The sequence below is a fragment of the Oncorhynchus keta genome, chromosome 10 (genome assembly GCF_023373465.1).
Source record: "Oncorhynchus keta strain PuntledgeMale-10-30-2019 chromosome 10, Oket_V2, whole genome shotgun sequence".
NCBI classification, from domain to species: domain Eukaryota; kingdom Metazoa; phylum Chordata; class Actinopteri; order Salmoniformes; family Salmonidae; genus Oncorhynchus; species Oncorhynchus keta.
This window is the reverse complement of record NC_068430.1, coordinates 45,160,076-45,232,164: the sequence shown is the minus strand read 5'-3', so window position 1 is coordinate 45,232,164 and position 72,089 is coordinate 45,160,076. Positions and strand designations below refer to the sequence as shown.

Here is a 72,089-nt window from a genome sequence, read left to right as displayed (position 1 = left end):
CCATTGAGAAACTTGTCCCGAAGCCACTCCTGCATTGTCTTGGTTGTGTGCTTATAGTTGTTGTCCTGTTGGAAGGTGAACCTTCGCCCCAGTCTGAGGTCCTGAGCACTCTGGAGCAGGTTTTCATCAAGGATCTATCCATACGTTGCTCTGTTCATCTTTCCCTCAATCCTGACTAGTCTCCCAGTCTCTGCCACTGAAAAACAGCATGATCCTGCCACCACCATACATCGTAAGGATGGTGGAATGTTTCCTCCAGACATGACACTTGGCATTCATGTCAAAGGGTTCAATCTTGGTTTCATCAGACCAGAGAATATTTTACTGAGGAGTGGCTTCCGTCTGGCCACTCTACCATAAAGGCCTGATTGGTGGAGTGCTGCAGAGATGGTTGTCCTTCTGGAAGATTATCCTATCTTCACAGAGGAACTCTGGAGCTCTGTCAGGTTCTTGGTCACCTCCCTGACCAATGCCTTTCTCCCCTGGTTGCTCAGTTTGGCTGGGAAGCCAGCTCTAGGAAGAGTGCTGGTGGTTCCAAACTTCTTCCTTTTAAGAATGATGGAGGCCACTGTATTTTTGGAGACCTTCAATGCTGCAGACATGTTTTGGTACCCTTCCCCAGATCTGTGCCTCGACACAATCTTGTCTCAGAGCTCACAACAATTATTTCGAACTCATTTATTGTTTTTTGCTGACGTTCACTGTCAACTGTGGGACGTTATATCGACAGGTGTGTGCCTTTCCAAATCAAGTCCAGTCAATTGAATTTACCACAGGTGGACTCCACTCAAATTGTAGAAACAAGGATGATCAATGGAAACAGGATGCATCCAAGCTCAATTTAGAGTCTAATAGCAAAGGGTCTGAATACTTATGTAAATAAGGTATTTCTGTTTTTTATTTTTAAAACATTTGCCAACATTTCTAAAAACCTGTTTTCAGTTTGTCATAATTGTGTTTAAATTGATGAAAAAAATGAACTTAATCCATTTGAGAATAAGGCTGTAAAGTAACAAAATCTCAATACTTTCTGAATGCACTGTATATGTGAATAGTAATAATGTAGCTAACCAGCTAGTTTAACAGAAAAAAGTACCTAAAACCAACGCTATCCAAGGTAGATGTAAATGATTTCTTTACCTATGTAAATAATTTGCTAACATTTAACATAACATGGTAACATCATTTTTTTTTTTCGCTTTGTCATTTTGGGGTACTGTGTGTAGATTGATGAAGAGAATATGTTTTTAATCCGTTGTAGAATGAGACTGTTACATTTTGGGGAAGAAATTCTGAATGCACTGTATACAGTATGTGAATCGTAATAATGTAGCTAACCAGATAGTATAACAGGAAAAAATGACCTGAAAACAATGTTATCCAAGGTAGATGTTATTCATTGGTAGTTTGCTAACGATTCTTCGCGGCTATCTATCAGTAGTAGCTCCACCGTTAGACTTACTATGAGCTTACGACCTACGCACACCACAGTTTGTGTTGTAGGCAGGTAAACGTGCCAAAACTAACACAGTATGTATTTCTTAACATATCAAGATAAAATAAGATAAAAGATGAGATGAGGACAAGATAAAACCTAATCTACCTACCTCATCCCCATATTGTTTTTATGTACTTTTCTGCTCTTTTGCACACCAGTATCTCTACTTGCACATCATCATCTGCTCATTTATCATTCCAGTGTTAATCTGCTAAATTGTAATTATTTCTTAAACCTCTTAGAACTCCCCATCCCGGATCCGGGATCGTGACTACGGCTCAAGCTCATTACCATAACGCACAATGCGAAAAAATATTCCTAAAAATATTTTACCTCCACACATTAACAAGTCCAATAGCTCAAATGAAAGATAAACATCTTGTTAATCTACCCAGCAAGTCAGATTTATAAAATGTTTTACGGCGAAAACATAGCACATATTTATATTAGATAACCACCGAAACAAAAGGCAAGCGGTGGCCATTTTGTCCCAGAAAAAATAAAATTTAAAAGTAGGATTAAAAAATAAATAATTCACTAACCTTTTGAAAATCTTCATCACATGACAGTAATATTACATGTTACACAGTACATTTAATTTTTTTTCAATAATATGCCATTTATATCCATAAATCTCTGTTTACAATGACGACATTTCAAAAAATGCTACTCAAATGTCAGGAGAAATGATGATAGCTCCGACAGATAACGTCAGATAACAAGCAATAAACATGACTAAATATACATGTTCTACATATATTTACAAAGATACACTTCTTCTTAATGCAACCGCTGTATTACATTTATTTTTAACGTTACAGACATCGTTCACTGGGCTATACTATGAGTCAGCGCTCAGATATTAGCAGTATGTCTCCTCTACGTTTGGAGTCCACAGAAACACCAAATAACCACATAAATATTCCCTTACCTTTGATGTTCTTCCATCAGAAGACGTAGAAGGAGTCATACTTACCCAATACATCGTTTGGTTTCACGTTGTGTGTCTCTGTATTAGCACATGTTAACAGCTTCGGCTGAAATGCATCCAAAATGACTTCTGGTCCAGCACTCTTGCGCATCAAAACTTCCCATTTACATATTATATGTCCACTAAACTGGTCAAACAATGTGAAAAATCGAGCTTTATGGTGTTTTTAGCATGTAGAACAAAGATCAGCGCGAACAGACAATCCGGCTTCAAATGCTGGATCATGGAAAAAGACGTACTCCAAATCGGCCGCGCGCAAAAGAGTGCCTGTTTTTCAGAGGGACACGAGCAATTTCGCCCGCCAAACGTGCAGGGCTCGTGGGATTCTCACAATGAACGTGCCATTTGGAAGCTGACATCGCGCTGAACAGATAGAGACTGTTGCTGGATCGGTAGCTGCCTGGGAAGGGTGGGGGCCATGACCTCAAAGTTGACCCAACTTTTCTCTTCACAAGAGAGAGTTTGGGAGAAAGGCTGCCCTGAGAGTTCTGCTTTACATACAGACATAATTTAAACGGTTTTAGAAACTTTAGAGTGTTTTATATTCAATAATAATTTTTATATGCATATATTAGCAATTTTGGGAAAAAATATTTTCAGTTTACTATGGGTACGCACTTTCTCCAACGGGGGCAGTATAGAGGGGGAGCTCTAAGAGGTTTTAACTATGGTCTATTTTCTGCCTACCTCCTCACGCCATTTGCACACACTGTATAAAGACTCTTTTTTCCTATTGTGTTATTGACTGTACGTTTGTTTATTCCATGTGTAACTCTGTGTCGTTGTTTGTGTCGCACTGCTTTCGTTTATCTTGACCAGGTCGCAGTTGTAAATGATAACTTGTTCTCAACTAGCCTACCTGGTTAAATAAAGGTGAAATAAATAAAAACATGTTTTTTACGTTGTAGTCAAGCAACATTCATATGAGATGTGAATAGGTAACCTTTCATTCCGAAGTAGGAGTGCGTTTTCTCTTGTTTCAGCTCAAATATTGGCCCCTATTGATTTCAAGAAAATGCACTCCGTGATCAGTATCCCATACCTTGATTTGGACTCATACTCTGACCCTCCCCTGCTCCAATCTGCGTGCTCGTTGCACGGTAGTATGCATTTTGAGAAACACCCAATGTCTTTACTGACGGCGAACATGTAAACCATCTCACATGTAAACATTCTGTTAATATGGCAGTATTATTTTGTGCATCTGACCTGAGTAAATATGACATTCCTTTTTTGTGTTAATCTGAGAGACCACTCAGACAAGCAGCTGTAAATGTTTATTCAAATGTTAATTACTTTCACAAAATAAAGCATGCACAGAATAAAACAAATTGTCTTGAAATGACAATGCTATTTTCCACAGTTGTAGAACACTTTGGCAAACACACACAGGAACCTGCATGAGGACAAAATGAGGTGGAACAATAGTGATACAGTTTAGCTCTAATTGAACCAAACTACCTAATAATCCCCTCCATATTGCCTAACTCTCACACTCACATGCACACATAATCAAACGTGTTTTTTCTTGTTTACTGAGTATATTGTATACAATTATAATTAATATACTTTAACTAATTGAACAAACTTTTTTACCTATATTTGTGGTGTGATTTTCATATTGGCCCTTTCGGGCTTCCAACCTCACCTTCACACTGTTTTTACCAGTTCATCATCGGTACTGTTTTGTTTTATACTTATTTTCTTTCACTTATTCCGTCACCTCCCTATTTACAAATTAAGCACTGTCCATAAGTGACACATTGAAACAAGTATTATGAATATAACTCTTGTTGTTGCAGTCTTTTTGGAACATTTCATGGTATGTTCAGAGAAATTTCTTCAGACACACATGCAAGTGCAGTATCCTGACCAACATTTTTCAGATGTTAATATGGTTAGTGTACTTTCCCCTGCAGGAATTTGTACATCCCACTCCTTCAAATAGTCTTTGTGTTATTTAGAAATAGAAATCTCTATGACCCTATGACCTCCTCTCTACTGAGGGAGTGAGAGAAGTGAGTGCTGGAAAGCTAAGGAGTATCCGAACTGCGAAAACACTGGAACATTTCTCAATCAGTACATTCTTTGATGAATCCCCGTTCCCTACTCCTGTGCAATCCATGAGCTCTAAGCTCTTTCCCAAAGTAAGAATGTATTTCTGGTTGAAGATGTGTCATTGAGACTTTGACCACTGACATACTCTCTGACTCTACTGACTAAGTGGTCAGTAGCTCCATGCTGTGTGGCCTGGGTGCATCTTTGTCAGTCTAACTTCTTTCCCCCATTCCTTTTTCCCCCCTTTCCATTTGGGCGGCAGGGTAGCCTAGTGGTTAGAGCATTGGGCTAGGTTGCAAGTTCAAATCTGTCATTCTGCCCCTGAACAAGGCAGTTCCTAGGCTGTCATTGAAAATAAGAATCTGTTCTTAACTGACTTGTCGAGTTAAATAAAGGTAAAACAAAAATTGCCCATCATTCCTACATTTTTTCCCTTGGAGTACTAACACAGCAAAATGGGAACATTCCCAGAACATTACCAATATTCCCATTAAGTTCTAGTCAGGGTTTATTCTAACTTTTGGATGACAACAGCCCAAAAATATTAAAATAAAATAAAATTTGTTCAGAATTGTTCAACCACTCAATTTCTCATTAGGTTTCCTGGTAATGTAAAAATGCAATGTACCAGTCATGTTTTTAGAGCATACAGCCGCAACAAAATTGAATAGCAATAGAAATGGTTCTCAGAAATCATTATGGGAATGTTCTACTAGTGCTGATGGAGATGTAAATTAAAAACACCCATAACAACACAGGGAAAGTTCCCACAAAGCTCTTCTGAAGTTATATTGTGATGTTATGACATGATTATTCCATTAAAGTTCCCTATACATTCTTCAGAGATCATGTCTGGATTCAATTAAATTGGTTCTGAGAAAACATTACTGGAACGTTCCACTTACATAAATGGATATGTCATCCGAGACAGCTACCCAGGTACAGGATCTTAATTTGACCAATTTCTCACAGTAGGAAAATAATCCTACAGCAACATTAAATGTGAATTACTATGTGGATTATAATTCATGGCCATTTTATATGTGTTGATACATTTTTATTAGGGCAAAACAAGTCAGAAATGTTAAAGTGGAAATTCTGAACTTTAGAAGCATTTTTAAACCCTGAATAGAATACACGTTTTCATTTCCTGCGATGCAGCATCATTTCATGATGTGTATTGATAAAAACAAACAAGCCCAGAAAACCGGGAACATTCCCAGAACATGATCTAACATTCCCATTGAATTATAGTTATGGTTTGAGCTCACAATAGGATGATAACGTCCCACAAATGTTGTTTTTTTGATGACCACATTTTTTTTCTAAGAAATTAAATAAAGTTAACAAAAATATTGTTCACAGCATTTGTAAAAACTACCACAGAACATTCTCCTAAGGTTCTCATTAGGTTGTCAGGGAATGTAATAACACAATGTTCCGTTAATGTTCTTAGAACATACTGCCGCAACAAAATGTGGGACCAATGGAAGTTGTTCTGAGGAAACATGACAGGAATGTTCTGTTGATGTTGATGGATATGTGGTTTAACACACCCATAACAACAAGCAGGGAATATTCCTACAATGGTCACAAAGTTATAGTGTGACATTGTGACATGATGGTTTCAATAACGTTCCCTGAATATACTTCAGCAAAAAAATATTCTGCTAATGTTGATGGAGATATTACTACTAACAACCATAAGAACAAATGTACTCTAATGTAATTATATGAAGTTGTCAATCTTCATATTTTATTAGGGTATTGTCACGTTCTGACCATAGTTCCTTTGTTATGTCTTTGTTTTAGTTTGGTCAGGGCGTGAGTTGGGGTGGGTAGTCTATGAGGCAACATATCCCAAGGATCCCAGCTTCTGCAGCCATCGTGAGGAGGATTCAGGAGGAGGAAGTTGGTGCCCCAACCGCCCGACACTCAGAACCAACATCTCCAATATCAAAAGTAATTCAAGATACGGTCCCTTAAACATTTAGTTGTTTTCAGGGATTTTCTGAATGAATACAGATCGACAATATGACAAGACTGAAATGTAAATTAAAGGCACAATATGCAGATATAGCACTGCCATTGCATGGTTGCTGAAACTCTACAATGTCTGCCTCATTTCAGTTTATGTGACAAAACACATCATTGTACCATCTAAACCACTGGGAAATATATTTTGAATAATACAAAATTATATACTTTTTAGCTGTTTGATGCTGATGTAAAATGACTCAAACTGAAACTTTAGGACGGGAAACATAGAAATAGTGTACATGGAAAACTCTACCCCTTATCAGACTTGCTTTCAATGAAAATTAAAGATCTATAACTACTTTTCCATATTAATTTGGTTGGATCGCCTACAATACTATAAGTATTGTTCATTTAAGATAACACTCAATTTTCTTTGTGGAGGGTTCTAACCATTTTGGTGGTAATTGAAGTGAGCTCACCGGGAGCTAGTTTTCTAATTACAGGTTCATATAATTGCCCTAATCATTCACCTGTATATTTAAAAAAATAATATATGTAACCTTTATTTAACGAGGCAAGTCATTTAAGAACAAATTATTATTTACAAAGATGGCCTAGCAAAAGGCAAAAGGCCTCCTGAGGGGACAGGGGATAAAAAATATATAAATATAGGACAAAACACACATCACGACAAGAGAGACACCGCAACACAAAATAAAGAGAGACATAAGACAACAGCATACAATGGCAGCAACACATGACAACACAGCATGTTAGCAACACAACACAACATGACAACAACATGGCAGCAGCACACCATGGAAGCAGCGTGAAACATGGTAGAAACATTATTGGGCACAGACAAGAGCACAAAGGGCAAGAACAATACATCACGCGAAGCAGCCACAATTGTCAGTAAGAGTGTCTATGATTGAGTCTTTGAACGAAGGGATGGGGATAATACATTCCAGTTTGAGTGTTGTTGCAGCTTGTTCCAGTCGCTTGCTGCAGCGAACTGAAAAGAGGAGCGACTTAGGGATATGTGTGCTTTGGGGACATTTACAGAATGTGACTTGCAGAACGGGTGTTGTACCTTGCCTTGTGAAATAATGGTGTTTTTCCTATTTTGTTGCATTGCAACAAATTAGTTAAATAAAGTCCACCTGTGTGCAATCTAAGTGTCACATGATCTCAGTATATATACACTTGTTCTGAAAGTCCCCAGATTCTGCAACACCACTAAGCAAAGGGCACCACCAAGCAATCAACACCATAAAGACCAAAGAGCTCTCCAAACAGGCCAGGGACAAAGTTGTGGAGAAGTGCAGATCAGGGTTGAGTTATAAAAACATATCAGAAACTTTGAACATCCCATGGAGCACCATTAAATCCATTATTAAAAAAACTGAAAGAATATGGCAACACAACAAACCTGCCAAGAGAAGGCCGCCCACCAAATCTCACAGATCAGACAATGAGTGCATTAATCAGAGAGGCATTAAAGAGCCCAAAGATAACCCTGAAGGAGCCGCAAAACTCTACAGCGGAGATTGCAGTTTCCGTCCATAGGACCACTTTAAGCAGTACACTCCACAGAGCTGGGCTTTACGGAAGAAAAAAAGCCATTGTTTAAAGAAAAAAATAAGCAAGCATGTTTGATGTTTGCCAAAAGGCATGTGGGAGACTCCCCAAACATATGGAAGAGGTACTCTGGTCAGATGAGATAAAAATATAGCTTTTTGGCCATCAAGGAAAATGCTATGTCTGGCGCAAACCCAACACCTCTCATCACCCAGAGAACACCATCCCCACAGTAAAGCATGTTGGTGGCAGCATCATGCTGTGGGGGTGTTTTTCATCGGCAGGGACTGGGAAACTCGTCAGAATTTAAGGAATGATGGATGGCTCTAAATACAGGGACATTCTTGAGGGAAATCTGTTTCAGTCTTCCAGAGATGGGGGTGGTGTGAATACTTATGCATGCTCAAGTTTTCTGTTTTGTTTGTCTTATTTCTTGTTTGTTTCACAATAAAAAAAAATGTTGCATCTTCAAAGTGGTAGGCATCTTGTGTAATTCAAATGATACGAACCTAAAAATAATAATAATAATTCCAGGTTGCAAGGCAACAAAATAGGAAATATGCCAATGGGGTGAATACTTTCGCAAGCCACTGTATGTGGAGGATGAGGGCTGCCGTAGGTACAGTAACTCAGATGGGGGGAGTGAGGCCTAAGAGGGTTTTATAAATAAGCATCAACCAGTGGGTCTTGCGATGGGTATACAGAGATTACCAGTTTACAGAGGAATATAGAGTGCAGTGATGTGTCCTTTAAGGAGCATTGGTGGCAAATCTGATGGTCGAATATGTGCTGAGAGAAGAACAGTGTATCGACTAGCCATACTCCCAAGTACTTGCATGAGGTGACTACCTCAAGCTCTAAACCCTCAGAGGTAGTAATCCCACCTGTGGGGAGAGGGGCTTCTTCTTACCAAATCACATTACCTTTGTTTTGGAGGTGTTCAGAACAAGGTTAAGGGCAGAGAAAGCTTGCTGAACACAAAGAGAGCTTTGATGTAGAGCATTTAACTCAAAATCTGGGGAGGGGCCAGCTGAGTATAATACTGTATCATCTGCATATAAATGGATGAGAGAGCTTCCTATTGCCTGAGCTAAGTTGAAGATGTAAATTGAGAAGGAACATGGGGCCTTGGTGACATGCAGTGGCTGAGACAGCAGATTTTCTGACTTTATACACTGCACTCTTTGAGAGAGGTAGTTAGCAAACCAGGCCAAAGACCACTCAGAGACACCAATACTCCTTAGCCAGCCCACAAGAACGGAATGGTCTACCCTATCAAAGTCAATGAAAATAGCAGCACAACATTGCTTAGAATCAAGGGCAAAGGTGACATCATTGAGGACCTTTAAGGTTGCAGTGACACATCCATAACCTGAGCGGAAACCAGATTGCATACCAGAGAGAATACTATAGACATCGAGAAAGCCAGTCAGTTGATTATGGACAGGTTTTTCCAACACCTTTAATAAACAGGTCAAAATAGAAATAGGTCTATAACAGTTAGGATCAGCTTGATCTCCCCCTTTAAATAAAGGATGAATCATGGCTGCCTTCCAAGCAATGGGAACCTCACCAGAGAGGAGAGAAAGGTTAAAAAGATGAGAGATAGGTTTGGCGATGACCTTAAAGAATGAAGGGTCTAAACCATCTGACCCAGTTGTTTTTTGGGGGGTCAAGTTTAAGGAGCTCCTTTAGCACCTCGCTCAGACTCAGTGACCATCTGCAGGGAAAGAATTTGTAGCACGGCTGGGAACAATGAGGGAAGAGCATCGGGGGTAGTTGCATTAGAAGGGTTGGGGGGGCAAGGGGGCTTAGGGTTGTTGTCCTGTTGGAAGGTGAACCTTCATCCCAGTCTGAGGTCCCGAGAACTCTGGAGCAGGTTTTCATCAAGCATCTGTTTGTGCTTTGCTCTGTTCATCTTTCCCTCGATCCTCACTAGTCTCCCAGTCCCTGCCCTGAGAAAAACATCCCAACAGCATGATGCTGCCACCAACATGCTTCACCTTAGGGATGGTGTCAGGTTTCCTGCAGACGTCACGCTTGGCATTCAGTCCAAAGAGTTCAATCTTTGTTTCATCAGACCAGGGAATCTTGTTTCTTATGTTCTGAGAGTCTTTAGGTGCCGTTCGGCAAACTCCAAGAGGGCTGTCATGTGCCTTTTATTGAGGAGTGTCTTCCGTCTGTCCACTCTACCATAAAGGCCTGATTGGTGGAGTGCTGTTGAGATGTTTGTCCTTCTGGAAGATTCTCCCATCTCCACAGAAGAACTCTGGAGCTCTATCAGAGTGACCATTGGATTCTTGGTCGCCTCCCTGACCAAGGCCCTTCTCACCCGATTGATCAGTTTGGCCGGGCAGCCAGCTCTAGGAAGATCCGTGGTGGTTCCAAACTCCTTCCATCTAAGAATGATGGAGGCCACTGTGTTCTTGGGGACCTTCAATGCTGCAGAAACAATCCTTTCCCGGAGCTCTACGGACAATTCCTTCGACTTCATGGCCTGGTTTTTGATCTGACATGCACTGTCAACTGTGGGACATTATATAGACAGGTATGTGCTTTTCCACATGTCCAATAATTGAATTTACCGCAGGTGGACTCCAATCAATTTGTTGAAACATCTCAAGGATGATCAATGGAAACAGGATGCACCTGAGCTCAATTCCAAGTCTCATAGAAAAATGTCTGATTACTTATGTAATAATGTATTTGTGTTTTTATCTTTATAAATTTGTTTCTGCTTCGTCAATCAACACAATAGTGATGCCATACTGTATGAGTATCTTTATTAGACAAATTATCAGGTCCCATCATACCCTATATAAAGCCATTTTTTACATCTGATGTATTATGTCATATGCTACAACTTGGGTCCGGAATTGGTTAGGTTGGCCAACAACAAGATCAGGGAGAACTCTGCCCCAGCACCCTCGTCTCATGATTTCGTGGCCATGTATTGACATGTTGAAAGTCAATATGTAATGAAAAAGGCATGGAACCATTTGTCTTGTCTAGGACATGTGTATAGATTCATTGGCTGACCCAAAGCCTAGGGCTAGTATTCATAATTTCTGGTCCTGAGTTTTCACCATAGCTCTGGGAAGGGTTAGGTTAAGGGGTGCTCACCCCTTATTCAAAACATCTTCCCGGAGCTATGGTGGAAACACATGACCAGCACTGAAGAATTGTCCTTAGTAATAAAGCACATGCAACTATCGTTGCATTTGCAGACAAACATTAAAATACAATTCCTACTATGATGGGTAGGCCTAGGCCTAGATTGGATACCAGTAGCCTAGTCACTGCAGGTTAGAAAGTTATTTAACTCACGACTCTTTTCAAAAAAGTCTGTTATGTACAGAGCATACATTTGGGTCAGCCCAAGGGGTCAAAATGGTGTCATTTTATGAATGCATTTCATGCAACTATACAGTACTTCGTTTTACAGACTGGTGACATTAGCAGAATATGTTTAAATACCACAAAAAAAATATCGAAATGACAGGCTACTTTGATACCGACCAAATGAGATCAATTAAAAGAACATTGTCTTGAATGTAACCAAAATCTCCAGTTTACAAAACGATGGCAGACGAACATATTGTAGAATATGACATCAATCAAGTGTAATTATATAATTTTGGCAATTTTAATAACATTTACCAGGAGGTGCTGCAGCATCTCCAACACCCCTACTTCCTGTCACTATGAATTGCAGGCTTTGGTTTCAGCCTAGAACAAACAAAAACATACTCTTGGTATTACAAGCAGAAGGATAAGATAATTATATGACCCTGTGTTACTAGTCTTTGACCTCTGTGACCTCTAGGTATAAGGTAATTTCCTTTACATTTTAAGTCAATCCCCTGATTGAATTAAATGATTTTCTGAACTGAGGGCAAGGGCAATTATATATGAACCAATCTTTTTCAGATCCTCAGTATTTGAAATTGAATTCATTGAGTGAAATAATTTTGACATGTAAAAATACACTGATTTCAAGGATTTTACATTCTAGGGTTCCTAGAGTGATTTGCTTCCATTTCCACCCCTGCATACCACGACCATGTTCACCATAGTCAACCGTTGCTATGAAGATTCAGCCTGATCATGTGAGACTTCATGAGAAATGTTTTGTTTTTTTGTCTCTGCAAAAGATGAATGATAAAAGACCCTTCGTGTTTCCAGAGCTGCTCGAAGTTGCTTCACATACAGTGTCTTGAAAAGATTATGGGCAAGTTACAAGACAAATAACAAGTGGTCATACTGTGTTAAGGAGCTAGACTAACATAAACATCTAATAGGACTGCATTGGGTTTCATGAGTGGTCAACAGGGGTATTGCTCCATGTCGCGAGGAATGTAGGAGGACTTTAGAGAGATTGAGAAAGAGATTGATGGATATTTAAAGTAGTTCGAGTGAGAGATGGAGAGTGAGGATGATAATGAGAGGGGAAAAGAGTGAGTCAGAAAATGAAAGAGCAAGTCAGAGGAACAAGAGAGAGAGAGAGAGCGAGAGAGAGAGGGGGGTGCGGGAGGGAGAAAGAAAGAGAGAAAGAGGAGGGGTTTTAAGACTCTGCCTCTCAATGAGGTACCAGTGAGGATAGGCGGTCACTCACACACACCACCACCCACACTCGCTCAGTCAGTCATTGAAGACAGAGATGGCTAAGCAAAGTTGACCATTGGACCCTAGACTTCTTGTAAGTCAACATCCGGACGTTGATCATTCCCTCATTCGGATTGTCTGTCCTTTCCTTCTCTTTGCTCTTCATCATTATGCACATCAAGTGGGAAATAATCTCATCTTCACCAAAGACAGGAACTCTGCTCCAATGACTCTAAAAGTGGACTCTACTCTGTTCTACTTGCCTAGGTCAGCCAGATGAACACACACAAACCAGCCCACAAAGCCAAGGTATGTCCCCTACTCTGGAACCTGGGCATTTTGGGTTACTGGTATCATTCCAAGATTTTCTGTTAACGGTAATAACTGATGGGCTGCTAATAGTAAGTACCTACTATAACAATTGTATTTTATTAAGCCGTTGACGCATGTGTGAATTTGACAAGACAGTTATTGAATTGTATTCATCTGAGTAATTTACTGCAGTAGCCCAGGCAATGCACAGAGAGGTTATTGTTACTGTGAAGTATTTAGTGTGTAATGTGATACCCAGATGTCTAGCCAGTAGATTTTAGGGGAGTGACAATAAATAGCATTTTTTTGTTCATGTAATGAGCCCGGGACACGTCACAGGTTTATGAAACAACTTCTGTGGCGCAGCTAGAACACATAGTACCACACTCAAAACATATACGAAGACATAAGTATCTTTTAAAATGTAAATTCTTGACTCAATAATTCAGCTCTTCTTGTTGATTCTTTGAGCTGCTAGTTTGTGTAACTATTTTAACGCCAGAAAGTCACACCTTTAGTTGTTTTATAGTTGTACATGTGGGGCCGTACGGGGGGGTGGGGTGGGGGGGCAAGTAAAATCACAGTTGGGGAGCCCGGTTTTAGGACACATTGTGGTGGCGTTGTGGTGTCCCTAAACACTGCTCCACTATCCAGAACTCAAGATGTCATTGTATATAGGGGATTTTGCAACTACGGGCACTTTTGGCATGTCATATTTAAAATAAAATGTTTCTTCAAAAATACTTTTATCACAATAAATACTTTCCTCATTTTATCAGGAGCCATAACCTGGTATTGGCTGTGACCATTTTATTCAACAATAGGTGGAATTTACCTCTGCAAATGTTATTACCATCACATCATAAAACCTTCAATTTTAGTTTACAACTAAATCACAAACAACATGTGGTTTGGGATTATTTGGTTTATCTGTCAATAGGATTTGGCACTTGCACATTTATTTAGAAAAGTTTAGAAAAACTTATTTGAATTCCTTATTGGCTGTTTATATGTCTGTTTGCTGCCTGTGGCTGTTTGCTGCCTGTGTTTGTACAGTACCATAAACAATGCAATTACATGTCGAAATGGTTATGTACTTACTCATTTTTAAGTTGATCTATTGAGAACAAGTGCTTTACACTTGATGAAGAGAGGAGTGGGATATTTAATGTGTACATATTTTTTATTCAGAAATATTTGTCGATTATGGTGGTAAAGACTGTGTGGCAATAACGACAGGATAATGTTGTTAAAAATGACTTTGTGCAAATGGATATTTACAATATGATCGATTGTTGTAAAAACAGTAAAAGATTATGTGATAAGCAATATTGAGCAGGGGTTTACCCATTTTATACAAAGGTTATACAAAAAGTCTTTCTTTTCTGATGGCAATAACCTGGAAAATGTCAATACCGACCCTATTTGTGGTTGTAATGACAATGTTTTAATGACAATTTGCTAATATTTGGGATTACACTACCAGGTTTACTTTGTTAATATGATCAGTTTCCATTTGATAAACTCCAACCACAATAGAATGAGATGTATCCTTCCAAATAGAGGACAGTCTAGATGACTTATGACCTTTTGACACATTCCAAGTTACTTTACTTGGAGGTGGATATATAATATATTATACGTCATATCCTTGCTCTTCACCGTCTCTTCCCAGTTCTTGTGTGACTCGATATGAACAATTTTGAAAAAGCACAGCGTGGTGGTAATGATGCAATACTGTGGGACAAATTTGGGACAACTGTATTTCGTGGAATAGAATAGATTTCGTGCTTATTCACTATGAACATTTTTTTAATATTTTTTTTATCATGTTGAAATACATTGAAGAAGTTCAAAAGTCATGTTCTGGGCCAAGTGCCTTGTCAATGCAAAACAGACAAATGGATGGTTATGTCATGGTCCACTTACTATATATACACCAGTCAAATGTTAGTACACACCTACTCATTCAAGGGTTTTTCTTTATTTTACAATGATCTACATTGTAGAATAATAGTGAAGACATCAAAACTATGAAGTAACACATGGAATCATGTATAACCAACAAGCCAACCATTGCCTTGATGGCAGCTTTGCACACCCTTGGCATTATCTCAACCAGCTTCACCTGGAACGCTTTTCTAACAGTCTTGAAGGAGTTCAAACATATGCTGAGCACTTGTTGGCTGCTTTTCCTTCACTCTGCGGTCCAAATCCCAAACCATCTGAATTGGGTTGAGGTCGGGTGATTGTGGAGGCCAGGTCATCTGATGCAACACTCCATCACTCTCCTTCTTAGTCAAACCCTCTGTTCCTAGGTTGTCATTGAAAAGTCAGTTCTTAACTGACATGCCTAGTTAAATAAAGGTAAAATAAAAAATAAATAAATTACACAGCCTGGAGGTGTGTTGGGTCATTGTCCTGTTGATAAAAATTATAGTCCCAATAAGCACAAACCAGATGGGATTGTGTAATGTTGCAGAATGCTGTGGTGAGCCTTGCTGCTAAAGTGTGCCTTGAATTCTAAATAAATCACAGTGTCCCAGCAAAGCACTCCCACACAATCACACCTCCTCCTCCATGCTTCACGGTGGGAACCACACACGCGGTGATCATTCGTTCACCTATTCTGCGTCTCATAAAGACACTGCGGTTGGAACCAAAAATCTCAAATTTGGACTCATCAGACCAAAGGACAGATTTACACCTGTCAAATGTCCATTGCTCCTGTTTCTTTATCCCAAGCAAGTCTCTTCATCTTACTGGTGTCCTTTAGTAGAGATTTCTTTGCAGCAATTCAACCATTAATGCCTGTATCATGCAGTCTCCTCTGAACAGTTGATGTTGATATGTGTCTGTTACTTGAACTCTGATGCATTTATTTGGGATTCAATTTCTGATTTCTGAGGATGGTAACTCTAATGAACTTATCCTCTGCAGCAGAGTTAACTCTGGGTCTTCCTTTCCTGTGGCGGTCCTCATGAGAGCCCGTTTCATCATAGTGCTTGATGCGTTTGGCGACTGCGACTGAAGAAACTTTCAAAGTTCTTGAAATTTTCCGGATTGACTGACCTTCATGTCTTAAAGTAATGATGGACTGTCATTTCCCTTTGCTTATTTGAACTGTTCTTGCCTATAACATGGACTTATTATACCAAATAGGGCTATCTTCTTTATACCACCCCTACCTTGATTGTATCAAATACGTTAAGAAGGAAAGAAATTCCACAAATTAACTTTTAACAAGGCACACCTGTTAATTTAAATGCATTCCAGGTGACTACCTCATGAAGCTGGTTGAGAGAATGCCAATATTGTGAAAACCTGTCATCCAGGCAAAGGATGGCTACTTTGAAGAATCAAAGTATAAAAATATAAAATATACTTTTATTGGCTTACCACTTTTTTGGTTACTACATGATTTCATATGTTTATTCATAGTATTGAGGTTGTCGAGTAGAGTAGTCCAGAAGGCTACACAGAAAAACCTACAGTAACCTCTATCAAATAAAAATATAGCGGAGCCACAAAAGTACTGAATCCGGAAGAGAAACAACAGTACTGCCACCAAAATAATACATTATGGTACAGCTATAATCAATGCTGCCCCATCAACAACTCAATCCAAAATGGTCCCCCCTTGAACTGAGAGGCTCTTTTTGTAGGGGAAGTCCCTCCCATCAGAACATACCAAACACTAATTAATAAAGCAATTACCATCAAAGCCTACATTTTCCACTCAGCTAAACATCATGATGGCTCTGTGATGGCACTGTGATAGACGGCATCCAATTGGGTGAGTAGAGTGTTGGAGGCTATTTTGTAAATGACATCGCCAAAGTCGAGGATTGTTAGGATAGTCAGTTTTACAGGGTATGTTTGGCAGCATGAGTGAAGGATGCTTTGTTGTGAAATAGGAAGCTGATTCTAGAGTTCATTTTGGATTGGAGATGCTTAATGTGAGTCTTGAAGGAGAGTTTACAGTCTAACCAGATACCTAGAATATGTGGACAACTACAAATAGCTAAGTCAGAACCGTCCAGAGCAGTGATGCTGGACGGGCGGGCAAGTGCAGGCAGCGATCGGTTGAAGAGCATGCATTTAGTTTTACTTGCATTTAAGAGCAATTGGAGGCAACGGAAGGAGAGTTGTATGGCATTGAAGCTTGTCTGGAGGTTTGTTAACACAGTGTACAAAGAAGGGCCAGAAGTATACAGAGGTGATTGAGTCCTGGTGAATCCAATAATCACTTATGCGCGTGATGGGGGGAACGCAGGTGTGCGGAATGATGATGGCAGGAGTGCGCGATGCTGGGGAGCCTGGTGCCCTTGTGGCAAGGGGGGAAGAGAGGGAGCAGAGGTGACAACAATGTAAGGTTTGATTGACGGATTGAACCTTAATTTTTTTGCAATCAGGATGAAGAGAAGATTTTGGATGATGCTGTGTTGAAAATGTTATCCATACTTTTCTGAATCTGGTCGAAATAATTATCTTTGTATTTTTGGCAAGTTTAGAATTCCTTCCATAATAATGGAAGCTACTAATAAAATTATTCAGCATTTTTCTCAGAAAGGCCATTTCAAGTCTAGGAATTCCTCTTTCAGGAAATAGCTTTAACATTTAATAAGTAGATTATATTACTATACATGTTTTCATGAAAATACATACATATTCATTTTAAAGTAAAAAAAAAACTTGGAATTTAGTTGGACTTTTTTCAACAAAAGTCCTGTTTGATAAAGTAGCTCACAAATGGTCTTTATATTTGTATTTAATTTTCTGCTCTTTTTCACACCCCATAAAAAATATTAAACAAGTAAATGCTGTACTCATATTGTAGGGATATTGGAAGCAGGGTGTTTACATGAGTTGAGTTACTTGAATAAGCAACTCATTAAATATACCTATCTTCAGACTCGATTTCTTCAGTGCTGTTGGAGTGTTTCATTAGAACAACAGCCACCATGTACCATATCAAGAACATTACACAAGAAGTGGTGAGAGGGTGCTAATTTGCTGATGTAGAGGGACATTTGGATGCTGCACTTGTTCTTTGGCCTCCACCGTGCTAGCCAATGTGTACATTATGACATGAAGTTAATGTAGATTATATATATTATATTTTCTATGTCGAAGATGGGATGAAAGTGACCAGTGCCTGATGTCTGAGTGGGTCTTTGAAAGAAGTGTGTGGGATGGGCCACATCACAATTATGCAAAACATTAGAAATATTATTTCAGATAAAAACCCTTTTATTTAGGATCAAATGTTTAATCATTTAAATGTTTTATTGTTCGGGCGCTGGGGGGTGGGGTTGTAGTCACAAACGTGATGTAGTAATTTGTGTGCTATGAATATGGAACAAAATACTTTTTAGTACCAAACATACAGTGAATTTGTCCCAATACTTTTGGTCCCTTAAAATGGGGGGACTGTGTAAATAAGGGGTGTAATTTAGTTCACCCAATATGGATGACAATACCCTCAAATTAAAGCTGACAGCCTGCACTTTAACCTCACTGTCCCAAAACATTTGGAGTTCACGGTGTATATATATATTAAATAAAATTGAGATTTGTGTCACTGATCTACACACAATACCCCATAATTTCAAAGTAGAATTATTCTTTTCGAAATGTTTACAAATTAAATAAACATGAAAAGCTGAAATGTCTTGAGTCAGTAAGAATTCAAACCTTTTATTATGGCAAGCCTAAATAAGTTCAGGAGTGAAAATGTGCCTAACAAGTCATATAATAAGTTGCATGGTCTCTCTCTGCGTGCAATTAATGTTTAACGTGATTTTTAAATGACTACCCCATTTCTATATACCAGATATACAATTATCTGTAAGGTCCTTCAATCGAGCAGTGAATTTCAAGCACTGATTCAAACACAAAGACCAGGGAGTTTTTCCAATGTTTTGCAAAGAAGGGCACCTATTGGTAGATGGGTAAAAAAAACTGACATTGAGTATATCTTTGGGTCAATACACCCATTCACTACAAAGATAAAGGTGCCCTTCCTAACTCAGTTGCTGGAGAGGAAGGAAACCGCTCAGGGATTTCACCATGAGGCCAATGGTGATTTTAAAATGGTTACATAAGATTAATGATAACTGAGGATGGCTCAGCTACATTATAGTTACTCCACAATACTAACCTAAATTACAGAGTGAAAAGAAGGAAGACTATACGGAATAAAAATATTCCAAAATATGCATCCTGTTTTCAATAAGGCACTAAAGTAAAACTGCAAATAATATTGCAATGATATTAACTACATGTCTTGAATACAAAGCGTTATGTTTGGGGCAAATGGAACACAACACATCACTGAGTACCACTCTTCATATTTTCAAGCATGGTGTTGGCTACATCATGTTGTGGGTATGCTTGTCATCAGCAAGGACTAGGGAGAGAAGAGAGCTAAGCACAGAAAACTCCTAGAAGAAAACCTTGTTCAGTCTGCTTTCCAACCGACACTGGAAGATAAATTCACCTTTCAGCAGGACAAAAGCCTAAAACACAAGGCCAAAAATACACTAGAGTTACTAACCAAGACGACATCGAATGTTCCTGAGTGGCCTAGTTACAGTTTTGCCTTAAATTGGCTTAAAATTATATTGCAAGACATGAAAATGGCTGTCTAGCAATGATCATCAACCAACTTGATAGAGCTTGAAGAATAAAAAGTCAATAAAATGTGTGTACATATTGTACAATCCAGATGATTTTTTTTTTAATTGAAGAGAGCTAAGCACAGAAAACTCAGAGAAGAAAACCTTGTTCAGTCTGCTTTCCAACAGACACTGGAAGATAAATTCATCTTTCAGCAGGACAAAAGCCTAAAACACAAGGCCAAAAATACACTAGAGTTACTTACCAAGACGACATTGAATGTTCCTGAGTGGCCTAGTTACAGTTTTGCCTTAAATAGGCTTAAAATTATATTGCAACACATGAAAATGGCTGTCTAGCAATGATCATCAACCAACTTGATAGAGCTTGAAGAATAAAAAGTCAATAAAATGTGTGTACATATTGTACAATCCAGATGAGCAAAGCTCTTAGAGACTTACCCAGAAAGACTCACAGCTGTCATCACTGCCAAATGTGATTCTAACGCGTATTGACTCAGGGGTGTGAACATTTATGCAAACGACATATTTCTGTATTTTAATACATGTGCTAAAATTTTCACTTTGTCATTATACGGAATGGGTGATAGGAAAAAATGTATTCAATCAATGTTGCATTCGATCTATTTAAACAATTTTTCAATATGTGGAATAAGTCAAGGGTTGTGAGTACTTTCTGAAGGCACAAACTATACAGACTGTGAGTAACATTTCAACTAACTATCTACTAACCGTAGCTCTAACCCTAACCTTAACCTTTATCCCAACCCTTATTATAAACCTAACCTTAGCAAGCAGTTGCTTATCAACAGATAGTTTTGTTGATGGTATGACGATCTCTAGAGCATTTACAGATGAAGAATTTGGACTATCCAAATAAAGTGTGACTGTCGCCCCTCTCTCACATTGGTCGATATCTCCAAACTTTCCGCTTCAGTTTAGTAGGTATCCACTTTAGAAGTGAGCAGTGCAAGATAATAATTTACCGGTCTTAATTGCAAGTCGAGGGCAGAGGTAATTTCCTCACAAACAATCTCTCAGATAGTAGTGGCCAACTCTTTCTGTTGTCGGGTGTTGACTGCCATGTTCCCAGAGGTGAATTGTGAACAGACAGAATATGCCTGATGCTGGAGCGAAATAGACCTGCTATTGATTCTAACAATACAGTGAACGTCCCACACCATATTAAGATGTTACATGTTGACAATTATTTTTTTTAAAGTCTGTTAATTCATAGTTATTTTGCAAAGGAAATCTACGAGAAACCCACACATTTCAATGCCACCGGAACCATAAGTAACAAACTCTTATGATAAACTATTAGGAATCCAAATACCACCTTATACCATTGCAAAACATACTTAATCAATTAGATACAATGTGCAGTTTTTTTGCTTTGAAAGAAAGGAAAGGAAATAAGCCCATATATTCCATCTGGACATGATTATGTGGAGAACCATCTCCATAAAGTATGTGAATGTGCCAAAGTTTTCCCTGAAACAGTGCCGGATCCCTGCTGGGGAGGACTATTGCTGCTATTACCTTGAAGTACACTCCAGCCAGAAAGGAGCCCCAGGAACCTTTTGGGGGTCAAAACTATTGCCACTCCATTTTGAACCTTTTAAATAATATATTGTTACTGGTATTTACATGATTATCATTGTTATTGTTATTATTAATGTATTATACATTCATATTTTTATATAATCAATATTATTAATCAATATTTAAATATTATCAATATTGTATTGTAACAAAATGCTGACTTGTAGCAATGGAAGGCTACTTGGCTCTTTAAAATCACATACACTTACAGATCTAGGATTTTAATTTGACCAGTATTGTCGTAGCAAAATAATCCTGTAGCCACAGGTTTTTAACGTTTAGTCCATAATGTTGCTTGATTGGTGGTTAGGCTATTAGCTGTACACAAGTAGGCTACATGAAAAGTGAAATACTATTTATATAACCATGTTAGTACAGGTTTTCGTTGAATTTATATAAATCACAAAGCTAGTCTGTATTTTCAGCGGAGAATGAAATTTTTATCAGTTACAAAAGTGTGATCAAATTAAGATCCTACACTTCTATGTCAGCTTTTAACAATGCTGCAGAACTGGTCGTGTTCAATCTTAACCTTTAATGACTTTAAAACAGAACACAGGAATGATAACTACTCTCACAGGTGGCCAAAAATAACATTATGAAAGCTACGTCTCCAATCTTCTGACAGAATGCCACCACTAGAATACATATAGTTTAATATAAATAAAATTTATCTACTGATAATAAACTAGGAAAACATTTTTATTCAGTGAAAAACCTGTCATTACAAACTCAATTTGCTTCATTTGGAAGGCCAGCTAGAGGACTAAAAAGGCACTACGCCTCACTCAAAGTTTAATTGAGGCACAATTCCCAATCCATACGGCTTGCGGGATAACGCAAAATGGATGGGGAGGGCTAAGTAGAAGTATTGAGATTGAGCCGTAGACTAGCTACATTTCTTTACTTCAGTGGGGCGGCAGGAAGCATAGTGGTTAGAGCTTTGGGCCAGTAACCAGAAAGTTGCTGGATCGAATCCCTGAGCTGACAAGGTAAAAATCTGTTGTTCTGTGCAAGGCCACTGCTCCCTGTTAATGTTGATTAAGGCAAAAAAAGACACACCTCTCTGATTCAGAGGGGTTGGGTTAAACGAGGAAGACACATTTCAGTTGAATACATTGAGTTGGACAACTGACTAGGTACCCCCCTTTCCTTGACTTGGTTGCTGAGTCTGTCAGGCAAATCCACTAGTAAAAAATGCATTTTAAATGCTCCGCATGTGCCAGCGACAAGGTTCCTCCAAGAACCGCTCAACTAACCAAAGGTGCAAATAAGAATCCATTGACTAGCAAAGGTTCCTTGAGGATCTCCTTGGTAAGAGTGAAGTGTGTTCGCACATGCCTGTGCACGTGTGTATATGTTATTTGTGTTGGGTCACCTCTGTTTACACCAAGGTAAACCGTAATATTGTAAAGTTATATTTGCCACATCAAATACTTTGTTTCTCTGTCTGGCCCTCTGTAAGAGCCTCAGTTCTGTCATAAAGTGAAAAAACAGTACTATCAGCAATTTTGGGCAGTAAGCATTGACATTTTGATATAGTATCTATTGTTAACAGTTAGCTTTTCCAGATGTTTATAACCAGTGTTCTGCAACAGTATGGAATTGGGAGCAGATTGACTAGCTTTTTCCCAGCTCTCAACATGGCCTTCAATAGTTTGTCATCAGAAACTAAAAAATGTTCTCAAATAGACAGGCCATATAAGGTGCTATGTAAGAAAAATGGCATGATTCTATTGAACATCAAAATTGAAAACATATTTTAAAAAATGTGTCAATCCCCATGTGACTTGTATTCCCATAATATGATATTAAGTTAGCAAGTGTGGACGAAAGGCACCATTGTGCCTATAATTTTGGAACTCACTATTAAACATTATTGATCAATATTCCTTTATTATGCTCTCCTTTCACAGTGAGCAACAACACTTTGAGATGTAGATCCCTGAGCAGTAGTACTGTAGAAATATAAGTTGTTGTTGTGGTGCTATCGAGTAATAGTAGTAGTACTGTAGTAATTTGTAAAAGCAGTAGTAGTAGTAGTAGTATGAGCAGAAGTAGTAGTAGTAGCAGCAGTAATAAGGGTCATAATGTAATGATAATGTTATGTCCATTGTAGGCTAGGCATCTGTGCTTCCTCTTCCTCATGTGCTTCCCTTTGGCGTGGGGTGGCGTCCCTGGTCCATGTCGGCACTCTGTGACCAAGGGTCACCTCCTCAACCTCAACTGCCTGGTGAGGACACCTCATACCACACCAAATCATGCAGTAATATCAACAGACTCTACAAACAAAATATCAAGTTGAGATTACAGATCATTAAAATCACTCAAAAATAAGTCATGCTTGGAATGTATTGATATTAAGGTTTCCTCCCAAGTTAGACTTATTTTATTGTTCTAAGGTCATTTGTTTACCTTATGTGACCCACACACATAACTAACGAGAACTATATGTGGCAGATGGGAATTCTGTACGGCTGCATGCCTACTCCTACTTTCCTCCTGGAGAATCATAACTGCCCAATTCTACGCGTCTGTTTTAAATGTCAATGTTTGTATCTTTGTTTGCCACGTAGATTGATAATCAGTTGGAGAATGGCTGGTCAATAACCTACGTATTCACTGAGCGCCAGAGTTTGGTGAGTATTTCCTACTTCACTGCAATTACATCTTTCACAACAAAATGACTTTGATTTGTGCAGATAAAGAATGGTATACCAAAGATAAACGACATCACAATCAGTCAGTGTCAAGACAGTACCTACACTTTCAAGATGTGCCAGGCTGGCAAACTGATTGAAACTAATGCTCACACGTCTGTCAAGGAGATCAAGTTCATTACACCTCTTGCTCCTTTCGGCCTTTACGCAATAGGCTAATTGCATTTAGAAGACAAAGTGTAATCCCATGAAAGAGCCCTTGGTTGTTAATAACCTGGAAGGGAAATGGTTTGAAAACACATATAAACTGTGTGAAGTTACAGGAGGTAAACAGAGAGCGAGAGAGCTCTGTGTCAGCACAGAGTCAGGATGCCTTCCCTCATTTTAACTTGCTGGTTAACAGTTTAAAACTTTAACAGTTTAACTTGCCCCAGTTTATGGTTTATGGGTTTATGGGTTAACAAGGTGGAGGTCTGACAAATGGAGGTCTGATTTAAAGGTTTTCTCACCTGGGGAGAGGAACAATCAATTCAGTTTTTTATTTATTTTTGTAATTTTACCTTTATTTTACTAGCCAAGTCATTAAGAACAAATTCTTATTTTCAATGACGGCCTAGGAGCAGTGGGTTAACTGCCTGTTCAGGGGCAGAACAACAGATTTGTACCTTGTCAGCTCGGGGATTTGAACTTGCAACATTGCGGTTACTAGTCCAACGCTCTAACCACTAGGCTACCCTGCCACCCCCAGTGTGGGCAAGTGATGTACCTTACAGACAGACCATATACTACCATATACAGTGGGGCAAAAAAGTATTTAGTCAGCCACCAATTGTGCAAGTTCTCCCACTTAAAAAGATGAGAGAGGCCTGTAATTTTCATCATAGGTACACTTAAACTATGACAGACAAATAGATTTTTTTTAAATCAAGAAAATCACATTGTAGGATTTTTAATGAATTTATTTGCAAATGATGGTGGAAAATAAGTAACACACTACGCCGCTAGGGACTCAAATCCTGCAGTGCCAGACGTGTCCCCCTACTTAAGCCAGTACATGTCCAGGCCCATCTGAAGTTTGCTAGAGAGCATTTGGATGATCCAGAAGAAGATTGGGAGAATGTCATATGGTCAGATGAAACCAAAATATAACTTTTTGGTAAAATCTCAGCTCGTGTTTGGAGGACAAAAAAGAATGCTGAGTTGCATCCAAAGAACACCATACCTACTGAGAAGCATGGGGGTGGAAACATCATGCTTTGGGGCTGTTTTTCTGCAAAGGGACCAGGACGACTGATCAGTGTAAAGGAAAGAATGAATGGGGCCATGTATCGTGAGATTTGGAGTGAAAACCTCCTTCCATCAGCAAGGGCATTGAAGATGAATCGTGGCTGGTTCTTTCAGCATGACAATGATCCCAAACACACTGCCCGGGCAACGAAGGAGTGGCTTCGTAAGAAGCATTTCAAGGTCCTGGAGTGGCCTAGCCAGTCACCAGATCTCAACCCCATAGAATATCTTTGGAGGGAGTTGAAAGTCTGTGTTGCCCAGCAACAGCCCCAAAACATCCCTGCTCTAGAGGAGATCTGCATGGAGGAATGGGCCAAAATACCAGCAACAGTGTGTGAAAACATTGTGAAGACCTACAGAAAGCGTTTGACCTCTGTCATTGCCAACAAAGGGTATATAACAAAACATTGAGATAAACTTTTGTTATTGACCAAATACTTATTTTGCATCATAATTTGCAAATAAATAAATGAAAAATCCTAAAATGTGATTTTGTGGATTTTTTTCCTCATTTTGTCTGTCATAGTTGAAGTGTACCTATGATTAAAATTACAGGCGTCTCTCATCTTTTTAAGTGGGAGAACTTGCACAATTGGTGGCTGACTAAATACTTTAGTCAGCCACTAAAATAAATACTTTTTTTCACTGTATATTGTTTCCCCTGGGGAGGGCAACATGCAGGGGTCTTTAGGGGGATCTCAGGGGGTTAGGAAGTGTTTAGACTGAGAGGAAAGCATGTAAGACATATTTAGGAAGGTGTGTGGTTAAGTGTTGTATCTTACAGACAGGCCATAATAGTTCATGAGAAGCTGTTGATGTGTTGGTAATGTTTTTTTCAGTGGGAAGATTAGCTGTAATATTGCAGATAGATTTTAGCTTCCATCAATGTAATTGTCTGCATCACTTCCAATCCCCATATCTTTTTTTGCAAATATCGTTAAAAAGTTTGGGGTCACTTTGAAATATCCTTGTTTTTGAAAGAAAAGCAATTTTTTGTCCATTAAAATAACATACAATTGATCAGAAATGCAGTGTAGACATAGGAAATGTCTATTGTAGCTGGAAACGGGAGATTTTTTATGGAATATCTACATAGGCCTACAAGGGCCCATTATCAGCAACCATCACTTCTGTGTTGTCAAGAAATTGTCAAGAAACTGAAGATCTCGTACAACGCTGTGTACTACTCCATTCACAGAACAGCGCAAACTGTCTCTAACCAGAATAAAAAGAGGAGTGGGAGGCCCCGGTGCACAACTGAGCAAGAGGACAAGTACATTAGAGTGTCTAGTTTGAGAAACAGACACCTCACAAGTCCTCAACTGGCAGCTTCATTAAATAATACCAGCCTCAACATCAACAGTAAAGAAGCAACTCTGGGATGCTGAACTTCTTGGATTAGCTAACACAAAAGTGCCATTGGAACACAGGAGTGATGGTTTCTGATAATGGGCCTCTGTACGTGTATGCAGATATTGCATAACAAATCAGCCGTTTCCAGCTACAATAGTAATTTCCAACATGAACAATGTTCACACTGTGTTTTTGTTCAATTTGATGTTATTTTAATAGATGGTTTTCTTTAAAAACAAGGACATTTCTATGTGTCCCCAAACTTTTGAATGGTAGAAAATACAGTGAGGAGAACAAGTATTTGATACACTGCCGATTTTGCAGGTTTTCCTACTTACAAAGCATGTAGAGGTCTGTAAATGTTATCATAGGTACACTTCAACTGTGCGAGGCGGAATCTAAAACAAAAATCCAGAAAATCACATTGTATGATTTTGAAGTAATTAATTTGCATTTCCTTGCATGACATAAGTATTTGATACATCAGAAAAGCAGAACTTAATATTTGGTACAGAAACTTTTGTTTGCAATTACAGAGATCATACATTTCCTGTAGTTCAGGTTTGCACACACTGCAGCAGGCATTTTGGCGCACACCTCCATACAGACCTTCAGTTTTGGGGCTGTCGCTGGGCAATACGGACTTTCAGCTCCCTCCAAAGGTTTTCTATTGGGTTCAGGTCTGGAGACTGGCTACGTCACTCGAGGACCTTGAGATGCTTCTTGCGGAGCCACTCCTTAGTTGCCCTGTCTGTGTGTTTCTGGTCGTTGTCATGCTGGAAGACCCAGCCACTACCCATCTTCAATGCTCTCACTGAGGGAAGGAGGTTGTTGGCCAAGATCTTGCGATACATGGCCCCATCCATCCACCCCTCAATACGGTGCAGTCGTCCTGTCCCTTTGCAGAACAGCATCCCCAAAGAATGATGTTTCCACCTCCATGCTTCACGGTTGGGATTGGGATCTTGGGGTTGTACGCATCCTTCTTCTTCCTCCAAACACGGTGAGTGGAGTTTAGACCAAAAAGCTCTATTTTTGTCTCATCAGACCACATGACCTTCTCCCATTCCTCCTCTGGATCATCCAGATGGTCATTGGCAAACTTCAGACGGGCCTGGACATGCGCTGGCTTGAGCAGGGGGACCTTGCATGCGCTGCAGGATTTTAATCCATGACGGCGTAGTGTGTTACTAATGGTTTTCTTTGAGACTGTGGTCCCAGCTCTCTTCAAGTCATTGACCAGGCCCTGCCATGTAGTTCTGGGCTGATGCCTCACCTTCCTCATGATCATTGTTGCCCCACGAGGTGAGATCTTGCATGGAGCCCCACAACGAGGGTGATTGACTGTCATCTTGAACTTCTTCCATTTTCTAATAATTGCGCCAACAGTTGTTGCCTTCTCATCAAGCTGCTTGCCCTATTGTCCTGTAGTCCATCCCAACCTTGTGCAGGTCTACAATTTTATCCCTGATGTCCTTACACAGCTCTCTGGTCTTGGCCATTGTGGAGAGGTTGGAGTCTGTTTGATTGAGTGTGTGGACAGGTGTCTTTTATACAGGTAACGAGTTCAAGCATGTGCAGTTAATACAGGTAATGAGTGGAGAACAGGAGGGCTTCTTAAAGAAAAACTAACAGGTCTGTGAGAGCCGGAATTCTTACTGGTTGGTAGGTGATCAAATACTTGTGTCATGCAATAAAATGCAAATGAATTACTTAAAAATCATACCATGTGATTTTCTGGATTTTTTAAATTTGAAATTCCATCTCTCACAGTTGAAGTGTGCATATGATATAAATTACAGACCTCTACATGCTTTGTAAGTAGGAAATCCTGCCAAATCCGCAGTGTATCAAATACTTGTTCTCCCCAATGTATATACTACCATTCAAAAGTTTGGGGACACTGCTCAAAAAAGGGAACACTTAAACAACACAATGTAACTCCAAGTCAATCACACTTCTGTGAAATCAAACTGTCCACTTCGGAAGCAACACTGATTGACAATACATTTCACATGCTGTTGTGCAAATGGAATAGATAACAGGTGGACATTATAGGCATTTAGAAAGACACCCCCAATAAAGGACTGGTTCTACAGGTTTGGACCACAGACCACATCTCAGTTCCTATGCTTCCTGGCTGATGTTTTGGTCACATTTGAATACTGGCGGTGCTTTCACTCTAGTGGTAGCATGAGACGGAGTCTACAACCCACACACGTGGCTCAGGTAGTGCAGCTCATCCAGGCTGGCACATCAATGCGAGATGTGGCAAGAAGGTTTGCTGTGTCTGTCAGCGTAGTGTCCAGAGCATGGAGGCGCTACCAGGAGACAGGCCAGGACATCAGGAGACGTGGAGGAGGCCGTAGGAGGTCAACAACCCAGCAGCAGGACTGCTTCCTCCGCCTTTGTGCAAGGAGGAGCACTGCCAGAGCCCTACAAAATGACCTCCAGCAGGACACAAATGTGCATATGTGTGCGCAAACGGTCAGAAACAGACTCCATGAGGGTGGTATGAGGGTCCAACGTCCACAGGTGGGGACTGTGCTTACTGTCAGAGAACACCAAGATTGGTGATTCGCCACTGGCACCCTGTGCTCTTCACAGATGAAAGCAGGTTCACACTAAGCACATGTGACAGACGTAACAGTCTGGAGACGCCATGGAGAACGTTCTGCTGCCTGCAACATCCTCCAGCATGACCGGTTTGGCGGTGGGTCAGTCATGGTGTGGGGTGGCATTTCTTTGGGGGGCCGCACAGCCCTCCATGTGCTCGCCAGAGGTATCCAGACTGCCATTAGGTACCAAGATGAGATCCTCAGACCCCTTGTGAGACCATATGCTGGTGTGGTTGGCCCTGGGTTCTTCCTACTGCAAGACAATGCTAGACCTCATGTGGCTGGAGTGTGTCAGCAGTTCCTGCAAGATGAAAGCATTGAGGCTATGGACTGGCCCGCCTGTTCCCCAGACCTGAATCCAATTGAGCACATCTGGGACATCATGTCTAGCTCTATCCACCAACGCCACGTTGCACCACAGACTGTCCAGGAGTTGGCGGATGCTTTAGTCCAGGTCTGGGAGGAGATCCCTCAGGAGACCATCCACCACCTCATCAGGAGCATGCCCAGGCATTGTAGGGAGGTCATACAGGCACGTGGAGGCCACACACACTACTGAGCCTCATTTTGATTTGTTTTAAGGACATTACATCAAAGTTGGATCAGCCTGTAGTGTGGTTTTCCACTTTGATTTTGAGTGTGACTCCAAATCCAGACCTCCATGGGTTGATAAATTTGATTTCCATTGATAATTTTTGTGTGATTTTGTTGTCAGCACATTCAACTATGTAAAGAAAAAAGTATATTTCATTCATTCAGATCTAGGATGTGTTATTTTAGTGTTCCCTTTATTTTTTTGAGCAGTGTATATACACATACATATTTACAAATATATACTGTATATATATACACCTATATATACAAATACATACATATATATAAATAATACAAATATATATATACAGTATATACAAATACATACATGTTTATAAATACATACAAATATATATATATATATATATATATATATATATATATATATATATACAGTATATAATAAATACATACAAATACATACAAATATATATACATACATACAAATAAATACATATACTAATTGGAGTAAACTAGTGAACAAGGCCTCTAATTCCAGTTTATGCATACTGTATACATTTTACCCCTGTCCTTTCTCTACCCTCAACCTCTCACATCTATTTCCGTTGGCCAACCGGTTTGATTTATATTTGCCATGTCTTTCAAACTGTGGTCTTTCGCAAAGGTTCTTAAACCATATATGTTATATGGACACAGTATGTTTTACGTTAGTTATCTTGTTATTATTTGTTGTCATTAATCCCAACCTTCAGCTCCATTCAACCCCTCCCATCTATCTCTCAACACCATCCATATTGGATTTCTTTTTGCCATTGTAACGGCATTCAGAGGAAGAAGGTGAGGACGAAGGTGCAGTGTGGTACGTGTTCATATTATTTATTCGAAACTAAACACTAAATAGAAAATAACAAAAGGAATAACCGAAACAGTTCTGACAGGTGATACAAACACTAAACAGAAAACAACTACCCACAACCTAAAGTGGCAAAACAGGCTACCTAAGTATGATTCCCAGTCAGAGACAACGAAAGACAGCTGTCCCTGACTGAGAACCATACATGGCCGAAACATAGAAATACAAAAACCTAGACATACAAACATAGAATGCCCACCCAAATCACACCATGACCAAACAAAAATAGAAACATACAAAGCAATCGACGGTCAGGGCGTGACAGCCATATCTATTTCAACTGTGGTGTGATGTTTCACAAAATATCTGAAACTTTCTATTCTCACTGTTCCCACAGATTTTTTTATTTAAAATAAAAAAAAATGCTAAAAGTATTATTATAGTTTTGATAGATTGACTATGACTTTTCAGATCACCAAGTAGTGCTATCTGCAGGGTTAGCTCAAGGTAAATATTGCAATTCTTCAGCCATTTCTGAAACTGTTACCAAAAACAAACTACAAATGATTCTGTCTCTTCGCCGTAAAATCTGCAGAGCTGGGAAAGTTGTATCCCCCATATAAATAACATTCTATTGGTTGCAAGAATTTTGTATAATAATTTAAATGGTAAAAAATGAAGTTTTGCGTATCAGTCCATAAACCATGTGCAATGGAATCGGTACGTCAAAAATCTCTTCCAAACTATTTTGAAATTTAGATGGCACGGCTGTCAATTTTTTGGTCCATAAATGAAACTGGTATACTTTTTATTTATCACAATTTTCTTTAACCAATTATGGTCTTTAATGCAGGGCTGACAGGCAAGTTCCTTACTTTTCCCCGTTTCAACTTTCCTCTTCCATTTTTGCGGTAATGTTGCAATTTTGTTTGTCATAATTTCCATATATTTTTGTTAAATGCATGTGTGACATAATCCCACCAGGCATATTTATGATGTAATTTATGAAGATTATACTTTGAAACAAAATGTTATAATGTTTTTTCTATAAATTATTATACTTGATTTTAACCACAATATTTATTGTATTATTTGTTATGTCTTTTCTGGTGGATTCAAATTAGATTTGCTTGTTTTAAAATAGCGATATTTGGGAGATTATTTCCTTTTCAAATAACTGAAAGTGAGAGGTTGAAATCTTAAAAAAGGATAAAGACCATTCATGAACATAGGGTGAGACATTCTTACTCATTTCCTAGAGAACCAGTTTGGATTTAAGTATAACATTTGTATGACTGAAGCCTTTACTGAGAGCTCTAACTCTTTAATATTTAATCATTTCTGCCTTCTGAATACAAATTCATTATATAAATAGGCCCTTTTAATTTTGTCTCACTTGCCATTCCAAATAAAATGGAAAAAGATTTTCTCAAACAATTTCAAAAACTGTTTGCTAGTTATAGGCAAGACCATTAGCAAATAGGTAAAATGACTAAAAAGTTAATCAGGCTGATTTTTCCACAAATAGACAGGTATTTACCTTTCCATGTTAGCAATATCTTACCTATTTTTAACTTCCTATTAACATATCTTGGAGTGAGATCATTTTTTTAGTTTGGGAAATGTATACTGAGTATATCCACATCACCATCAGACCATTTTATTTGCAAACTGCATGGTACTGTAAAAGTCATACTTTTTTGTGATCAAATACGTAAATAGTACACTTATCATAATTTGGTTGTAATCCAATGATCCAGAGTTTGTGGAGGGATCCAAGTTGTGGATTTATTAGAAAACATGAATCATCAGCGTACAATGACACCATTGCTTTTCAACCCTGGATTTCTAATCCCTTGATATTATTGTTGGATCTGATTTCAAATCAACATTTATTTGTCACCTGAGCCGAATGCAAATAGTCTGTGTAGCCATTTGAAAAGCTGTTCAGGAGTCTTACGGCTTGGGGGTAGAAGCTATTTAGGAGCCTCTTGGACCTAGACGTGGCGCTCCGGTACCGCTTGCCATGCGATAGCAAAGAGAACAGTCTATGACTAGGGTGGCTGGAGTCATTGGCAATTTTTAGGGCCTTCCTCTGACACCCCCTGGTATAGAGGGGGAATAGGTTTTGTCGTGCCTTCTACATGACTGTCTTGGTGTGCTTGGACCATGTTAGTTTGTTGGTGATGTGGATGCCATGGAACTTGAAGCTCTCAACCTGCTCCTCTACAGCCCAGTCGATGAGAATTGGGGCGTGCTCGGTCCTCCTCTTCCTGTAGTCCACAATCATCTCTTTTGTCTTGATCACGTTGAGGGAGAGGTTGTTGTCCTTGCACCACACGGTCAGGTCTCTGACCTCCTTATAGCCTGTCTCATCGTTTTCAGTGATCAGGCCTACTGCTGTTCTGTCATCAGCAAACTTAATGATGGTGTTGGAGTTGTGCCTGGCCATGTAGTCATGAGTGAACAAGGTACAGGACGGGGCTGAGCACGCACCCCTGAGGGGCCCCCGTGTTGAGGATCAGCGTGGCGGATGTGTTGTTACCTACCCATACCACCTTGCGGCGGACCGTCAGGAAGTCCAGGATCCAGGTGCAGAGGGAGGTGTTTAGTTCCAGGGTCCTTAGCTTAATGATGAGCATTGAAGGCACTATGGTGTTGAACGCTGAGCATTTTCACAGGTGTGGTGTGCAATAGAGACTGCATAATCTGTGGATCTGTTGGTGCAGTATACAAATTAGAGTGGGTCTAGGGTTTCTGGGATAATGGTGTTGATGTGAGCCCTGACTATCCTTTCAAAGCATTTCATGGCTACATACGTGAGTGCTACGGGTCGGTAGTGATTTAAGCATGTTACCTTAGTGTTCTTGTGCACAGGGACTATGGTGGTCTGCTTGAACCATGTTGATATTACAGACTTAGACAGGGAGAGGTTGAAAATGTCAGTGAAGACACTTGCCAGTTGGTCAACGCATGCTCGTTGTACACGTCCTGGTAATCCTTCTGGCCCTGCGGCCTTGGGAAAGTTGACCTGTTTAAATGTCTACTCACATCGGCTGCGGAGAGCGTGATCACACAGTCATCTGGAACAGCTGCTGCTCTCATGCATTTTTCAGTGCTACTTACCTCAAAGCGAGCATGCAACTTATTTAGCTCATCTGGTAGGCCCGTGTCACTGAGGAGCTCTCAGCTGTACTTACCTTTGTAGTCTGTAATACTTTGCAGGCCCTGTCACATCCGACGAGCGTCAGAACGGGTGTACTACGATTTAATGTTCATCCTGAATTGATGCTTTGCCTGTTTGATGGTTCGTCGGAGGGCATAGCGAGATTTCTTTCAGCTTCCGGGTTAGAGTCCCGCTCCCTGAAAGTGGTTGCTCTACCCTTTAGCTCAGTGCGAATGTTGTCTGTAATCCATGGCTTCTGGTTGGTGTATGTACCTACAGTCACTGTGGGGATGAAGTCCCCAATGAACTTATTGATTAAGCCAGTGGCTGATGTGGTGTACTCCTCAATTCCATCGGAATAATCGCAGGACATATTCCAGTCTGTGCTAGCAAAACAGTCCTGTAGTTTAGCATCTGCTTCATCTAACCACTTTTTTTGGCCCATTCCTCCATGCAGATCTCCTCTAGAGCAGGGACGTTTTGGGGCTGTTGCTGGGCAACACAGACTTTCAACTCCCTCCAAAGATTGTCTATGGGGTTGAGATCTGGAGACTGGCTAGGCCACTCCAGGACCTTGAAATGCTTCTTACGAAGCCACTCCGTTGCCCGGGCGATGTGTTTGGGATCATTGTCATGCTGAAAGACCCAGCCACGTTTAATCTCCAATGCCCTTGCTGATGGAAGGAAGTTTTCACTCAAAATCTCACGATACATGGCCCCATTCATTCTTTCCTTTACACGGATCAGTCGTCCTGGTCCCTTTGCAGAAAAACAGCCCCAAAGCATGATGTTTCCACTCCCATGCTTCACAGTAGGTATGGCGTTCTTTGGATGCAACTCAGCAGTCTTTGTTCGCCAAACACAACGAATTGAGTTTTTACCAAAAAGTTATATTTTGGTTTCATCTGACCATATGACATTCTCCCAATCTTCTTCTGGATCATCCAAATGCTCTCTAGCAAACTTCAGACGGGCCTGGACATGTACTGGCTTAGGCAAGGGGACACGTCTGGCAGTGCAGGATTTGAGTCCTTGGCGGCGTAGTGTGTTACTGAGGGTATGCTTTGTTTCTTTGGTCCCAGCTCTCTGCAGGTCATTCACTAAGTCCCCCCGTGTGGTTCTGGGATTTTTGCTCACCGTTCTTGTGATCATTTTGACCCCACGGGGTGAGATCTTGCGTGGAGCCCCAGATCGAGGGAGATTATCAGTGGTCTTGTATGTCTTCCATTTCCTAATAATTGCTCCAACAGTTGATTTCTTCAAACCAAGCTGCTTACGTATTGCAGATTCAGTCTTCCCAGCCTGGTGTAGGTCCACAATTTTGTTTCTGGTGTCCTTTGACAGCTCTTTGGTCTTGGCCATAGTGGAGTTTGGAGTGTGACTGTTTGAGGTTGTGGACAGGTGTCTTTTATACTGATAACAAGTTCAAACAGGTGCCATTAATACAGGTATCAAGTGGAGGACAGAGGAGTCTCTTAAAGATGATGTTACAGGTCTGTGAGAGCCAGGAATCTTGCTTGTTTGTAGGTCACCAAATACTTATTTTCCACCATAAATAGCAAATAAATTCATTAAAAATCCTACAATGTGATTTTCTGGATTTTTTTTCTTCTCATTTTGTCTGTCATAGTTGAAGTGTACCTATGATGAAAATGACAGGCCTCTCTCATCTTTTTAAGTGGGAGAACTTGCACAATTGGTGGCTGATTAAATACATTTTTGCCCCACTGTATGGTCAGATTTCCTTCTGATAGGCCACATGTAATATGCTGATAGCATTTAGGTAAAACTGATTTAAGTTTCCCTGCATTAAAGTCCCTGGCCACCATGAGCGCCGCCTCTGGATGAGCTTTTTATTGTTTTCTTACAACGGTGTACAGCTCATTGAGTGCGGTTTTAGTGCCAGTATCGGTCTGTGGTGGTATGTAGACATAAATGCCTAGGTGCCCGCCCTGTATCTTACCAGAGACTGCTGTTCTGTCCTGCCAATAGAGTGTTTAACCCACCAGCTGTATGTTGTTAATGTTGTCGTTCAGCAACGACTCAGTGAAATATAAGATATTACAGTTGGTAATGTCTCGTTGTTAGGATAAATGTGCTTTCAGTTCGTCCCATTTATTTTCCAGCGATTGAACATTAGCTAGCAGGACGGAAGGCATGGGCAGATTAGCCACTCATCGCCTGATCCTCACAAGGCACCCTGATCTCTTTTTGCTAAATCTGTGTATCCTTCTCCAGCGAATAACGGGGATCTAGGCCTGGTCGGGTGTCTGTATTATATCCCTCCCATCTGACTCATTGAAGAAGAACTCTTTTTCCAGTTTGAGGTGATCAATCACAGTTCTGATGTCCAGAAGCTCTTTTTGGTCATAAGAGACGGTAGCAGCAACTTTATGTACAAAACAAGTTACGAACAACGCAGAAAAACTAACAAAACTGCATGGTTGGTTAAAAATCGATAAGACGGCAGCCTTCCCCTCCGGCGCCATTACCAACATCATAGTAACAGCGGTTATTTTAATAGCTAACATTTCGATGACAATATTAAATAGATATGCCGATAGATGACAACCTTGTTTTACTCCTCTTGACAGTTTAAAACTTTCTGAGAAGTAGCCATTATTTACTATTTTACACCTAGAGTTACTATACATGATTTTAACCCATTTTATAAGAGATTGTCAAAAATGTACAAACTCCAGTAGTACTTTATCAAAAGCCTTTTCAAAGTCAGCTATGAGTAGCAGGCCTGGTTTCCCAGATTTTTCATAGTGTTCTATTGTTTCCAGTACTTGCCTTATATTATCTCCACTGTATCGTCCATGTAAAAAACCTGTCTGATTAGAATGAATAATGTCCGACAATACCTTTTTAATTCTATGAGAATTTTTGCATCACAACATTGGAGTGTAAGGGTTCTCCAATTTTTTTAGAGGACTGGATCTTTATATTTCCCACTTATATCCTGTTTCACTAATAATGACATCAGACCTTCTTTTTGAGTGTCTGATAATCCACCATTTGCAAACAGCTTGAGTGGTGAAAACATGCTAATAACGGTACTCTGAGTATATCAAAAAAGAGTTTGGTATACCTCAACGTATATACCATCCAGGCCTGGAGTTTTCTCGGACTTAAAGGCTTTAAATGCATCAAGAAGTTCCTCCTCCGTAATTTCGCCTTCACATGAGTCTTTCTGTACAGCTGTTCATTTTACAGAAATAATATAAAACAATCCATACAATTAGCTTTGGTTAGAAGAGATGGAGGAGACTGAAACCAAAACATATGCTTATTAAAGTACTTTGCTTCCTCTTTCAAATATAATTTGGTGTATCATGGGTGATTCCGTCATTTGCAACAAGTTTCAGAAAATTATTTTTGGTAGCATTTTTGGTGATTTTTTCCCCCATATTTCCCCCCAGTTTGCTTTATTTAAAAAATATATATTGCACTTGATCTTTCTTGAATTAAGTTCCTCCATTTATTTTAGTTTTTCCTATAACTTATTCTGAGACACTATGGTACAGTTTTTATTGCTATTTATCTGTTCTGTTAGACCTTCAATTTCCTTTGTTAGTATGGACTCTTTTGAACTAAATTGCTTTTGTTTATACTGAGTACTGAATTACATGGCCTCTAAAGACACATTTAAAATTGTCCCATACATTTAAGTGTCCCATACAATAAGGATATGCTGTACCTACAGTATGTTATGTCTGAAAAAGTCAGTTATAAATTCCTCTGTCCTAGTTAAAAACAAGTTATTATCCAATAGGCTTTGATTACATTTCCAATATCCTCGGCCATGTGGAAATTCAGCAAGAGTAATGTATATGCCAATTATCTGATGGTCCGACTGCATTCTGTCTCCCTATCAACACTTTTTTCACTTTGCCAACTAGAATGACATGAGAAATTAGTCAAGATGACCAGCTTGATTGTTGATCACTTTTACTACTCCTTGAGTCTAGTGTTACAGGAAGCAAAGTTGATATGGCTAAGAGGAAAGGACTATCTGTTGAGACATGAGTGTCCGGGGCTGGTTTCCCCAAAGCACCTTAAGTCTAAGTTTCATGTTAGAACCTTTATAGGAGCATTGTTAAATCTCCAAGCTATTTCCCAAAACCATCGTTAGTATCCCTTGCCTGCAGTCAAATCACCAAATTGTCCTCTAGTAGCCTCATGGGTGGGATGTTAATATTTTTCATAACTTCATTATTTTATTTTTAACACAGAAAACTGGTTTTTCTATATCAAACGGTTTCGTTGTATTTCAGTCTTCTGTGATGCATATAAAGTGTAACATTGGGATGCAAACTCAAAATGTAATACATTTCAACTCTATGGGCTCTATTTTAATGAGCCTAATGCAATGGTAAATCAAATCAAAGTGTGAGAAATATTTAAGCTATTTTCACTATCTCAACTATCACAGCACTTGCTGGCGTTGCTGCGGAATGGCTGGGTTTTGATGATGAAGTCGTGGAAGTGTCGAGGCTTGGCCAATCAGAATGTGCTCCATGGCAAAATATGTGGTTGATTCATGTTATGTATTTCCAGAATTTTATGCATTGCCTTGGAATAAACTCCAATTTCAATGTTAGTCCATTATAGTTTGTTAAATGCCTTACAGAAACAAAATAACAAAATGTAGACCTAGCTTTGCTAAATACGTGAACTTGAACCCATTTTCAGACTAAATTGTTTTAAGTAATAGGCCTAATGTGTTGCATTATGGCTGAGCATGAACATGCCCAAGCATTGTCAATAATCAAGATTAAATCCATTACTGATAAGCACTAAGAATGGGAATGAGAATAAATAATTATAATAAATTCTAAACAAAACCAAACAATAACTTGTTTTAAATAGGCTACCTCACAATTAAAGGCCCCATAATTTCTCACCGTGGGAATATAATATTTAAACATCCTAGACTATGGAGCGTTTTACACACATACAAAACGGGACCTGCATGGCTAGAATAATGTGGGCCAGCATACAATGCATAGATATAAAGGGAACATCAGCTCACTGTTTGACCACTCTCAAACTTGATATTTCAATAAAGCTTTGGTGATTAAGATTTATTTCCAAGCAGTTTCAGGAGTCAAAACCTTTATCGACAGTCTTGACTACTTCGCGATTGAACTGGAAAGGATAAAAAAGGAGCCTTCCTTGAGAGGAGAGGAGGCTATGCTTGGTTTTTGAATCCCCCCAAAATGGGACAAAAACAGTCATTTTTTTATGTTTCAAAAGCACATTACACTACACTTGTTCCATGCGGATAACATGGCTGGATAGGCTGCGCTTCTGCTGTTAAAATCGATAACATAGCCAACTGCAAACATCCCTATTTTCGCTGCCTAAAATTAGCACTTCGGGATGATGTTTTTTAGGACACACATCAAATATTTCCAACCTACCAATCGGAGCTGATATAAAACAGATAATTTACCGAAACTAGCATTAAGACTGGAAATGTCAGTGCACCCGTTTTACATGAAGAAAACACGAAGGACTAACATCCGTTTGACATTATCGGCACCTCAAAGCCAGCCGAAGATTGAGCCCTTAATCGGACATGGTATAAATATAATATTTTATTAAACCCATAAGCATGTGTATGAGGTGCATACTTTTGTTTCAAATTAGATTTGTTTAAGACTACCAAGAAACACTGTGTGAGCCAGATTTAGCCCACTGCAGTAAAATGCTAAAGTTGTTCTTGAAAACGCTCATTATTTACCAACTGCCTCAGACCACTTGAAGAACAGTTGTGTAGACTTTAGACACGTTGTTTCCCTATCGCGTCTCTATATACAGATCTCTGCAAAACCTTGAATCAAGATCTGTCTCCAAATACTTCAAAACAAAGTTGACTACAATTACAAAGTTGCCAATGTCTTTGCAAATGTTGCAAAAAAAATACACGGCTCAAAAAAATAAAGGGAACACATCCTAGATCTGAATGAATGAAATATTGTTATTAAATCCATTTTTCTTTACATAGTTGAATGTGCTGACAACAAAATTACACAAAAATTATACATGGAAATCAAATGTATCAACCCATGGAGGTTTGGATTTGGAGTCACACTCAAAATTCAAGTGGAAAACCACACTACAGGCTGATCCAACTTTGATGTAATGTCCTTAAAACAAGTCAAAATGAGGCTCAGTAGTGTGTGTGGCCTCCACGTGCCTGTATGACCTCCCTACAATGCCTGGGCATGCTCCTGATGAGGTGGCGGTTGGTCTCCTGAGGGATCTCCTCCCAGACCTGGACTAAAGCATCCGCCAACTCCTGGACAGTCTGTGGTGCGTGGCGTTGGTGGATGGAGCGAGACATGATGTCCCAGCTGTGCTCAATTGGATTCAGGTCTCAGGAAACGGGCGGGCCAGTCCATAGCCTTAGCGCCTTCCTCTTGCAGGAACTGCTGACATACTCCAACCGCACCAGCATATGGTCTCACGAGGGGTCTGAGGATCTCATCTCGGTACCGAATGGCAGTCAGGCTACCTCTGGCGAGCACATGGAGGGCTGTGCGGCCCCCCAAAGAAATGCCACCCCACACCATGACTGACCCACCGCCAAACCGGTCATGCTGGAGGATGTTGCAGGCAGCAGAAAGTTCTCCACGGCGTCTCCAGACTCTGTCACGTGCTCAGTGTGAACCTGCTTTCATTTGTGAAGAGCACAGGGCACCAGTGGCAAATTTGCCAATCTTAGTGTTCTCTGGCAAATGCCAAACGTCCTGCACGGTGTTGGGCTGTAAGTACAACCACTACCTGTGGACATCGGGCCCTCATACCACCCTCATGGAGTCTGTTTCTGACCGTTTGAGCAGACACATGCACATTTGTCATTTTGCAGGGCTCGGGTAGTGCTCCTCCTGCTCCCCCTTGCACAAAGGAGGAGGTAGCGGTCCTGCTGCTGGGTTGTTGCCCTCCTACGGCCTCCTACACATCTCCTGATGTACTGGCCTGTCTCCTGGTAGCGCCTCCATGCTCTGGACACTACGCTGACATACACAGCAAACCTTCTTGCCACAGCTCGCATTTATGTGCCATCCTGGATGAGCTGCACGACCTGAGCCATTAGAGTGAAAGCACCGCCAGTATTCAAATGTGACCAAAACATCAGCCAGGAGGCATAGGAACTGAGAAGTTGTCTTTGGTCACCACCTGCAGAACCACTCCTTTATTGGGGGTGTCTTGCTAATGACCTATAATTTCCACCTGTTGTCTATTCCATTTGCACAACAGCATGTGACATGTATTGTCAATCAGTGTTGCTTCCTAAGTGGACAGTTTGATTTCACAGAAGTATGATTGACTTGGAGTTACATTGTGTTGTTTAAGTGTTCCCTTTATTTTTTTGAGCAGTGTATATACAGTATCAGTCAAAAATTTAGACACACCAACTCATTCAATAGTTTTTGTAAATTTTTACTATTTTCTACATTGCAGAATAATTGTGAAGACATCAAAACTCAACTATGAAATAACACATATGGAATCATGTAGTAATCCAAAAAGTGTTAAACAAATCAATCTAGCCACACTGCTTTGACAGCTTTGCACACTTTTGGCATTCTTGGGATGATCGACCACTAAGAGGGATGGGGGCAAACTGAAAGTAGATATTTACACCAGGGGGGTCAACAGGGTCTTGTCTTTCACACCAGAATATATATATATTTAAACGTTGGAATATGCTCAACTCTTGCCTCTTTTTCAGTATCAAAAAGGCCTTGCAGTGTATAACCCTAACACCAATTGAGTGAGGTGGCAAGCCATTTCAAAAGGGGGGAATTTCCCACTTTTTTTTCAGATACTTGTCTACAGGGATGAAACGAGGCACATATGTTGAAACCAGGTGTTTGAGCCTTTTTCAACCCTTTTTGGAAGACGGCAAAATTCTATCTAAGTATGTACACTAATGCATCAATTAAAAGTTAATGGTGAATTTTAAGAAACTACAAAGTTATGGTAGCCACAGTCCTTAATCCATTTCAGGGCATAACTATCTCTAGAATAGTCACTAGATCTTCCTTGTTGGTCCTGTTAAACAGGTGAATTGCCTCTGGCACAAATGAGGCCACATGCCTATTGGTGGAGCACTTCAGACAGGTGGCGTCCAAGGGGGAGCAGTTGGATCTGCGGGTTGAGGACATGGGTGCTGTCCCCCAGCTCTGGATAAGAGCGTCTGCTAAATGACTTAAATGTAAATGTAAATGTCATACATCTTCCTCCTGGTCTGCTGCTCAAAGAAGAAGCCCAGACTTCCGAGAGGCACCACAGTGATCTTAGAGCAGGTATTCACAATGGCTTGGAGGCAGTCCTTTTCTTGACAGAGAGGGATGTGAACCAGCATTTTAAAGAGAAACACAGAACACGCTCTTAGTGAAAGAACTGTAAAAGGTTTACAATATAGATTTGTGGACACTGAATGAGTTCAGTTTCTGATGAAGTATTGCTCTGATGGGCATTTTTGATGATGGCGTCTGTGTTTTGTTCAAACTTCAGGTTATTATCAAAGATGGTACCAAGATATCTATACTGGTGCACAATGTTCACCTCCTCACCATGGATGATCACCATCCAGGGGGGCGTCCTTTCCTGAAGTCAACAACCATTTCCTTCGTCTTGGACACATTCAACTCCAACAGCACACTGTCACACAATAATTAAGTCCTGAAGGGCTGGGCTGTGGTCCTGCTCAGACCCTGAGAGGAGTTAGAAAAGGAATGTGTCATCTGACAGTCATTGGTGTAGAAAATTTAAAAAAGGGGTGACAATACACACCCTTGTGGTGAACCTGTGCAATTGTCCACGTGGCCAGTCAGTTAAAAAAATCCATAATCCATTAGATAAGGCCATGGTCGAGATTGAACTGTGAGTCAAGTTTTCTGGCTAGGATGGAAGGCTGCATGGTGTAAAATGCAGATGAAAAGTCCAGAAACAAAGTCCCTCCTGCTCTCCAGATGTCTGTCGATGGTATCCATTAAAAACAGCTTGATGTCGTCCACACCTCTCTTTGTGCGAAACACGAACTGCAGGGGATCCAGAAGAGCAGGAAGTGCATTCAATTCGTATTATAGGGGCTTTTTGAAAGGGTTAAAAAGGTCGAATCTTTCCAAAATTTCATATGTATGGTTTGGCGACCCTCATTAATGTCACATATGTCAAAAGCCGGTGTTTCTGAGGTGTTCTTTTCCACTTGTTGGAAGACTTCCAAATTCAATCTAGCTAAGGGTATTTACCCTTATATAGTCTATGAAACTCTTCAAGCTTTTAGGGTTGTATGAATTGAACTTCTCCCAAAAGTATTGTTGGGTGGCATCTATGGGGCAATATACAGTACCAGTCAAAAGTTTGGACACACCTACTCATTCATGGGTTTTTCTTTATTTTTACTATTTTCAAAATTGTAGAATAATAGTAAAGACATCTCAACTATGAAAAAACACATATGGAATCATGTAGTTACCAAAAAAGTGAGATTCTTCATAGTAGCCACCCTTTTCCTTGATGACAACTTTGCCCACTCTTGGCATTCTCTCAACCAGCTTCATGAGGTAGTCAAGCATTTCAATTAACAGGTGTGCCTTGTTAAAAATTAATTTGTTGAATTTCTTTCCTTTTTAATGTGTTTTAGCCAATCAGTTGTGTTGTGACAAGAAAGGGCTATCTTCTGTATGCCACCACTATTTGGTAAAATAACAGTTCAAATAAGCAAAGAGAATTGACAGTCCATCATTACTTTAAGACATGAAGGTCAGTCAATCTGGAACATTTCAAGAACTTTGAAAACTCCTTCAAGTGCAGTCGCAAAACCTTTAAGCGCTATGATGGAACTGGCTCTCATGAGGACCGCCACAAGAAAGGAAGACCCAGAGTTACCTCTGCTTCAGAGGATAAGTTAATTAGAGTTACCAGCCTCAGACATTTGATCCCAAATAAATGCATCACCAGAGTTCAAGTAACAGACACATCTCAACATCAACTGTTCAGAGAAGACTGCGTGAATCAGGCCTTCATGGTCAAATTGAGGCAAAGAAACCACTACTAAAGGACACCAATAATAAAAAGAGACTTGCACGGGCCAAGAAACACAAGCAATGGACATTAGATCGGTAGAAATTGTCCTTTGGTCTGATGAGTCCAAATTTGAGATATTTGGTTCCAACCGCCTTGTCTTTGCAAGACGCAGAGTAGGTGAACGGATGAAATCAACATGTGTGGTTTCCACCATGAAGCACGAAGAAGAAGGTGTGATGTTGTAGGGGTGCTTTGCTGGAGACACTGTCTGTGATTTACTTAGAATTCAAGGCACACTTAACCAGCATGGCTACCACAGCATTCTGCAGCGATACGTCATCCCATCTGGTTTGTGCTTAGGGATTATAATTTGTTTTTCAACAGGGCAATGACACAACACACCTCCAGGCTGTGTAAGGGCTATTTGACCAAGAAGGAGAGTGATGGAGTGCCACATCAGATTACCTGGCTTCCACGATCACCTGACCTCAACCCAATTGAGATGGTTTGGTTTGAGATGGACCGCAGAGTGAAGGAAAAGCAGCCAACAAGCGCTCAGCGTAAGTGGGAACTCCTTCAAGACTGTTGGAAAAGCATTCCAGGTGAAGCTGGTTGAGAGAATGCTAAGGGTGTGCAAAGCTGTCATCAAGGAAAAGGGTGGCTACTTTGAAGAATCTCAAATATAAAATATATTTTGAATTGTTTCACACTTTTTTGCTTATTACATGATTCCATGTGTTATTTCATAGTTTTGATGTCTTCACTATTATTTTCCAATGTAGAAATAAAGAAAAACTCTTGAATGAGTAGGTGTCTCCAAACACTGGTACTGTATGTGAAGATCAGCTGTCTCTGAAGTTCTCGAGTCAAGATGATTTTGACTGTCAGTAGGATTGCATCTCGCAATGGGTTAATTGACTACTGAGAATGGATGGGGGGCAAACAGAGTTGATCTTATACCAGCGGGGCCAACAGGGACTTGTCTTTCACACTGGAATATATTTTCTTAAACATCGCAATATGCTCATCTCTTGCCTATTTTTCAGTTGTGACAAAGGTCTTGCAGTGTATACACCTAGCACCCATTGAGTAGGGTGGCAAGACATTTCAAGGGGGGAACTTCACACTTTTCTTCAGATTCTTGTCTGCAGGGATGAAAAGAGGCACATACAGTATGTTGAAACCAGGTGTTTCTGAGCCTTTTGTTTAGCCCTTTTTGGGAAGACTTTCAAACTCAATCTAGGTAAGGGTATGTATCCATGTGTAGTCGATAAACCCTTCAAGCTACTGGGGGGATTTTTCTGGGGGATTTTCACTCAAACGTGTCTGTGGAGATGCATATGTGAGTCTCACGCCAATCCGACCTTGGATATAAGAAGACCCAAACTGAGCAATCGGAGGAGAAGGGCATTGGTCAGGGATGTGACCAAGAACCCGATGTCAGAGATCCAGAGTTCCTCTGTGGAGATTGGAGAACCTTCCAGAAGGACAACCATATCTGAAGCACTCCTCTAAATCAGGCCTTTATGGTAGAATGGTAGAGTGGCCAGACGGAAGCCACTCCTTAGTAAAAGGCACCTGACTGCTCGCTTAGAGTTAGCCAAAATGCACCTAAAGGACTCTGACCATGAGAAACAAGATTATCCAGACTGATGAAACCAAGATTGAACTCTTTGGCTTGATTGCCAAGTGCCATCGCTACGGTGAAGCATGGTGGTGGCAGCTTCATGATGTGGTGATTTTTTTTTTCAGTGGCAGGGACTGGGAGACTAATCAGGATCAAGGGAAAGATGAATGAAGCAAAGTACATAGAGATCCTTGATGAAAACCTGCTCTAGAGCGCTCAGGACCTGGGGGTGAAGGTTCACTTTCCAACAGGACATCGACCCTAACTACACAGCCAACACAACGCAGGTGTGGCATTGGAACAAGTCTCTGAATGTCCTTGAGTAGCCCAGCCAGAGCTCGAACTTGAACCCAATCGAACATCTCTGGAGAGACCTGAAAATACCTGTGCAGCAACGCTTTCCATCCAACCTGACAGAGCTTGAAAGGATCTGCAGAGAAGAATGGGAGAAACTCCCCAAATACAGGTGTACCAATCTTATAGTATCATGCCCAAGAAGACTCAAGGCTGTAATCACTGCTAAAGATGCTTCAACAAAGTGCAGAGTAAAGGGTCTGAACACTTTAAAAGATGGAATACATTTACAAAAATGTCTAAAAATCTGTTTTTGCCTTGTCAGTATAGGGTATTGTGTGTAGATTGATGAGGGAAAATGAAGATTTAATCAGTTTTAGAATAAGGCTGTAACATAACAAAATGTGTATAAAGTCAAGGGGTCTGAATACTTTCCAAATACACTGTATATTCTCGGTCCAAGACTACAAGTACAGGCCTGGATGTGACATCCAAAAGCCCATTTTGTCACCTATTTCCACATCTATATAATGTAAAAAAAATATATATATATATATTTAAAAGCCCTAAACCTGGTCTGCTTTTGGAAAGGAGATTCATGGCTCAATACAAACCAGTGTTAAAAAATGCAGTGACGATAGGTTTCTTTTTCCTTTGAAACACAGAGTGAAGTCTGTTACATCAAAGCAGCATTTCCACAAATCCTGGAGCTTCTGAACACACACTTCAAGTATGTCAGGAAATCGGACAACGGGCGCTATGTCAAACTCCTGAAAAAGGTCATATATGACCTCTACTCCCAAAACTGCATACCTGAAATTAATGAGGAGATTGAGGTGAGTGCTACTTACTTATGAGCTTTCCTACTCTAGTCCAGGAACAGTCTCTTCCAAAGGTGTTTTGGATTGTGCCAAGGTGCATCATGCAAACTGCATCATCATGAGGTGGCAAGTGACACTTTGCAACTTGACAATCCTATGTCTTGAAAATTTGGCTGCTGACAGGCGGAGTGAGAGGGTTTATGCCACCTAAAATCTGTCCAAGAAAATAAACCACGAATTTAGGCATTTTTGTATGGAGGTCAATGAGTTTTGAATTTGGTTCACAACAAAATGTAATGGTTAGGTTGCAATGAATGCACTGATGTAATACTACTTTATATAGGAGTTGGGCCTGTTTCTTACACGCTTATCTGCCCTCTCATTGGATAGAATGGTCCCACCTAATCTCGCCTCCCCCCGCCTGCCGTCAATGTATTTCCATTAGAGTGGTCACCCGACTATCTTGTCAATATAATGGATAATCTTTGCTGCTCACATGCAACACATTTGGTACTGTATCAACAGTACACCAAAGGAAAAACTACCAAAATATATTTTTGGGGTTGATTTTTCCTTTATTTTATGAGAACCCCTTGTCCGACATCCTCACTGTGAAGTTTGGGCTAGCTAAATGGCTAAGTCGTATCCATTATCAAATATTAAATTAACCCCAATACAAAACAAATGACTTGATCCAATCAGAGTAATTGATTGAAAAAATTCTTAGTTGATTTCCTGCAATCAAACAAAATATTTTGAAATAGTTTTACTTTTGCAAAGTAATTTGTTTTTAGAGATCTTTACAAAACCCTTTCAAACTTTTAGATACTCTAAGACTTAAGCCACAATTGCCGATAGCCCAAGCAGTAGCTTTGAAAACAGACACTTTCATTTTGCGAGAAAACTGTATATAATGATCTACAATAGCCTGCTCCTCTGGCAACTCCCTTCACTGAGATCTGAGTTTTCATCATTAGAAACATTCATTAAGCATGATGTATTATTCAATAAGTGCCATTAAAAACCACTTGAAAGTATTTCAGGAGGTTTTGAATTGTTAGTAGGGAATGAATGTGACCCGTTCCATCTCCTCTCTCCTGCCGTCCATGTCACAGGACACCCCATTGAAGTTTGTCAGAGTGCACAGCACCTCGCCCAGAGAGGCTCTGACGAAAGTCCGGGGGGTCATTGAGATGTACATGACCCTGATGGCCAAGAGCAACGGGCCCGTCGACTGGAACTGTGAGCAAGAGTATGCAGAGGATTACCAAGAATCCACCACTGCCCTCCCCACCCCCACCGCAGGTAGCAGGAGATATAAACTGATAATTATGATAATATCTATTAATATCCATTCTAAGAGATAGGTAGTCGTTTGTATAGTTTTACTGGTGTTTTCAGTCTCCCATAACTACCACATACTTTAGTGATTGTTATTGCCATTTGTCCCCCGTAGTGGTATATTTTATGAGCATAGGCTGGAAAGATCATCTTTCATTTGGATCTGTCAACTTGCATGTTACGAGGAAAATACCTAAATTAACACCAGAAAATCTCGAAAACACACACCTCAAAAATACCTCATGTTAAAAAGCCAGCAATGCTCCAGGAAATTATTAAGAGATTCTGTGTATATGTTTACATTGCTGTTTCAGAAGAAAACATTTAGCCACCCATGATTACTCAAAGCTGTTTTCAGACTGTTCTCTTAGAGCTATTTACCCTAACCATTCCCATGTCCCTGTCCTCTGCCCTAGCTGAACCTGAACCTGAACGCCGGTGTACATGTCCGACAGTGGGTCCGGTAACCCCTGATGTCTCCCTGGTGTCCCACAGCGTATGGAGCAGTCCCCCACAGCCCACCCTCTCCCAACTCACCTCGATTGTGCCTCCCAGGCCGACTCATCCATCCCTGGGTACCAAGGGCGCTGAGCCCCAGGTGTTCCTGGTGAGTTCTGGTACCGTAAGACCCCCCTTCCCCAGGGAGCTGCAGCGGACTGGCCCCGATGGACGTTCACTTGGAGGGGGCAGAGAGGGGGATATACACTGGGACTTTCATCCACCTTCACCCAATGGAACTGAGTCAGATTCGGGACTCTACCAGGCAGTTGCTGACACCCCGTCTGCCACGAATGAACCTTCCCCGTCTTCCCCTCCTAGTCTGGTTCTCCTGGGGACCGTTGGCTCCCATGACGAGACATTTTACTACCCCCAGACTGAGAGGATAAGGGAGACTTCCACAGCCCGACCAGCAGGGAGAGGAGCAGCAGGCTCACCCCACAGTCACTTCTCTGTTGCTGGGGCCAAGCTGATCACACCAGTCCCTTTCCTTTACAAGTTGATTGGCATCACCCCCAGTAGTGATGAGAGCACTGCCTATGTGTTGGCCAAGAGGTCGCTGGATGCCAGGAATTATGGAATACTTCAGGATTGGGTTTCAACACAGACCCCTCAACTAGAGGACACTAGAGAAAAATACCCAAGCACAGAGAGATATTTACATGACTGGAACCCTCCGATTGAAAGCACTACGACCGAAGCATCTCCCGGTTTGAAGATGACAGTGGAGGAGCCAGACAAACTACACACCACTACAGAGGCACACGACCAAGTCATGAAGACTGAGCCAAACCATCCTAGGACATCCTATGAGGAAGTATTCAGCACAGGTAAAGCAAAGCACCCTGTTTAAACTACTTTGTGAATCCCAACGGATTCAAACTACATACAATCAATTTCATAGAGATTAGCAATTTATTTGACTGCACTGGTATTAACCCTCTAGAGTCTAAGCCCTGTCTAAGCATGGGGGGGTCTGTCCTAAATCTGAGAGATATAAAAAGAGCAGGAAATATATATATATATATATATATATAACTATATATATATATATATATATATATATATATATATATATATATATATATATAATGGTGGTAAACCAGGGGGTTTGGTCAAGACGTTTACACAGATCAGACACGGACAGATTAGGATTAGCTCGGTTTCAAGGGTGTGTATTTAAACAATAAATGAAAAGAAAAGGTTAGGTCTCCCCCATGATACCTTCTCTGGGATACAGTCTTCGGGCTCCGGGTCTTGCTCAGTACCTTGGTCTGTCAGGATCTCGTTCGGAATGCCCACTTGGCTAAAGAGGTGGAACAGCTCCCGGGTGATTCCCTTGGATACCACCGGCCGTAGGGGAATGGCCTCGGGATACCGGGTGGAATAATCTACCACCACCAGGATGCACCGCTGTCCTCGTGCTGTTTTTACCAGGGGTTCCACTATGTCCATGCGTTCAAAGGGTATCCCGATGATCGGTAGGGGACCAGTGGGTTTCGGAAGTGTGCTTTTGGGGCAGTGAGTTGACATACATGGCAGCTGTGACAGTAGTCTTCCACGACCCTCCTCATCCTTGGCCAGTGAAACTGGGAGGTGATCCGTTCCCGGGTCTTCTCCATTCCCAGGTGCACCCCCAACCCCTGAAGAACGGTTCCCACGTACCGTTGGGGCAGCAACAATGTAGCTGTCCATCCACCGCTATCACTTGGGCTGCGGCGGCTTTCAAGCTCGGATCCTCCCACTGGGTCGTTCCGAATTGTCCCACCAGTTGGCCCCCAGCGGGTGTCTTGACTGGCCCCTCGAAATCGAGCTGGGCTCCTCCTCCCGTGGTTCCCCGGTGAGGGGGGTGGGTTCTGGCGCCCCCTCCGACTCCGGACCCGTAGATACAGGTTGGTCAACTCTGGGCCACACAGGCGATGGGTCGTCCGTCTCTTCTTCAGCCGGCTCGTATCTTTTTCTTCAGCTCGTGCCCCATAGGGCCGTGAACAGCGGACAATCCCGTCCCACTAGGACAGGTACCGGCAACTCTGGCACTGCACCTATCATCATCTAGCAGCTCCCTTGTGGCGTCATGATGTTGGTCCATATGGTTGGATAACACTTTGTGTCTCCCTACCATATTTGGTCTCCTGGTTCAGCAGGCTCGTGGTTACGAGCGTAACCATACGTAACCATAGAGCTTCCGTGTCGTGTCCGTCAACCATGAATCACCGGGACCATGGGTGCAGTTGATTCATGGTGCACCCAACAGGAGGTGACATAGTTCACTGCGTGACCCACCTCACCTCAGGGACTTGTTGTTGGCATTGACTCCTCTCGAGCCAGGCAATTCCAGGCAATATGCCCCCAGGCGCCACACTCAAATCCCCTCCTTTGGTCTCCATCTATACCTGGGGTCGTCGGTGGCAGGTCGGCCCTACCCCAGCCCTCTCTCCATGGGTTTGCGGTCCTTTGGCCTTGCTGACTGTCGGTTCGGGGTACCCAGCGGTGGGGCTGTCCCTCCGTTCCCTTGAACGGGTCGAGGACTCGGGCTGGCTCCCACTCAGCAGGGCCTGAGTGTTCTGATTCATCTCCACTGCTTCCAGGAGGCCCTCCAAGGTCTGGGGTATTCATAGACTTGCTGCCCTCTTCATGTTGTGAGATAGCGCCCATAGAAGCGATCCAGGACCACTTTGTCGAGGATGGAGAGGATGGATAAGTCGGTTAGGATGCATGCCCTGGTGACGCGCAGTAGGTCTCTCATCTGGGCTCGGGGGATGCATCGGGTACGAACCTCCAGTCTTGGAACAGTTGAGACCGATTGGCCAGGCAGTAACCATAGCGGCTAAGTGTCTCCCGTTTGAGTCTGCCGTAATTAGCCGCCTGTTCGTTGTTCAGGTCCCAATACACTTTTTGGGCATTCCCAGAGAGGAACGGGGCTAGCAGACTTGCCCACTGCGTCCTTGGCCATCCTTCCCGTAGCACTGTCCGTTCAAACGTACAGAGGTATGTTTCAATGTCATCGTCTTCCATTGCTTGATTAAAAACTGGTTGGGATGTGATTCAGGAGACACTCCTCCTTGCAGCTTCCTGATTTCCTCAAGGAGGCGGATGTTTTGTAGTCGCTGTTCCTCCAGCGTTCGTTCCTGAACCGCCTGTTGTGCTTGTTGGGCCCAGACGGACTGAGCTATCAGCTCTTCCATACTGATGCTGGGTAAACGTCAACCATGATCTGACCACGTTATCAGAATGCCCGCATTCTCCACCACTTGTGGCAGACCGGGGGGCTTGGTCAAGAAGTTTATACAGATCAGACACAGACAGAGTAGGATTAGCTCGATTAGCTCGGTTTCAATAAATCAAAAGAAAAGGATATGTCTCCCCCATGAGACCCTCTCCGGGATACCGTCTTCTGGGCTCTGGGTCTTGCTGTATCCTGTCAATCACAAAAACTGAACTCCCTCCTTTTAGCTCGGGCACCGTCTCCAACTATACGGAAGTCACCTTTCTTCCCCCAGTCCCTCTCCTTGTGTGCTGCCCTTCTGGCAGCTTTATGGGACTCGTGCAGCTGGTGAGCAATCAGCCCTTGATTACCCACCAGCTACAATCAGCCCCAATTAGTCCTGGCAGGAGAGCCCGTCAAGACTTGGTACGTCCATCGCCTCGTGATGTAGACTCTGTCTGCCACCAGGCCTCGAGTCTCCCCCTGGTGGCTGACCTGCTGTATGCCACAATAAAAAAACATATCCCCTTATTTTAGTAACTAAACTGTTCCATGTATATTGTACTTACATTCATTTTTTAAATATTGTACCGGGGATCTTCAGATGAGAGAACCTTCTGGAGAACACCATCGTGTTCGTGGGAGTTTCAGCTTTCCACAGACAGGTTAGTGTGCAGGACAAACCATTCGAACGCTACAGACGTTTTTGTGAGAAGACTGATTTGGGGGATTTCTTATGGTCTGACAAACAGCTCTAGCTCGAGCCAACTTTCACAGCAGATGCTGAAGGGCAATGTCGGCTGATGTGGTGGATTGAGATGCAGCCCATGCAAAAAAACTGATATCTAGCTTAAACAGACTAATTGTGATGGGGATTTCCATGGGGCGAGGAACTTGTAGATCAAGGGTTAACCTGATACTTACCTGATACTACCAAATGCTGTGCTATTACCATTTCACCATGTAATATATTTAGAAAACATTTGTGCAGTGACTATAGGACCTAGGCCTTCAGCGGGACCAATAATCTTCCAATATGTTGTATCAAACTCCAAAACAAAAAAAACTTACAGAAAACATAGCATCACTTAATGTGCCTGTCATTATATCTTCTGTAGTCCGACCAATGAGGAGCAATGCTTTTTGATTCCATTATGAATTAATCAAACATGCCTGGCCACGCTTTGGGCTGCAGGGCACGCGCAGAGACAGAAACGGCATAGTCACACGTGACACAGCATAAAATAATGCAACCAGCAAAATAAAAAAACACACTGTTTACACAACCTATGGTAGCCTAAAACCACCATCACACTATCAGAAAGACTGACAACAACAACACCTTCAGCACTCCATGGCGCTGAAGGTGAGACAATTTCGGTCAAAGCCTCATAGACGAGGCTGATAGACAGGCGACAGCAGTCACACACGGCATCAAATAATGTTAGGCCTCATGAAATTATAACAATACAAAAACACAATCATTTATTTTCCAAAATGAATATTAGCTGTTTACTTCCCATTGCAAATATATATTGATCATGTTCATCACACTAAGGGACAGATCGAAATTTACAGAATGACTACCTGGAGGAAAATGGGAGAGGGTCATGCTTTTCAGGGCGAGGAGAGGAGTTCGTATTTTTTCAATTGATGAAATTTCAATATTTCTCAGAAATAGAACTAGTTGCTAATTTAGGATGTACATAACGATATGTGTATGATTACCGCCCCCTCATCTCTGATTCTCCGCTGGGAGCGCAATATCAATTTCAATATTGTGGTCTCAACCAAATGATCCATAGCCTATAGGCTGTGAAGTGCCTGCTTGGATAAACACAGAATACGTTTATATTTCTAAAATAGCTGCTGGAATGGTGTCAATATAATTAGTCTGCATTACACACTGCAATGGATATTCCAAACCTGAGCCCCGGCCTGCTCTGCTCTTGCTGATCAACAACATTTGTGTGTTGCTTAACCAATGGCTGTGCTGTTTAAGGCTACAGTGGCAGTTCAGGAGGAAAGTCAAAGGTTTCTTCAGAAAATAGGCCTTATCCAAAAACGCACCATCTTGTGGGCGGACTAGCCTATAGCCCATGTTCTGTTCAGTTTGAGACGGAGAGCGCGAAGATAAGGAAGACTAGAGGTCAACTTTGATAGCTTGCTACTACTGTAATTGATGTGATGAAAAACAAAATACAGCATTTATTGCCCATTATGTGTCATTCAGATTTATTGACCTCACAATAAGCCAGATTCTTACATTATGGTGCTGAAACTTGAACCTACTCTGTCTGGGGTGGAAAGCAGGCCTAACTTTTGAAAGTACCATGCTTGTATTCCTAATAACGTCTCAGATATAATTATTTGTAAACGGGGGCAGATTCGTTGTAAACAAGACACACTGATTTGGCATTGGAGAAATATGATAAGAGGAACACACAGGCCTATCTCTGTCCATACTTAGCCTGTCATTTTTGTAATTTGTGTGTCAGCTAATATGTAAAATGACATAGAACAACATGACATTTTTATAAAAGGCATTTCTTTTCTCAGACCTGCAAATACGATGATAGAGTCATGCAATGCTTTTACTATAAAGGAGATCTTTCCACCCCTATTCTTGTTCACGGTGGTCTGCGAATACACAATCTTCTGGCCTGTAGCCCTGTGCACGTCAACATTCCTGTGTTGCCATAAAATGCTTAGAGGACGAAGAACAGTTTCTAAAACTGCATATCTAAGGCTCTGGTCTGTTCAGGAAGTGAGGGTAAACGGTAGACATGTTCTCTGCTATGCACTTTGTTTTCATTATTATTTTGGGTATAGGGGTCACTAGTTTTTTTTCAAGCATTCAGGGAGGGCCATCCATTTTCATTTCACATCCGATTTTCTCCATGTATCCTTCACTCCCTAACCAGTGATCGGAAGTTCATGTTCAGCAATTTTTCATTGCTTTCAAAGAGATAACTAATAACAAGTGAGTTGCAAAAAAAAAAACAACTGTGCCACTCACTAGATGAAGATCATTTGCAAATTAAGTTTGAAAGAGTGTGAAAGTTAATCTTGAAAAGGGTGTTGCTAGCAAATGAGTAACATCCACCTTGAATTTGATAACAGCTGCTGCAGCTGCTATCGCCATTGTCACTCTACTACAACACAAGCTAACTAACGTTACTAGTATTAGCATGAGAAAACTACTGCTTGCGCCACTGATTGTTTTTTCTTGCGCTCTCAGTAGTGACCTGTCTAAGCCTTTAAGAAGGCCTAGACACATCTCTTTTTTTAAACTGTCCCACCCATTGCAAGTCAAAATGTGATTGGTTCACTCCACAATCACCCCAAGATTCACCTCTAATACAGTTGAATCAAAGACAGTACAGTATGAAGCTAAAACTGCTTCTACAATAGAATCTCCGATCACACTTGTAGACAATGTTATGGCGATGTTGGCTAGCAAAGCTCCTGCGTACTAGAAACACTTCTACTAAGGTCGTCTCATGTGCAAAGGCACTCCTTCGATATCAAGTTGTTTTGCATGAAAATGAAAAATGTGTCAGTTTGTTGCTTTCATGAGGTTGGAGTAATAACATGTTTAACTACTTAAGACATTGGCTCGAATCTAGGTTGTGCCTTTAGATTGATAAAATGTAAAGCTAAGGAATCATTTTTCACATCCATCATTGACTTCTCAAAGCCCAAACCCCGCCCTTTGGTTGGTTTCGCTCGCAAAGGCCTTCTGTCCAGCTTCTGAAGGCCTAGCCAATGGCTAGCTGAGCTAGCTAGATATTTCTACGCAGAGACCACCAAAGAAAATCGTGATTGGATATTTTTTCTCTTCAGTATTAACCCTTCTCTTTCCAACACAAACTGAAGAGATGACATCAGAAGATCATCAAAAGCATCGTAAAGATGATATATAAATGACAACATTTTAGTTTGAATTGAATAAATGCCTAGATGGCACTCATGGTTCCCCACTGCACTTTGTACCATCAAATAATTGCCCTTGAGCTTTGAATAAAGATTCAGTCTCCAAACAATGGCTCATGCTCTTCCTCATTCTCCCTCAGATATCCTGTCAGAGAGGACAGCTGCAGATGATGCTCCTATTTCAGAAAGGTCCAGTGAAGGCTCAGTGAAGGAATTCCGGCATGGGAAAACTGGTCATTCCGATCTAAGCATCTCCTACCAGACAGCCTTTATCATTGCAGCAGTGTGCAGCGGACCAGTCCTGATCATTACCCTATTCTGTCTCAGTGAGAAGAAGGTAAGATGGATCACACACTGAACAAGATATGCATTTGTTGGTCACAGATACTTTAAAAAAAGTAGGGGCATAGATAAGAAAACCAGTCAGTATCTGGTGTGACCACCATTGGCATCATGCAACGCGACACATATCCTTCGCATAAAGTTGATTGTGGCCTGTGGAATGTTGTCCCACTCCTGGCAATAGCTGTGCGAAATTGCTGGATATTGGCGGGAACTGGAACACTGTCGTACACGTCAATCCAGAGCATCCCAAACATGCTCAATGGGTGACGTGTCTGGTGAGTATGCAGGCCATGGACTGAAGGATTTTCAGCTTCCAGGAATTGTGTTCAGACCTTTGCAACATGGGGCCATGCATTATCATGCAGAAACACAAGGTGTTGTCGGCGGATTAATGGCAAGACAATGGGCCTCAGGATCTCATCACGCTATCTTTGTGCATACAAATTTGGCATCGATAAAATGTAATTGTGTTCATTGTCCATAGTTAATGCCTACTCATACCATTACCCCAACGTCGTTGGCAGTACATCCAATCGACCTCACAACCGCAGACCACACGTAACCACGCCAGCCCAGGACCTGTACATCCTGCTTCTTAAGGGTGGGCTTATTTCAGGCAAAGTGAGGGCAATGTGGAGCCGATGAGCAAAAAGGTGCATTGGCACAATATGGGCAGTTTACATGGGTCTAATGTTTTAACCCTCATTGGGCCCACATTGTGCCAACATTGTGCCAATGTGGGCATTGTGTGCTGGCAAACGAGTTGATTATTTCAAGCAAAGTGAGGGCTGCCCTCAAAGGATATGGGCTATCCACACTGGGACACACTGGGGCAATGAGTTGATGAGGAAAGGCACACGGGCCCAATGTGGGCAGCCTACTTGAGGCCAATATTTTAGCCTGCATTGTGTTAATCTGGACATTTTTGCTGGGTTAGTGCTTAATGCAAAGTTAATGAAACACTGAAAACAGCCTGAAGTGATTTCAGTAGCACTTCATTCTGTAATGCTGTGTCAGAGAGTATTTTTGGGGAATTGTACTGTCTTCAAAGAATTCCCTGCCATTGATAACATACAATTGTGTTTGTTGCCCGTACCTTATGCCTGCTCATACCATAACCCCACTGCCACCATGGGGCTCTCTGTTTACCATGTTGACATCAGCAAACCAATCGCCCACACTTCACCATACACCTGGTCTGCAATTGTGAGGCTGGTTGTACGTACTGCCAAATTCTCTAAAACGGCATTGGAGGCAGCTTATGGTAGAGAAATTAACATTCAATTATCTGGCAACAGCTCTAGCGGACATTCCAGCAGTCAGCTTGCCAATTGCACTCTCCCTCAAAACTTGAGACATCTGTTGCATTGTGTTGTGTGACAAAACTGCACAATTTAGAGTGGCCTTTTTTTGTCCCCTGCACAAGGTGCAGAATCATATTCTTGATATGCCACACCTATCAGGTGGATGGATTATCTTCGCAAAGGAGAAATGCTCAATAACAGGGATATAAACAAATTTGTGCCACAAAATGTGAGAGAAATAAGCTTTTTGTGTATGTGGAACATTTCTGGGATCTTTTATTTCAGCTCATGAAACAGGGGACCAACAATTTACATGTTGCGTTTATATTTTTGTTCAGTGGTAGTTTACATCTACCTCTAACAGTGGGGAAAAACTATGCTAACTCTTCCCTCTGATTCCTAAATGAAAATCGAATTACATTTTTTTTTCTTCCAGAGACTCCAAGCACTTATCCACAGTACCAGCATAATTGAAAACCAGAGGTACATTTATTTAATTATATCCTTAAATGTCATGTAAAAATAGAAAACATAATGAACAGTGGAGTCCTTTGAAGGCTATTTACACTAATCAGCGTGGCACTATTGCTAAGCAACGACAACCACAGCACAGACATTATGGCATTGGTGTGCTACAGCTACAGAAATTGTCAGGTGATGGACTCACTGTTTTGGCTCGAGATCATTTGCAACTTATAATGAACTCCAACTCATATCGATTTTTCCTGTAAAGATATCTGGAAACCTACATTATAGGCTATATAAATGTTAGACAACAGCATTTATTGGTATGTTCAGTGTTATCCTAGTGATCCTGGTGTCCATCCCTATGTCCAGATCAATGAATGTATTGTTTCAGATAATTGATTAGGATAAAACTGCAGAAATGGTCTGTTCTGTTGCAACTTATTTTTACATAATGAATATGATACCTCACCCTCACAATGCCATTGTCTAGTCTGCACTGAAATCTAACCTGTGTATAACATGGTCCACAGGGCATGCAGCAGCATTGAGGACATTGAGCTACAATATTGTAAAGCCAAGGATTGAGAGAGCTGGTAAGAGCCGCTACCCTACCTTCCCACTTCTTCAGTGAGAGTGAAATGCAAAATGATTTTTGGATGTCATTAGAGAAGATCTGAAGAGTTTCACTCCAAAACGCTATATATCCATTTTCATAGACATCGGTAAATTAGGTTTTATTGTTTAATGGTTTAATTTCAAAGAGACAAATAATGTTTTTTTGCTAAATGCTATCCATCAAAATTAACAAAATATATATTTTTTGATACATCCACAAATGATACTTAAAAAGGGTGGGAAAAAAGATTCAATACAGAAATATGAGATCTGTATGTAAAACATTTACATTTTACATTTTGAGAGTTTGGGACGATAAGTTCTGAACCCATATTGGTTTGAATGGTGCTGGAAATGTTTATGTTGTATTCTTTTGAACTTAACAACATGAATTGGGGTATTTAGAGTACCATATACATAGAGAACATTGAACGGAAGAAGGCAATGTCAATAAGTAAATTTGGATAAAAATGCAGAAATTTAGCAGATGCTGTTATCCAGAGTGACTACAGTAAGTGCAATGATCTTAAGATAGATCGGTTAGACCACCACTATCACCGTCAAATACACAGGATACAAAATCTATGAATAAAAAAAATTGAGAACAGTTATATTTTACACACACATGGAGGTACGTACACATAGGCAATTATTTCTGACGAAAATGCACAAACGTGAAAATATGTGGAAATAACATCTTGAACCCTTATTCCGCTTCAAGCTCTTAAAATGGCCAGAGTCTGGTTTTGTTTTAAGTCTTTCATTTCAAATGGTATTTATGTGTCTCAATTACTCAAGAAGGGTATCTGGGATTGTGGCCCCATATTTGGGATAGACTGGATCCCTATTGAGATCGGAGAGAAACAGTGTAATACTATTCCTAGGGACCTGTGTTTAGGACAATGATGTCACATGACCTGGATTCTAACTTTTATTTAAAGCTTTGTCAGCCAACTATCCCTTTTCTTTGCGTCAATTGGTCAAGCATCAACCCCAGACAATTAATGTCATTTTTGGTGTAATTCTCTTTCCTACACAATGCTTATAATAAAAGGTTAAAATCTAGGTCATGTCACATGATAGCCCATAACCGGAGGTGTAAAGTAAACTAATTAAAACTACTCTCGTTGCTGTAATTGAGTAGCTTTTCCGAGAACTTGTACTTTTGAGTGTTTTTCAGTAATTGTATTTCTACTTGAGTGTTTGTATTTAAACTCATTTACTTTTACTCTGAGTAACCTCTCTCTATCTCTCTCTCTCTCTCTCTCTCTGTAGGATTGGTTTAACCTGCCAGTAAGAGATCAACAACCACGTAATTCATCAAACAAGAGAAGACATGGAAATTTGGCAACTATTTACCTCTTGTGAAAGTTTTCCATTTTTGTATATAAATATAAAAAAAAATTCTAAAGGTACCTATTTTTATACAAATTAAGTTTATATTGCTTGAAAGATTTAACAGAGAATCATATGCTCTCCAAATTACACAATATCTGCATGCTTCCCTTTTGCTGTCAAAAAGGTTTGAGTGAATTTATCTGTTACACACAGCGTTAACTTGACTCTCAACGACTGTTTGGACAGTTTCATGCACACCACACACACATATTTGATCTTCCATGAAATAGAATGGACCAAACAATCCTCCAAGTTTTGACCTAGTAGCCATCAGCGCAACAGTGCAAGTCAACATTAAACTAAAGGAAGTCTTTCCATGTGACTGAAAGAGTCTCATGACATTGTTCAATGGAGTTGGGCCCCATGAGCCAAAGCAATACAAGGTGTCATCACCCCAAGTGGACAGAGGATGTATTTTTGGAGATCAATAGATTGAATACAAAACAGATTAAATACAAACAGAACACCCATAGTTATTTGTTTTGAGTGTACTCCCTACATGCCATGCAGCATACTATATGAATTTGACTTCTGATATTCTCTTGTTTTATCCCTAGCAAATGAAGAAAAGGATTTCAATATGTCTCTCATGCCATGATGCCAATGAAATTGTGTTATAAAACGGGTCATTTGGATACTGGATGCTGATTGGTTGAGTTAGTTATTCACAATAATCCAAGACAAATGCCAGTTCCATTTTGATTATCATTGTGCATCATAAAACTTTATATCACAGTAAAAAAAGCATCTACACATTATTTCCCTTTACTTCTAGCCTATCAGTTGATTTTCAACAGCGGAGATGTAAACATGCTTGTTTATTGTTGCCTGAAATGTTTTAGACTATAGGATACCTAATCTTACGCTATCAAAGTTAGACAATATCGGCCTACTTCCCTTTTTATTGTGAAAAAGGTTTGAAGGAATTCGTCAGTAATTATTGTATACCAGTGGTCACCAACCTTTTCAGTCAAGATCACTTTGAGTCAAAATGCAAGCACAGATCTACTGCTTGGATTATTTTCAACATAGCTTAAAAAACGTAAGCCTATGCAACATTAACCTATTAAAAACAGTACTGTCGCCGTAAGGTTTGTGTAGTAGGCTATAGGGCCAATACATTATCACTGCATATTGGCTTTGCTTGAATTGCCTTGCCAATTAATTGTTGTTCAGATCATTTAAAATATATATATATATTTGAGGTAGGCTCCATGATCACACCCTGTAATAAATATTTTTCTTTTACTGGGCTGATGGTGCCTGCATCTGATGGTCAGTCTCAGCGGAGGGAGAGCTGCAGACTGAGGGTCCGCCTCTCAACGTCCCTTCGCTCTCCCATTCTTCCACTGACCAAAATGGAACACTGTCTTCCAGCTGATGGCAAAACTCGAGTCACACTGCATTATTCCTGCGTCATGCAAAAATGTATGTTGTTACTCCTATGAACAAAGAAAGTGAAATGTTCCTTGATATTAAAAAAAGACCAAAGCCGCTAATAATAACTAAAAAAGCTTATCAATACACTTCCCTACTCATTCATTAGAGCTCCAGTATTTGTAGTGCAAGTGTTAAATTCCCCAGCAAGAAAATCAAAAATGGTCGCTCAAACAGAAAGGGGAACTTACAAAAAGTCAGTGACAACAACCAAACAAAACAAGTGAGGTTTTAGGAAGGGTTCGGGAAGACACTCATGAGGTTGTCCACAGAAAGTTGACTACTGGGACCTAAAATAAACCCACAATGAGCACCCACTAAATTAGCCCAAGAAGAAGCAAAAACCAAAGAAAATCCACATGAAAACGTAAAGAGGAACCAACCCAAAAAGCGGAGCAAAACTAAAACGGGGACGACCAGATCAAGGCTTGTTTTTCTAGAAATCAGAATAGGGAGCGCCAACTAAAGGTGTTGAGCCTCCGTCTCTCTCAAGAACTTTAACATGAACTCGCTCATAAAAACAGCAGCTCCTTACAGTATTCATTGACAGTCTCTCTCTAGTCATGGTTTTAAACGTTTGGAAATCTCACAGTATCAACTTCACTGTAGCTTTTATTAATGCCTGCTACATTACTGCAGAGAAATCGCAGCAATCCGATTGGCCAGCGGTAGGCCTATAGTGCACTTGATTTGTACCTTCAGACACATGAAATGGTTCCACATTTAAATCGGAACACCGCCTACATAAACGTTTGGTGACCGACTAGAAAAGCCTTAGAAATCAACCAGTCGATTGCAATCGCCCGGTTGGTGACCACTGTTACACACAGTGTTAACTTGACTCTCAAAGACTGTTTGGATGGTGTCATGCACACCACATAACTTTGATCTTCCATGAAATAGAGGATTCTCTGTCACGGAGAAAATATTATAGACGTCAAGAAAGCCAGTCAGTTGATTATTGACAAGTTGTTACAACACAGTGAGGATCAGCTTGATATCTCCCTTTAAATAAAGGACACGCCGTGGCTGCCTTCCAAGCAATACGAACCTCCCCAGAGAGGAGAAACAGGTTAAAAAGGTCAGAGATAGGCTTGGCGATGAAAGGGGTAGCAATGTTAAATAAGAAAGGGTCTAAACCATCTGACCCAGATGGTTTCTTGGGGTCAAGTTTAAGGAGCTCCTTTATCACCTCGGACTCAGTGACTGCCTGCAGGTAGAACATTTGTAGCAGGGCAGGGGAAAAAAGAGGGAGGAGCATCGGGGCTAGTCACATTAGAAGGGGTGAGAGATGAGGAATGTTGGACAGGCAAGGATGCATGGCTAAGTCAAATTGAAATCCTGACTAATGAAGTGGTGATTAAACAGCTCAGCCATGTGCTCCCTGTCAGTAACAACCACAAAATCAACATTAAGGGACATGGGCAGCTCTGAGAAGGAGGGTTTATTCTCCAGGTCTTTAACCGTTCTCCAGAACTTCTTGGGGATAGACCCACAGAGAGAGAATTGCTCCTTAAAGTAACTAACCTGCCGGATACCCTGAGTGCACTTATTTCTTATTTGCCTAAACGAGAGCCAGTCAACCTGAGTGTGTGTGTGTTCCGAGCCTTTAGCCAAATGGAATTCTTGAGGTGGAGTAACTCTGCCAGATCACTGTCGAACTAGGGGCTGAACTTGTTTTTAATTCTCATTTTCTTTATGGGGGTGTTTTTCTTAACAATACCACTGAAAAAAATGCCAGGTCATGAAGGAAGACTTGCTCAATAAAGTTTTTTAGCAAGCTTCTATGACAAATCAGGACATGCCATTTCACTAAGCAGCCGTTACAATCACACAGGCAGTAAAACAGTGATCACTAAAGTTATTACAGAAAAACAAGACTGATATGTCAAGACTGATACGATTATTTGTGAGGATAACATCAAGGAGAGTAACCTTTTCTTGGTGTTTGGAGTCATACCTTGTGGGATTGGTAATAATCTGAGAAAGATTTAGGGAGTCCCATTGCTTTAGGACTTGTTCAGGTGGTTTAAGCATTTCCCAGTTTAGGTCACCTAGCAGAACAAATTCAGTGTTCGTGTAAGGGGCCATGAGAGAGGTTAGGGCATTTAGGATACAGGCCTGTGCTGATGGTGAACAATAGCTTCCAGCAAAAGTCAACAAAGAGCTACTTGAAAGGTTAATGGTTAAAACCAGCTAATCAAATTTTGGGGGGACAGACTTGCTGCAGACGACCGAGCACTGAAGGTGTTCCTTGGTAATGATTGCCACTCTACCACCTTTGGAAGACCTGTCTTGCCGAAAAAGGTTATAACCAGAACGATTAACGACAGTGTTCAAAACACTATTTTTTTAACTATGTCTCAGTAATGACCAACACATCTGAATTGGAGCTGTGAACCCACACTTTCAATTGATCCATTTTAGGTAATAAGCTTCTAGTGTTAACGTGCAGAAAACCCAGGCTTTTACGAGAGCAGAAATCAGTAAATCAGATATCAGAGCACAAGTGAGAATAGGGGCCAGCAACAGTAGATGGGCCAGGGTGTACATGCACATTTCCAGATATCATCAGCAGTAATACAATCAGGGCATGGCAGAGGATAGGGAGAGTTTGGGGTGTTGATTTATGACATTTGAATGTGCATTAGATGGCAACAAGACCATATTGTACAGCAATTTCATCAGGTAAGATGAATACAAAGCTGGCGAGAGGTGGTTAGAACAGGATAGGTGGCCAAGAGTCTGTGTAAGTGTCCTGAGTGTGGGAACAAACATATTCTGTCCCACGGCCGGGTAACCAAGCAAGTTCATAGCCAACAAAGCATACAGGAGTCATGAGGCAAACAACATAAAGCACAATAAAATAAAAAATAGTCAGTGTGCTGGAGGTGAGCGAAAGCTTGGGCGAGAGGGGGGAGAGGGGGGAGTGTGGCGAGGGTTCCTGTACCAGACAGGGGGAGACAGGCCAGGGCAGACGGTGAATAGATCACCAGGTGGAATCCAAGCAGCGGTGCAGCAGGCAATGGGAGTAGGTGTCACACCCACCTGTAAAAATATTTTTTCGGGAGGCAGATTCCTTGTAGAAAATCCAAGCTAGCTAGCTAACGTAGCTAGCAGGTCTTGGTCCACCATTTTTTTCCACGTTGAAAAGGAAGTCATTACCTACCTATAGCTTTTCAGTTTCAGCACATCTCTTCACTTAACCCTTGTGTGGAGTTCATGTTTTTGTTATTCACCCAATGTTCGCAGGTCTGATGGACCCATGACATTATTGGGTTTTTAAAACAATACAGCCATAACAATTTACGTAAAAATACCTAATACTTTGATGTTGACTAATATCAATGGTTAATATTTTCCATTTACAGTACATGTGATTTTTGTAAACAGCAGTCATTATAATCACAACAAGGTTTTCATCACTATTGATGTTTATTGTTTCGATCTGAACAAATTGAAAGGAGTAATTTAACCAACAGTATTTTATGTAAATTACAAATCATCCCCATTGAACACAAATTATGGACGGTCTACACACCACGAGGGACAGAGTTTTACTGTGTGTTGCAAATGTATTTCTTAGACTTTATGCATGTGCACTGTGTCTTCCTGTCCTTCTTGGGCCCACACACATCACAGCGCTTCTTCTTGTTCTTGTTCTTCTTCTTGTTGCTTCCGGCTGCAATCTAGAGTGATGTCAACACTTAGTTCAGGAATTTTACTAACATCTCACTCACATATATAGTTACAGCAGGCCAAGGTAGGAGAGTCAGAAACACACAAATGCAACATCACTCACACATACTTCCGGTATTGGAATTGTTTGTTCTGTGGGTCGGGCGGATTGGGCACCAGCATCCTCCTCCTGAATCCTCCTCGCGATGGCTGCAGAAGTTGAGATCCTTGGGATATGTTGCCTCCTCTGGATTTCTGGTCTTACCGATGCCTTGCCCAGCTCCTCGAGAAAGAGCCGTCTCCACCGGAGCTTCCCTCTGTTCAAATCTGGGCTCAACGCGTTGACAAACGCGTTGTAGTGCGAGATGTCCAAGATGTTGAAGAATATGACAGGTGGCCAGCGTAGGGTTCTTCTTTTGCAGCTGTAGCCAGTCACCAGCTTGTATAAGTTGTCCTCCCCTCCATTTGTAGCATTGAAATCAATTATGATTTCTGTTTTTTAATGTTCCTGGTCACAGATTCTCCCATCCCTATGCAGCGTCCTCATCAGGACCACATTTTTGCCTTTCTTTGGCACGTGGGACACATGGGACGTGTTGGTCGTGGACACAAACTTAGAGGAATTGATAGGCCTGTTCTGTGTATTCGGCAGCTGAAGTGGGAACTTTGGCTTGTTTCTTTTATACTGTTCCTACCATCATCAGCTTCCTCTTGAGGAGCTCCTGCCCCGGTTGTGTGAAGTAAAAGTTATTTCATGTGATGTTGTGGCCATGGAGTCCCTGTCTCATGTCATGGTTTTTCTCAGGGGCTCCTCCTGCTGGCTTCCCTGTATACACTTGCAAGATCCGAGCTGATGAAGCAGCATCACAGGCAACCCAGATCTTGATTCCATATTTGTGGGTTTAGACGGTATATACTGCCTGAAGGGCCAACATTGAGCCCAGGGTGGTAAAACAGGGGAGGCTGGTCCACCAACTTGTCGCACACTGACCTGATTGCAGCTAGCTTGTCTCTCTGCCGCCGAGCTGGTCTGGTGTCTCGGTTATCGAAGTAGATAATCCTGGAAATAATGTGGAGATTTTCCAGAGACATTGTTGCACTGAAAAGTTCTCTGCCAGTTTCTGCATCCCACAGGAATCTGTGGATTCCCCATTGGATCTGAACACACCAGCAAGGATAAGAATCCCACAGTATGCATTTAAACGAGTTTGGTCAATCTCCTTCCATCTCTCCTTCCATCTCTCTCCAAAAACACGCCTTCCCTCCAAATTAGTGCAGTCCAGATTTTCTGGATGGTGTCTGGGATGAACAGTTCAAAATTAGACTTTATGTCCTGCGCATGAGTAACCGCCATCACGGCCCTGGTATCATTCTTATCACATTGGCAGGCATGTCGGGTGGCTCATTCCATGGGCAAGAAGACTATTCAATGTCACAATTTCTGGACATCCATATTTCTCCTCCTGCAGGCTGCTGATGAGCTGGTTGCTGATGGACTGGTCCTGGGGCTGGCTAAGGGTCAATCTTGTCCTCCTGAACTCCATATTTGGGAAAATTCTTCATCTTCCAAAGTGGAGGATGCTCCTTCCACTAGCTTCTCTCTCTTTCTAAGGCCCTCTGAGCAGAGATTATTTTTGCCAAATTGATTGATTGTGGTTAGGAGCCACACATGCAAAGCTATTTTTTAAATGTTTTTTAACAATGTATCGAAATAACATTGTGCCTCATCGCGCAAGACACTACAAAGGGTAAAGAGTGTGAGAAAAGCAGGAGACAGGCAGGTTATTGGTGCATGTTGAAACAGAAGGCCCAGGGAGGAGGAAGACAGAGTGAAGGCACACTTTTTAACTTGTTTTCAGATGTACACAGACTTTTCCACACTTGTATTGCCCTTGGATCCAGTGGACACGAACACCACATGTGTAATAAAAAGGTGTAGGGAGGTGCACAGTGTGTACTCAATTAAAATGTGTTATATTACATGTTCTTCACAGAAAATGAGTCAAGGCCAATGAGTCTCAAGTTGAACAAATAATTCATTGTATAATTTTTCTGTTTGTAAACAGGAAAATGGGTCCCTCAGACCCAAACACCACACAAGGGTTAAGTGCATTTACTTTTGATACTTAAGTATATTTAAAACCAAATACTCTTAGACTCTTTAATCACGTTGTATTTTACTGGGTGACTTTCACTTGAGTCATTTACTATTAAGGTATCTTTACTTTTTCTCTAGTATGACAATTGGGTACTTTTTCCACCACTGCAGTACATTAATACAGTTCACACTCATAAACATTAGCCTACTGGAGTTAGTTTCTTGTATTTACCCAAGTGAGCATGTAGCTAGCTACACCTATGGGCTTTTCAATTGTTCTGTTGTGTGTAATGTGCAGTAGCCTAGATCATATATAGATCATGAATTGGATAACGCCACAATCTTTTGGGCTTGGGCTCATTAAATGTCTTTATTGTAGGGCTCATAAAATGTATTTCATGTATGGCTTATCAGCCTCAGGTAGCATCCGGCTTTTTGATCAAAGCTCTAATCAAATCCAGACACAGGCCTATTTATACGCGTTCTAATTCTTTTGAATGACCCTTCGGGTTTTGATAGGAAATACTGTGTTGTCCAGAAAAAAATAAATGTATTCTCTGGATGGAACATTTGTAAAAATGTTGGCTGATGCCAATGAAAGTATATGCTATAAAATGGGTAATTTGGATATTGGATGCTGATTGGTTGATATGTGTTATTCACGGATTATCCATTTGAATTATTAAGCATTTTAATTATCACTGTGCAACCACTGTCCCACAGCCCAGTCAAGCAATTCATAAACTTTATCTCCACTAATAAACATTTCCTATTACTTCTAGCCTTTCATTTGATTTTCAAAAGCGGGGGTTTGTATAAGCCTTGCTGTCTGCCTCTCCAATCTGTGCAACAATGTTGCAATAGAAATCAAATCAACGTTTATTGCCTTAGTTGAAGTTGTTTGTAGAGCCGTCAAAATGAGGAGTGTTGTACAAAACAATACCATCACTGATTGGATCATCTCTAACCAATCAGAGTATCAAATGCTGCTTTACCCAAGTGTTCTGGCTCTGGCCCAACCCATCAGTTTCTGGGACCAATCAGAACGGTTAGAATGTGTTTGCGTTCTAGAAATCATCAGGGAGGTACTCAGATCTAGCCTCATTGCAGAGAAGAAACATATTGTCCGTGGGTGTGGCATAGCGTTCAGCCAGAGCAAGGAGTTTGGGTAGCAAGCAAACCTCAGCCATGGTTTATTCACAATAATCCACTGGTTCTCATGCATTATTGCTTAAATAACCTCCTCTGTCAGTTTGTATACTTCTGTTTGTGAAGTAAGGGAATACATTTTAAGTTCTGATAATTGATGACTGTGTTGAGAAACTTTTACTAGCATTGGGCTTACACACTTAAATAGAAACTGCAATTCGATTTTCAGTATGTTACCTAAATTCTGAAATGTTTCAATATAACCTGTGCCCTGTAATAAGTGCAATTGAACACCATTGAAGTAATAACCCATGTGTTTCACCATCGGATGATCTTTTATTTCTGAAAAATGTGATCATTACACAATGTATTAGATAATGGTAATCCACACTATCATGTATGTATTAGATAATGGTAAATCCCAAGATCATGTATGTATTAATATTATATAATGGTAAGCCCCTGGATCATATATGTACTACTTTAATTCTGTATAAAATCATAGTAATAATAATAAAAAATGATTGTTAAGATTGACATGGACCTGTTAAATATTTTGACTCTTATGTACAATTGCAGTAAATTGAAGTTGAGGGGCGGTCCATTTATATTGGTCCATTTTTCCTTGCTTTATTGTTTTAGGCCGAAATTCAATCTGATCCGCATTAGATCTGCATTATAGCTCGCTTGAGTCGACATTTAAAGGTCATATCCGATTGATCCGGCATCTGCATTATTTATTGTGAATGCAATCTCTGCAAAAGTGGGAACATTGTCTTTAAAAGCGGCATTATCTACATGAGCAATCAGATTGAATCTTAGTCTTAGTGTCTTAATGCAGAAAGAACATTACAGTGCCTTGCGAAAGTATTCGGCCCCCTTGAACTTTGCGACCTTTTGCCACATTTCAGGCTTCAAACATAAAGATATAAAACTGTATTTTTTGCGAAGAATCAACAACAACGACATTTATTGGATATTTCAAACTTTTTTAACAAATCAAAAACTGACAAATTGGGCGTGCAAAATTATTCAGCCCCTTTACTTTCAGTGCAGCAAACTCTCTCCAGAAGTTCAGTGAGGATCTCTGAATGATCCAATGTTGACCTAAATGACTAATGATGATAAATACAATCCACCTTTGTGTAATCAAGTCTCCGTATAAATGCACCTGCACTGTGATAGTCTCAGAGGTCCGTTAAAAGCGCAGAGAGCATTATGAAGAACAAGGAACACACCCAGGCAGGTCCGAGATACTGTTGTGAAGAAGTTTAAAGCCGGATTTGGATACAAAAAGATACCCCAAGCTTTAAACATCCCAAGGAGCACTGTGCAAGCGAAATATTGAAATGGAAGGAGTATCAGACCACTGCAAATCTACCAAGACCTGGCCGTCCCTCTAAACTTTCAGCTCATACAAGGAGAAGACTGATCGGAGATGCAGCCAAGAGGCCCATGATCACTCTGGATGAACTGCAGAGATCTACAGCTGAGGTGGGAGACTCTGTCCATAGGACAACAATCAGTCGTATATTGCACAAATCTGGCCTTTATGGAAGAGTGGCACGAAGAAAGCCATTTCTTAAAGATATCCATAAAAAGTGTCGTTTAAAGTTTGCCACAAGCCACCTGGGAGACATGTGGAAGAAGGTGCTCTGGTCAGATGAAACCAAAATTGAACTTTTTGGTAACAGTGCAAAACGTTATGTTTGGCGTAAAAGCAACACACCATCCCCACTGTCAAACATGGTGGTGGTAGCATCATGGTTTGGGCCTGCTTTTCTGCAGCAGGGACAGGGAAGATGGTTAAAATTGATGGGAAGATGGATGGAGCCAAATACAGGACCATTCTGGAAGAAAACCTGATGGAGTCTGCAAAAGACCTGAGACTGGGACGGAGATTTGTCTTCCAACAAGACAATGATCCAAAACATAAAGCAAAATCTACAATGGAATGGTTCAACAATAAACATATCCAGGTCCCAGGTGTTAGAATGGCCAAGTCAAAGTCCAGACCTGAATCCAATCGAGAATCTGTGGAAAGAACTGAAAACTGCTGGTCACAAATGCTCTCCATCCAACCTCACTGAGCTCGAGCTGTTTTGCAAGGAGGAATGGGAAAAAATTTCAGTCTCTCGATGTGCAAAACTGATAGAGACATACCCCAAGCGACTTACAGCTGTAATCGCAGCAAAAGGTAGTGCTACAAAGTATTAACTTAAGGGGGCTGAATAATTTTGCACGCCCAATTTTTCTGTTTTTGATTTGTTAAAAAAGTTTGAAATATCCGATAAATGTCGTTCCACTTCATGATTGTGTCCCACTTGTTGTTGATTCTTCACAAAAAAATACAGTTTTCTATCTTTATGTTTGAAGCCTGAAATGGGGCAAAAGGTCGCAAAGTTCAAGGGGGCCGAATACTTTCGCAAGGCACTGCAAATTAAAAGAATCCTCAATACAAGTGGACTTATTAAACTCTCTGGGATATGTGGGATGCTAGCGTCCCACCTGGCCAAAAGCCAGGGAAAAGGCAGAGCTCCAAATTCAAATAAATTACTATAAAAATCAAACTTTCATTAAATCACACATGCAAGATAGCTAATTAAAGCTAAACTTGTTGTGAATCCAGCCAACATGTCAGATTTCAAAAAGGTTTTTCAGTGAAAGCAAACAATGCTATTATCTGAGGATAGCACCTCCGAAAACAAAGAGAGAAACCATATTTCGACCCTGCTGGCGCGACACAAAACGCAGAAATAAAAATATAATTCATGCCTTACCTTTGATGAGCTTCGTTTGTTGGCACTCCAATATGTTCCATAAACATCACAAATGGTCCTTTTGTTCGATTAATTCCGTCCATATATATCTAAAATGTCCATTTATTTGGCGCGTTTGATCCAGAAAAACACCGGTTACAACTTGCTCAACTTTGCCAAAACATTTCAAACTACTTTTGTAATACAACTTTAGGTATTTTTAAACGTAAATAGTCGATAAAATTGAAGACGGGATGATCTGCGTTCAATACAGGAAGAAAACAAACTGAAGCATGCTTTCTGGTCACTCGCCTCTATCTAACAGTACACTTCAAGTGACCCTCCTTCAAGATGGCCGTACTTCTTTATTACACAAAGGAATAACCTCAACCAATTTCTAAAGACTGTTGACATCCAGTGGAAGCTATAGGAACTGCAAGAAGATCACTTAGAAATATGGATTCCCAATGAAATTTCATTGAAAAGAGAGTGACCTCAAAAAAGAAAATCTGAATGGTTTGTCCTCGGGGTTTCACCTGCTAAATAAGTTACTAATAATATGCATATCTTATCTTCTGGGGATGAGTATCAGGCAGTTGAATTTGGGCATGCATTTCATCTGGACGTGAAAATACTGCCCCCTGTCACCAAGAAGTTAATGGTTTTGCAAATCCTATGCAAATGTCATCAAGGTGTAAGATGACTTCAATAATACAAGGAAAGGTTAACTCATTATGAATGTTTTCTCATCTATTTGAATAATTGGCAGTCAAGCACACAGAAAACCGGCAGGATGTGATCAAGTTGCTCTCACTACATTGAACGTTTTTTCAAATATAACCTATATTTACAGTTAAAGTCAGAAGTTACCATACACCTTAGCAAAATACATTTAAACTCAGTTTTCACAATTCCTGACATTTAATCCTAGTACAAATTCCCTGTCTTAGGTCAGTTAGGATCACCACTTTATTTTAAGAATGTGAAATGTCAAAATAATATTAGAGAGAATTGTTCAATTTAGCTTTTATTTTGTAAATCACATTCCCAGTGGGTCAGAAGATACATACACTCGATTAGTATTTGGTAGCATTGCCTTATATTGTTAACATGGGTCAAATGTTTCAGGTAGCTTTCCACAAGATTCCCACAATAAGTTCAGGGAATTTTGGCCCAATCGTCCGGAAAGAGCTGTTGCAACAGAGTCAGGTTTGTAGGCCTCCTTGCTTGCACATGCTTTTTCAGTTCTGCCCACAAATTGTCTATAGGATTGAGGTCAGGGCTTTGTGATGGCCACTCCAAT

At 40.8% G+C, this 72,089-nt stretch overlaps 1 protein-coding gene across 3 annotated transcripts; it reads left to right on the top strand.

The window, feature by feature from the left end:
• The first annotated feature begins 12,712 nt into the window (after positions 1–12,712).
• LOC118388828 (uncharacterized) lies at positions 12,713–68,564 on the top strand. Of its 3 annotated transcripts, XM_052527153.1 has the most exons (11): positions 12,713–12,807; positions 12,981–13,022; positions 23,391–23,504; positions 23,848–23,910; positions 46,400–46,570; positions 47,671–47,860; positions 48,313–49,224; positions 55,676–55,872; positions 57,621–57,667; positions 58,183–58,245; positions 59,543–68,564. In XM_052527153.1, exons 2-10 carry the CDS (start codon positions 12,990–12,992, stop codon positions 58,235–58,237), a joined length of 1,782 nt encoding a protein of 593 aa, XP_052383113.1. In that variant the 5' UTR covers positions 12,713–12,807; positions 12,981–12,989; the 3' UTR covers positions 58,238–58,245; positions 59,543–68,564. The 3 variants fall into 3 exon arrangements, with proteins under 3 accessions (XP_052383113.1, XP_052383114.1, XP_052383112.1); XM_052527152.1 differs by lacking the exons at positions 12,713–12,807; positions 12,981–13,022 and adding an exon at positions 13,024–13,114; XM_052527154.1 differs by lacking the exons at positions 23,391–23,504; positions 23,848–23,910 and having other exon boundaries at positions 12,726–13,022.
• Positions 68,565–72,089: the final 3,525 nt, after the last annotated feature.

Coding starts and splice junctions, on each gene's coding strand:
- LOC118388828 (XM_052527152.1), top strand. CDS start 13,025: ATGTCCCCTACTCTGGAACCTGGGCATTTTGGGTTACTGGTATCATTC. Junction 47,861..48,312: donor CCTCCCCACCCCCACCGCAG/GTAGCAGGAGAT, acceptor CCTCTGCCCTAG/CTGAACCTGAACCTGAACGC. Junction 49,225..55,675: donor TGAGGAAGTATTCAGCACAG/GTAAAGCAAAGC, acceptor ATTCTCCCTCAG/ATATCCTGTCAGAGAGGACA.